General features: G+C 40.2%; 1 protein-coding gene and 1 pseudogene across 1 annotated transcript; one reads left to right on the forward strand and one right to left on the reverse strand.

Annotated features, from left to right (window-relative positions):
* Nucleotides 1-692: 692 nt before the first annotated feature.
* On the reverse strand, nucleotides 693-1,134 carry LOC122740606 (annotated as a pseudogene).
* Nucleotides 1,135-23,476: 22,342 nt separating this feature from the next.
* On the forward strand, nucleotides 23,477-51,285 carry SSTR5 (somatostatin receptor 5). Its single transcript, XM_043975591.1, has 2 exons — nucleotides 23,477-23,710; nucleotides 48,355-51,285. The coding sequence occupies exon 2, from the start codon at nucleotides 48,413-48,415 to the stop codon at nucleotides 49,523-49,525; it is 1,113 nt and encodes a 370-aa protein (XP_043831526.1). The 5' UTR covers nucleotides 23,477-23,710; nucleotides 48,355-48,412; the 3' UTR covers nucleotides 49,526-51,285.
* Nucleotides 51,286-72,089: the final 20,804 nt, after the last annotated feature.

Genomic DNA, 72,089 nt, shown 5'->3' on the forward strand with positions numbered 1-72,089 from the left:
TCAGTCTATTCCAACCCCCTCATTTTATAGCTGAGGCCCAAAGTCTCAGGAAGAAAATGACAGATGCAGGATGTGAAGTCAGGGGCTGTTATCCAAATCCAGTGCTCTTTCCCCCGTGGGCTACAGGTCAGGAGGAGAGAGAGGAGGAGCAAATCCAGGCTCTGTCCTCAGGCAGCTCAGTCTGTCTGAGGAAGGGGGACTCCAACATAGGGGATAATTAGAGAAATATATAGGAAGAGAATATTACTTAGTAGGAGAATATGTTTTGTAAACTATAAATTATTTAGAAATTCAAGGAAGAGAGAGATTGCTATAGATTAAAGTGGTCAGGCAAGATTTTCTTGGGGAAAGTAGAAGGTATGTGTGTTTGGACGAGGGCAGGGAAATATCTGTAGACTATTGTAACACAGATGTGGCACGGGATGTTTAATATAAAGAGAGCTTGGCTCTCATGTGGCATGGGCAGACAGTAGATGATCTTGGATCTAGCCCACCATCTTCCTCCCTCCCTCCCTCCCTCCCTCCCTCCCTCCCTTCCTTCCTTCCTTCCTTCCTTCCTTCCTTCCTTCCTTCCTTCCTTCCTTCCTTCCTTCCTTCCTTCCTTCCTTCCTTCCTTCCTTCCTTCCTTCCTTCCTTCCTTCCTTCCTTCCTCTTCACTAAGAACCTTCTTGTTTTTATTGTTAGGGTCTGGGTTACTTGAGAGGGATGAAACGAGACGAGTGGGTGGCTCCAATACTCAGCCGGCTGTGTTTCACAGGCTTGTAGGTGATAGAGAATTCACCCAGGTAGTGTCCAATCATCTCGGGCTTAATTTCAACCTGATTGAAGGTCATGCCGTTGTAGAAACCCACCATACTGCCCACCATCTCTGGCAGGATGATCATGTCTCGAAGGTGTGTCTTCACGACCTCGGGCTTTTCCAAGGGGGGGGGGTGCCTCCTTCTTGGCCTTTCTCAGTCGCTTCAGGAGGAAATGCTGCTTGCGCCGCAGACCCCGGTTGAGTCTCCGCTGCTGTCGAGCGCTGTACAACTGCATGAGCTGTTCATAAGACACGTCCAGTAGCTGATCCAGGTCCACACCGCGGTATGTGAACTTCCGGAAGGTTCACTTCTTCTTCCGCTCCACTTCCGCCATCTTGTCCGCTGTCGGGAAAAGACCGCTCCGGATTGCATAGGCGCAGATAATGTTGCCCACCATCTTTCAAGGGAGACTTCAATTTCTGCGTTTGTGGGGAACAGAAGGAAGGCTGTGGCTTGGTGCTTGCTCCCTCCCTTCCATATCTCCAAGACAATTATAAAGTGGGAATTATATTTGTCTAGTATACCTCCAATGTCAGTGGATATTTTGGAGCTCAGAATAAATGCCGCTTTCCCTCGCTGATGGGGAGAAGAGAAGGAAGGAAATAATACTTAGTTTAACATTATTAGCACCCTCCAACCATCATTGAACATCATGGATAGGCAGGACATGTTTTTGTGAAAGTATACAGTAAACAGAAATCAGGAAATTATACAGACTCGAATAAACGCAAGAATACGAGAGTAAATGAGTTCTGTAGCTTGGGAATAAGAGTAGACAGCTCAGTTCAACTAAGGTAAGAATAATCTGGGGGAGGGGGCAGCAGTTGGGAAGGGGTCTTAGCAGTTTTTTTCAGTAGCAGGTGTTGGAGGGCCGGTGTCCCCTACACCTCTACAGCAACATCATCTCCTAATGGTCATTCAGAAGCTCACACCTTGTCCCCCTTGCCTGCCTCTCTCAAAGTTCTCCAACCATCTGAAGAAATCCCTTCTCCACTGGTCCAACATGATGGTGCAGTGTTCCCTAGGCCAAGTGGAAGTCACATTCCCTTATATGTTCTCAATGAATGGAGGTCATAGGGCTTCCTGTCCCATCCAGTTGGGTGGAGGTGTTATATTATCAAATAAGAAAAAATAAAATTTACTTGAAAGATAAGATCTGGGTAATTGAAAGAAAGGAAGACTTCTAGGATGGGAGCATGAACAAAGATACAGTGTGGGGGGAATGGGCCTATAGTGTCTATGAGAGGTTTGGGACCAGTTCACTCCCCCTTCCAGATGTCTCTTTCATAGACTCATAATATCTTAGCTTTAGAGCTAGAAAGGACCTTAGGAATCAAAGAATGCAACCCCTTTCCTTTGCAAAGGTTCAGAATGAATGAAGAAACTGTAACACATTTGTTACCACTGATTATATTGCAGGCACTGAACTAGGCACTGAGGATACAAACCAGGAAGCAAGATTCTCTCTTACCTCAGGGAGCTTTCACCAAAATGGGCTAAGACAACACACAAAGGAGAGCTAGAATAGATGTGTGCAGGTGGAGGTATGCATAAGTAGTGAGGAAGCTTGGTTCTCTGTATGATGAGGCAAAAATCCCCCTGTCACAAGCTAGACAGGTGAAATGACTCCTATATGAATGGCAGACCCTAGATTCAAACTTAGGCCCTCTCACTCCAAATCCAGCCCTTCTTTTACCCCTACCACCCCAAATGGAGTAGATTGAATAGGGATCGATTCCCTGTGACCACACTGCCTCAATAAAATAACTGTGGTAGGAAGGCTGCTAAACTGAGCTACACATTTCTGGGACACAGGGGAATGAGAGCATGCCTTCCTTTAGATAAACCTGATGTACAAAGATTCACATTCACACTATGGACTAATTATTGGGAGCTAGGGAGTAATCATTTAGTGGTAGTGGTTTATTAAATTTAGACTGTTGGTCCTTAACTGTTTCCCCAAGCTCTGAAATGAGAATCATCTGTCTTGTGTCCAAATAAGTAAAGGGTTTTGGAGGAGTAAGGTAATTAGCTAGAATGAGAAGGGTAATTTTGTTTAGGTTAGTCTGTCCCTGGGTTTCAGGTATTGGAAAAAACAAACAAACCACTGGACTTGGAATCAGAAGACTCAATTTCTATTCTTACCTCTGCAACTGATTTGCTGTGAGAACTTTGGTGAATATAGGAATAATAATAATTAGCATTTATGTAACACTTTATAAGCATGATCACATATTTATCCTCATAGCAACCTAGGGAGGTAGATACTTAGTATTATTATTTAAAAAATTTTAATAGTATTTTATGTTTTTTCCAATTACATGTAAAATAGTTTTCAACATTTTTTTTTTTTGTGAGGCAATTGGTGTTAAGTGACTTGCCCACGGTCACACAGCTAGTAAGTGTCAAGTGTCTGAGGTCAGATTTGAACTCAGGTCCTCCTGAATCCAGGGCTAGTGCTCTATCCACTGCACCACCTAGCTTCCCCAGTTTTCAACATTTTTGTAAGATGTTGAGTTCCAAATTTTTCTCCCCCCTCCCCCTCTTCCCCCTCCCAAAACAGCAAGCAATCTGGTATAGGTTATACATTACCATCATGTTGAACATATTTCCACATTAGTTACGTTGTGAAAGAAGAATCAGAACAAAAGAGAAAAACCACAAGAAGGAACAAAAAAACAACAACAAAAAAAGTGAAAATAGCATGCTTCCATCTGCATGCAGACTCCATAGTTCTTTTTCTGGATGTGGAGATCATTTTCTATCATGACTCTTTGGGAGTTGTCGTGGTTTATTGTATTGCTGAGAAGAGCTAAGTCTATCACAGTTGTAGATACTTCTTTCCTTCTTTCTTTCTCTTTCTTTCTTTCTTTTTTTCGGTGAGGCAATTGGGGTTAAGTGACTTACCCAGGGTCACACAGCTAGTAAGTGTTAAGTGTCCGAGGCTGGATTTGAACTCAGGTCCTCCTGACTCCAGGGCCGGTGCTCTATACACTGAACCACCTAGCTGCCCCTAGATACTTATTTCTAACCCCATTTTACAGATGAGGAAACAGGCATGGAGAGGTTAAATGATTTGCCCAGGTTCACACAACTAATAATTGTTTGAGGCTGGATTTAAACCTAGAACTCTTCCCCAGGACTTCTAAGTCTAACACTCTATCTACTGTCACTTCACTGTAAATAAATTTCTTTTTTCTGGACCCCATTTTTTAACTCTGTAAAACGAGAGGGTTACACTAGAATGCAGGGGTTCTTAACCTGGTGTTTGTGAACTCCTACAGAATGTTGGTAACTGTATTTCAACATAATTGGTTTCTTTGTAACCCTATGTATTTCACTTTATGTGTTTAAAAATGTTTCTGAGAAGAAACCCCTAGGCTTCACCAGACTACCAAAGGGTCTGGGACACATCCACGCAAAGGTTAAGAACCCCTGTTTTAGATGTCCTCCAAGATCCCCTGTAGCTCTAACTTCTATTACAGTGAAATCTATTGGCGAGCAAGCCAAATTCAGCTGCTGTATTTCTGGGTCCCAGTTAGGTTATTGCCTCTTTGAGGTGCCAATGCCTGATACATGGCAGACCCATGGTGGGAAGGGGAGAGTGGAGAAGTTCTGAGCTCTAATGGATAAAGAAGATTTTGTGGTTTTATGGAAGACAATCCCACAATTGGCTATGGGGAGAGGATGGTATAAGACCCATGTTCTCACACCCTAATAGGCTGATCACCCACTTTCCAGGGTCAAGGGCTCCAACAGTAGATATTGCTGGTTAAGTTTTTCGAATAATATTTTATTTTTTTCTCATTACATGTAAAAACATTTAAAATATTTTAGTTCCAAATTCTGTCCTTACCTCCTTTTCCTTCCTCCTCACTGAGATGGCAAGCAATTTAATATAGGCTATACATGTACAATCATGCAAAATATATTTCCATATTGGTCATGTTGTGAAAGAAAACACAGACCAAAAAACCTCCCACAAAAAATAAAGAAAGTAAAAAATAGTATGCTTCAATCTGCCTTCAGACTACATCAGTTCTTTCTCTGGAAGTGGATAGCATTTGTTATCATAAGTCTTTTGGAACTGTCTTGGATCATTAAATTGCTGAGAATAGCTAAGTAATTCACAGTTGATCATTGTACAATATTGCTATTTTTTGGGTGGTGAGGCAATTGGGGTTAAGTGACTTGCCCAAGGTCACATAACTAGTTAGTGTTAAGTGTCTGAGGCCAGATTTGAAGTCAGGTCCTCCTGACTCCAGGGCCAGTGCTCTATCCACTGCACCACCTAGCTGCCCCCTACAATATTGCTATTACTGTATACACTGTTCTGGTTCTGCTCATTTCACTTTGCATCAGTTCATGTAAGTCTTCCTAGGTTTTTCTAAAGATATCTTGCTCATCATTTCTTGTAGCACAATAGTATTCCATCACAATCAAATACCACAACTTGCTCAGGCATTCCCCAATTGATGGATATCTTCTCAATTTCCAAGTCTTTGCTTTGATGGTTAGTAATTGAAGACAGAAATTGGATGGTTAGTCCACTGAGTTAGCTCATCATTATATATATATATATATATATATATATATAATGATGAGCTAACTCAGTGGACTAACCATCCAATTTCTGTATATATATATATATATATATATATATAGTTGGAAATGAATAACAAGAGAGCAGGCTGCATTGCATTTGGGAAATTTAGGAGTATTTTCAAAAGTTCTAAGCTGCTACTTAGTACAAAAAAATCCCATCTTTTTTGTACAAATGGTCTCTTAGAGATGCTTTATGATTGCTAGCCTTTGAAAGTCACAGTCTCCAAAGAATAAAGGTTGTAGGTGGCCCATAGAACAATGGAGAATTGTCTAATGGGCATAAGTAGGCTGAGTGAATTTCTAAAAGATAAGGATATCAGCAAAGAAATGTCTGATTAGAGAAGGAGGTAGTAGAATGTATGTGTGTGTATGTGTTTGTCTGTGTCTGTATACCTATGTATATACAGAGAGAGGAGAGACATAAACGGGGGGCAGAACAATAAAAGGATAGCTCAGTGCTGCTTTAGTACTTAAGAGGTACAAAAATACCTAAAGAAAGGCCTTTAGAATGTTGAATAGGTCTTGTATTGGGGACAATCTGCAGGAGAACATGGTCAAGTATTTCCCAGGACTAGAAGACATGAATGGATTGTGATGTACACCAATGAAGGGAGTACTCATAGTGATGAACTCACAGATCCATTGAAATATCAGTACAGAAGACAGGGCACCTTAACTAGGAAGATAGAAGCCAAGACTTCTTTCCTCTTTGTGATAGTCTCTCCAAATGTGTGACTCCCTGGCTATATTCCTCTCCCAGATCAAGATCTAGAGATCAATCAATCAATCAATTAACAAGCATTTATTCAATCTTTACTAAGTGTTATGTGCTGCTAAGCGCTGGTAATCAAAGAAACTGTTTTTAAAGCCTCTGCCCTTGAGCAGCCCATATTTTATTAGGCAATGTATATAAACCAGAAAATAGAAGATAAATATGGAAGGTAGCCTTAGAAGATATCAAGATAATTGATAATACTGCCTAAAGTGTCAACTTGTATTGGACTTAGGGACTACAGGAGACTTATGAAAGGTCTATGCCTTAACTAGATAAGGTGAAAGTGGTAAAGAAATTGGGAGAAAGAGGGTAGAGGCACAATAGCAATGGGGAAGGCCTTTTCCCTATACCTTTCCTTATAAGCCTATACATGGAACTTTCTGTTACATTAACACCCAAACCCAGGCAATGTTAACAGGGGAGATCACCTATAGAGTGAGCCTATTCTTGTCCAGCCAGATGATGACTTAGTAGTGAGGGCATTCCTGAGACCCTAACGTGGGAATCTTGCTCTGTCTCCTGTTTTCCCATGTAACCATTGCCACTGAATGCTGTAACAGTGTTCAAAGCTTGATATAGAAAACGGGTTGTGAGTTAACTTTGTGTCTAGCTCAAGTTTTATTGGGAGCTGGGATATTGATCATGAGATATTGATTCCTTTAGTCCCATGACCCAGACTTTGGCTGGGGAAGCTGTGGGTGTGGGGGATAGGGTAGAGGGAGAGAAATGAAGACAAGCCCAAATACCCAAACATTTTTTCTTCTGCCTGTAGACTGGATCTGGGATGGATGGGAATGTATAGTCTATGTTGCATTTAGATAACCCTTACATATTGATTACTTTTATTCTACTACAATTAAAATGCTTGCTAACAAAATAACGTTATTGTAGGAGCATTTGATTGACAGCTATGAAGGGAGGGAGGGTCATGAGATGAGAGAGATCCTTGGTGAAGTGCCTGGCCTCCCCAACCTTCCAACACACACACACACACACACACACTCATCCCAATACCTCCTTTTTGTGTGCATTTCTAGGACTTAAGCTTGCATTGGTTTAGGGGGATCTTAGTTAAGGCAACCCCTTTAATAATGCAGAGCAGGAACTGTGAGCTCCTTGAAAGCAGGTACTATTCCCCTAGCACTTGGTATAGTGCCTGATGGATAATACGTGTTTAACTAATGATTGTAAATTGTTAACTGAATTGATTCTCCTGCAATTTACAGTCTCAGGGGCTTATTTGGTGACACTAAGAAGTTATCTTGACTCTCAGGCTAGTTTTCTATCCCCTAGACTACCCTGCCTCTCCACTCTTATCTTTTTTGCTTGTATCTTGTGGTTACTCACTCCCCTTGTATGAACTGATGCCCATTGAAGTGAGCAGAGTAAGGAGAAGGATGTACACAATACCAGCAACAATGAAAAGAGAAACATTTTTAAAAGATTTAAGAACTCTGATAAATGCAGTGGCCAACCGTGATTCTAGAGGACCGAAGATGAAACATGCTGCCCACTTCATGATACATGATAGACTGAAGATTCAGAAGGAAACATTTTGAGGACATAAAATCATAATGATGATTGCTATCGTTCTATGGTGCTTTAAAGTTTCCAAAGTGCTTTACATATGTTATCTTCTTTGATCCTGACAACAATTCTGTGTACTAGTTGCTATTGTTATCCCCACTTTACAGATGAGGAAATGGAAGCAGACAAAGGTTAAGTGACTCACCCAGGGTCATTGTTGTTGTTCAGTCGTGTTCAACGCTTTGTGACCCCATTTCAGATTTTTTTTTTATTTCATATTTTCTTAAATACTGGAGTGGTTTGCCATTTCCTTTTCCAGTTCCTGATTGCTCAGATAAGGAAACTGAGACAAACAGGGTTGGTGACTTGTCCAGAATTAGACTGCTAGTAAGTATCTGAGGCCATATTTGCACTTGTCTAGGCTTGGGACTTTATCCCCTGCATTAGTTACCTAGCTGTCTATGAAGCATGCCCAGTGACATGGCTTATAGCAGTGAATTAGGGAATTTGCTTTGTTTGACTGCATTTTTTTTACAAGGGTTTCATTTTTGCTTTTTTTCTATTTGGGGTAGGGATATGGGAAGGAGAGAAAATAGATTTTTAACTGCAAAAAATTAGATTAAAAATATGATCCTTGAGGTCTTTGTGTCACCTGCAGTGGTGTCAGAATGAGTCAATGCTTGTTGCTTGTTGTTTGTTGTTTGTTGTTTGTCCTTTGTTCTAGAAGAGGACAGATGACATCAGGAAGGTGATGTATTGACTTGCAAGTGAATTAGATTTAAGAGAGGCAGGGCTGTGCAAAGTCAGCAGCTTCACGTTGTCTTCCAGAGCCATCTGGATCCAGAGGCAAGATATACATCAGGATGACTGGAGATGACCCTGGATGCAGTGGGAGATCTTGACCTTTTTAAGCTAAGTTCTTTCCTTGGTCTGTTTGTCTGAGACAACACCCATTTAGTGACTAGGGACTCTTTTATTTACCCCCGTACCCCCCCCCCCAAAAGGAAAGACACTCAGGGTTTTGGGACAGAACATCAGCAATTGCTATTTACACTCACTGTGAGCCATCAAAACCCAAACATGCACCAATAGAGGTTTGGGCTGGAATTTGTTACTGCCCAATCAGTGAGAGCCAGAGTGGTCCTCCAGGTCTTGATGTCATCTTCAATGGTGTCATAATGAGTCAATGCATGTTGATTGAGTGAACAAATTAACCCCTTCATGTGGCAGATGGAAGCTACTTGCCCCAATTTAGACAGGCAGGATGTGACTAAGTCAGAATTTGAACTCAGGCCCATTTCTTGTACAGCAAGCATTATTTAAATTACTGCTCCATATTGAGATATGTCAATATAGGTAATTCAACCTGGGAATTATTTTGTTGTCTACTTGTGATTCCTGGTCTAATGGAAGGGGGTATATACCAAGAGACCCAGGCTGAAACCTCACCTGTAAAACCAGCTTGGGGATTCCTGCTTTACCTGTAGGTGTTGTTCTGAGGCTTAACCCAGGGATGCAGAGAAGATTTTTTTTTTGGTGAGGCAGTTGGAGTTAAGTTACTTGCCCAGGGTCACACAGCTAGTAAGTGTCAAGTGTCTGAGGCCAGATTTGAACTCAGGTCCTCCTGAATCCAGGGTCAGTGCTTTATCCACTGTGCCATCTAGCTGCCCCAGAGAAGATTTTTAACAAGGTAATGGATGGGAAAGCAGTTTCAAAAGTTAAAAGCAATATACCCAGCCCAGGTATTATTATTGTTGCTGTTGTTATTGTTATTTGCCTGGCCACTCCCACTCCCACTGTTCTCTCCCTCTCATGAATCTGCTACCATGGTGTTGCATGGGCCTCTTCTTGAAGGCCACTTGTTCCATTCTTGTTTAACTAACTTGTTAGCCCATCTGTGAATGACATATGGTCAGTACCACAATCCCCGCCCCCCATCCCCATCCTCCCAATTCTCTCTTTTTCACAGGACATCACCTCTCTTGTCCCTTTTCTCCTTCCCTGAATCCTGAACTATCTCAGAGGTCAGCTTGGTCAGCTGCTTCTTTGTCTCTTCCATGACCATGATGCTTTTGAGTGAAGGCCATTCTCCCCTATGGTGAAGTTGAGTATAGGCCTAAGCATTAAGCAGAACCCCAAGAGGTGCTTGTTAAAATGAATTGCACTGCACTGAATTGGTTTCAATTGCTATTAAGGTCCTAAATATGTGTTGGAGAGGCCATGTGACATTGTTAATAGAGGGTTGGCTATGGCCTCTTGAAGACCTGGGTTTAAGACCTCCTTCTCATCCATACTAACTGCAGAGCTGAGAGTTGAAACCAAGTGTCCTGGCATCTATCACACCTCTCTCCTTTCCCTGCCCCTTTTGTTCTAAACCTGTGATTTTATTGGCATGGGGAGCTCCTGGGATGGAAACTCACTAAAAAGATCAGCAAATTGTCTGTAACAATCTCAGAGACTGTCTAGGGCACTAAGAGGTTCAATGTTTTTTAATGGTTCTAGTTAGTCTGTGTATATTTGAAAGAGAGGTCTTTAGGACCTTGGACTAGTCACTTATTTTATCCTCAGCTTTTCCCATCTATGAAACAAAGGTACAAGCCTGGGTAATATTTTGTGTCTCTTACAGTACTCAAAAATTCTAATGCTTCTGGATACAAAAAGACAAGATTCTGGCTTTCTGTCAGTGAGGGCACCAACCCCATGACTCTGGCTAAGATTTGCTTGCTGTTTCCCCTGAGAAAATTAGATTAAGTCTCTGAAAAAGGTCCTATAAGTGTATTTATTTGGAATACAATTGTAGAAAGTTGTACTAATTAATTACTTTGTCAAGACTTGATTGTTGTTGTTTGTCGTTTGATCTGGAAGAGGACCAATGATATCAGGATGCCTTGACTTGCAAGTGAGTTGGATTTAAGTGAGTCAGGGTTGTGTTCTCTCTCTCTCTCTCTCTCTCTCTCTCTCTCTCTCTCTCTCTCTCTCTCTCTCTCTCTCTCTCCTCCAGAGTCATAAGAGTCCAGTGGCAAGACATTGGTCAGGATGACTGGCAATGACTCAAGACTTGGAACCCAATGGCTGCATAATACTGGTATAACAGAATTGTTTCCTTCTGCCTTGGCAATCTCTCCTCCCACATTCCCATATTACACTTGGGTTCCACATGGGAAAAGGCAAACCTATTCAGCTCATGACCCCCATTCCATTGCAGACTCTACTCACAAATGAAACAAATCCCAGATATCAATTAATAAAGGATTTGATTGACTTATAGTAACAAAGCTAACAGGAAAACCCATGGTATGTGAAACCCTTCCTTAAGCCCTCATAAACTAATGGAAAATAATTCTCCCTCCATAGTAGGAGAGAAAAGGAACAGATCCTCAATGATGGTTGAGATGAAGAATTTCACACTCTGAAGGATCTGGAAGGAAGGCTGCCTTATGTTACTGCTGTGATTGTTGTTCAATCATTCAGTTGTGCCCAACTCCTCATGACTATACTGTCCATGGGGTTTTCTTGGCAAAGATATTGGTGTGGATTTAATCCAGTGGATGAAGGCAAATAGAAGTTAAGTGACTGGCCTAGGGTCACACAATTAGTAAGTGTCTGAGACTGGATTTGAACTCAGGTCTTCCTGACTACAGGCCCAGTGCTCTATCCACTGAGCCTCCTAATTGCCTTCTGCTGGAATACTTGTAGGCATTTCTTTTCTGGAACAGCTCCTGGGAGTTTCTAGCCTTCCAACCCAGGAAATGGAAGACAAGGCTTCCATGAGAGGCTTCTAGATAAGTATTCTGTGTAGCACTTTGTCTTTTCATCTGTTAATTGGTGAGAGTTGACCTCTACACCTGTCAATCATAGCCAACTCCATATCTGTATGTATGCAATCTCTGTCCTGAAGCATCACTGTGACTCCAAGTTTCTTTTTGTCCACCTGAACAAGCTTTTCTTCACTTCTTTTGGCTGCTTCTGCTACAGATCAATGACCCTTTAGCTTTTGTTGTACCAGGATACTTGCATTGGGGGAGGGGAGTAATGGGGACCATTTAAAAAAAAATAAATTTTTATTGATAGCTTTTGTTTCTATATCACTTATACTTCCCAATCCCTCTTTCATTCCTTATAATAAAGAAGAACAAAAAAGAAAAAGAAAAATGTTTAGTAAAACTAATCAACAGCAAAAAATTCTGATTTTGGGGCAGCTGGTGGCACAGTGGATGATGCACCAGCTCTGGATTCAGGAGGACCTGAGTTCAACTCCGGCATCAGATACTTAACACTTACTAGCTGTGTGACCCTGGGCAAGTCACGTAAGCCCAACTGCTTCATCAAAAAAAAATTCTGATGTTATATGCAGTGTTATACACCCTCAAACCCCTGATGTCTACAAAGAATTGAGATGATGTGTCTTCTCATATCTTTGTTTTTTGTGACAAGCTTTGTTATTGTAATTTTGAAATATTCAGTTTTGATTATTTTGTTGTTCTTATATCCATTCATATTGTTGTAATAATTGTGTATTTTGTTATCTTGGTTCTGTTTACTTAATTTTGTATAAGTTTATGTAAATCTTTCTTTGCTTCTCCACATACATCATGTTCATTTTTTCTTACTGAACACTAACATTCCATTATATTTATGTGACACCATTTGCTTAGATATCTAATTCTTTTTAGTTCTTTGCTATCACAAAAAAAGTTTTTAAAAATAAATATGTTAGTGTATATGGTACTTAATGGTGAAATTTATGGTTCAGTGGCTAAGAATATTTTAGCCACTTTATTTGCACAATTTTAAATGGCCTCTTAGAATAATTGGAATAATTTATAGCTCCACCAACAATGTATAAGTGTGTCCATTTTTCCACAACTCTTCCAATTTTGACCATTCCTATCTTTTGTCATCTTTGCTAATTTGCTAAGTGTGGAACATCAATGTTGTTTTAATCTACATTTTCTTATTATCAGTTATTTTTAATACTTTTATGTGATTGTTTATAGTTTACAATTCTTTTATTGAGAAATTTTTGCTTATATATTTTGTCTATTTCTCTATTGGGGAATGGATTTTGATTTTATTTATTTCAATTGATTGTCTCCATATCTTGGATAGATATCAGATCATTATTAGAGAATTTTATTCAAGAGTTTTTCCTCTTTTCCCAGTCCATTGTTTCTCTTTCTGTCCAAGTTGCATTATTTTTGTTCATGCAAGAGCTTTACAATTTCATGAAATTTCAACATCCTTTTCTATAAAAATAATTACCTTTATCTCTTCTTTGGTTAAAAATCCATCTCCTACTTTAACTGTGAAAGGCATATAATCTGTTTCTTTTCTATTTTTAATATTATATTTATATTTAGGTAACATTTATATTGAATTTATTTTGGTATATGGTGTAAAATTTTGGTCCAAACCTAATTTTTATCAGATTGATTTTTTCCTCCAGTTTTCTGGCAATTTTTGTTAAATGGAAAAATCTTTCCTAGGTATTTTATGGGTTGAGGTTTCTTGACGATTGGCTATTCTCTCTTGTCTAATTTTTTGAAAGACCAATACCAAGTGGTTTTGATAAATTATTGTTTTACAATGATAGTTTGTGGGAAGGGAAAGTGATATTTAGTGGGGGCCAATGACCTTTTAGAATTGGCCTTCTCAAGGTAATTCTAGGAACACGTACCACAGAGTGGTAGTTATGTTTGCTCAGAACTTTCTGATTTGCCTTTCATAAAAAGGAAGCACTTAGGTTTCAGTGAGCTTCCTTCTTTTATTCATCATTCTAGCCACTTTTGTATTGTGTTTTTATGTGTTCTTTTATGTCTTCCTCAACTGAGTATATCTAGTTCTTACTCCCAGTTGTGTTAGGATGACTACTTTCCATTCCTTCTTCTCTGCTCCAGAGTAAAAAATGTTTGACCACTTCTGGGGTATTTGTATCATCTCTGAGATTAGCAACAAATCTACTTACTCCTACTATGTCCCATTTCTGTTCCTTCAAGGTCTGATACTATGATCCCTTTGTGAGAAATTATAAATAACCAATATTTTGGGAAGATTCACATCTCCCTTCTTCCTAACTTCTGACTTTTTAAAAGTACAGTTTCTCCTTGATAATAAGATGACATTATTTCTCTTCATCTTGGTCCAACCCTACTCAACCATGCAAGGAATTTAATCTAGGGTAGGGAAGTCCACTGTGTTCTACTCAAGCTTGGTTGGAGACAGATCCTTTTGTCTAGATAGCTGAAGGCATCTCTGTCCAGGTGTCAGCCTACCCATTGATAGCCAAAAGCTATAAGTGGTCTGGTATAGCCCTTCATTTTAATATAGTCCACCTACAATGATGTTAACCAATTAAATTTGATGGCTGTTTGATGAACCACCTACTATTTCCAGGGCATATAAACTGTGAACCCCTCTGCCATGATTGTCTTTGGTCTTAGACAGTCAAATGACCATCCTTTTATTAATAACCTGCTGACCTTATTAGTAAAATGATTAAATTACCCAGAAACTATGTCTTTCAACTTTTAAATCATCACACCTTTGCTTCACAGAGTTGTTGTGAGGATATAATGAGATAATTTTTGAAAAAAGCTTATCACAGTGCCTGGTCCATGGTAGACAGTAAATAAATACTTGTTCCCTCCCTACACCCCTTTCCTACATAACATATATTTGAAGAAAGATATCATATCCATCTCTTTCTTCAGACTAAACATCTCCAGTTTTTTTTTGATCAATTCTTATATGGTATGATTTCAAGTTGTCTTGGTCCTATGCTTCTAAACATACAGGTTTTCTATGTCCTTCTTAGAATCAGTTGCCCAGAACTTAACACAATGCTCCAACTATGATTTGACTAAGTCTGAGTATGATGGGATTATTGCTTCTTATGGTCTGGATGCTTCTGTTCACACATTATTTTTCTGAACAGTTACATCAAGCTGTTGGTTCATATTGAGTTTGTGATCAGTTAAGCCCCAAGGTCTTTCTTTTTGTGTGATTACATGCTAACCAAAGTCTCTTCCATTTTGCATCTATTCATGTAGTAGATTTTTGGTACCTAAATGGGGTGATATGTTGAAAATTGTGAAAATATGAAAGTTCTGTACAGATATAAGATATTGTTGTTATTGTTAATACATTATGCCCCATGAGAGGGCATACCTCAGCAACTCATCTCAACAACTTACTGTCTTTGTGTCCTATGAATCACTTAACCCCTCTAGGTCTCAGGTTCTTTATCTTTAAAATGAGAGGTTTAAACTGGGTCTCTGAGCCCCGCTCTGGTTCTAAGGCTAGGCTCCTATAATATGTGACAAGTGGCATAGAGAAGTTGAGAAAGCAGTAGAATGGAAGATCTTTGAGGGCAGGAACAGTGTTTTTGCCCTTCTTTGTATCTTTTGTCCATGACACAAAGCATGACATGCTTAATAAACTATTGTTTATTTGCTGACTGATGGAGAGTCAGGAAACCTAGGCTCCATTCTAGGTCTGCCACTAACTCCAAATGTGATCTTGGACAAATTCCCTCCTCTTCCTGGGATTGTTTCTTCCTCTGTAAAATCAAGGGATTAGATAGACTCTATTCTATGGTTATAAGGTTTCTAAAAAATTCCAATATGTAGGAGAAAACCCCCCAAACCTTGGATCAGGGCATCTGGCTTCTTCTAGCCCAAGTTTAAGTGTTAACTGGGCAAATCATTTCCTAATTTTTCAAGTGAGAAACAAATTGCAGTTCTTCTCATGGGAGGCTGCTTAATCTAGTGGATAGAGTGCTACACTTGGAGTCAGGAGGACCCAAGTTAAAATCCTGCTTTAGGCGGTTTCCATGTTTGTAAAATGGGTATGATCATAGTTCCCATCTCACAGTTGTTGTAAGGCTCAGCCAAGATGAAATAGGTGAAATGCTTTGCAAGTGTTAAATAAATGTTAGCTGTGCCTACCACCTTCTTCAGAGATAATGTATAAAATGAGGAAGCATGATGATATGATCTCTAAGGGCTCATTCTGCTCAGACATCCTGTGGCTGGATATTTCTTTAGAATAGTGTTTTGAAAACAGCCATGTGCTTGTTTCTGATGAAAGACACCACCCTTCTTTGAGCACATGAATCACATCCAACCTGCCTGGCTTCTAATTCAATGTTTATTAAGTAGGTACCATGTGCAGACCTCTGTGCTTGGACTAAGAGAGATACAGAGATTGACTAGCCAAGACAGAGTCCCTGCCCTCATGGTGTTCACTGTTGAGTAGGGAAGCCACATTCTAGGTGATCTGTGATTTCTTCGGGTGGGTACTCTTTCCACTGTAACAGATAAAAGCCTATGCAATGAATGTCTATTTTTCTCCAACTAAGTCTTCTATATCCCCTGAAGATGCTAAGGGTCTTTTTCTTGTTCTTGTTATAGAATCTCAGAGGGGCCACTGTACCATTTGGGCTTTCCATTGATTGTCTGGCATGATCATCAGCCCATCTCCTTTTCTTGTGCAAACATATCTTAGAAAATGTTTTCCATTCACTCTATTTCTTTCATAAAAGTTTTCAGTACCATGCGGGAGCCTGCTTATACCCCATCATGAGTTTTCTCATGGTTGTTGGAGATGTTTGTAATTCTAATTCTTCTGAGGTGGTATTTTTCTGCTAGCCACCAGAGAATATTATTGTTTGAAATGATTTTCTGAAGGTAAAACAATTTGGGATCATTGAAAATGACACTCATTTTTCTACATGTATCCTAGCCTCCTGCTTAGTAGAATATAACTTTAACATGGAATGGTGCATGATTTTAAAACATATTTTATTTTTTAATTTAATTTTTTAGTTTTGAATCTCTCCTTCCTGCCCATCCCTTCCTCACTCATCAGAATGGTACACAATGAGAATGAAAGAGAAATAGAATGCTATATCAGATATGAGACAGGGAGGGAAGATCATTACTGTTTTGGAAAATATGGGAAGACTTCATGGAGCAGTTGGTATTTTATTCTCTCTCTTTTTTCTTTTCCTTCCTTCCTTCCTTCCTTCCTTCCTTCCTTCCTTCCTTCCTTCCTTCCTTCCTTCCTTCCTTCCTTTCTTTCTTTCTTTCTTTCTTTCTTTCTTTCTTTCTTTCTTTTCTGTTCTTTTCTTTTTGCAGGGCAATGAGGGTTTAGTGACTTGCCCAAGGCCGCACAGCTAGTAAGTGTCAAGTGTCTGAGGCTGGAATTGAACTCAGGTCCTCCTGAATCCAGGGCTGGTGACTATGCTACCTAGCTGACCCAGGAGTTGGTATTGGAATTGGAGCATGAAAGCTGGGCAAAATATCAGCAGGAAGAAGTAGAGAGAAAAGGACATTCCAAGTATGTAAAAAGCAAAAGAAGAATTGGCAGAGCATGGGGGGGGTGGTATCTGAGGGAGAAAAAGTGCCTTTGTTTGACTGGAGCCTAAGAGAATACAGAGGGAATTAGTTGTGAGGGATAGGGTTGGAAAGGTAGGTTGTAACCAGGCTGAAGAGTTTGGATTTTATTCAGGAAGGAATGGGGAGCCATTGAAGGATTTTGAGTAGAGGAGTAGTCACATGGCCAGATTATGGCATAATTAAGATTATTTTAGCAGGAATGTGAAGAAGGGAATGAGAGACAAGAGGCAGGGAGACTAGTTAGGAGGCTATTCCAACAGTACATGTATGTAGATGGATGGCAACGAAGACCTGTACCAGGGTGGAAGTGGTGGGAAATGAGAGGCAGCCCATGGTTTTCCCTTTGTCCTTTATTTGTATCTTTGCTGCTCTTCCTGGTACCACTAAGACCTTTTTGGGAGGTTCTCTCTTGCTTTTTCTCTGTTCCTCAGAAATGGAATATCTACATTTAGTCTGTGTCTATGGATGGCAGTTCTCTATCGAATGTGTTCAGTCATTTTTCAGTCATGTTTGACTCTTCATGACCCCCTTTTGGGGTTTTCTTGGCAGAAATACTGGGGTGGGGTGGTTTGCCATTTCCTTCTCTAGCTCATTTTTACAGACAAGGAAACTGAGGCAAATGGGGTTAAGTAACTTGCTTAGTGTCACACAACCAGCAAGTATCTGAGAATGGATTTGAACTCATGAAGATGAGTCTTTCTGAATCCAAGCCCAGTGCTCCATCCACTGCACCTTGATCCCCTCTATTGAGTTTAACTCCTTACTAGATATAAACTTCTTAATATCAGGGAAGTTGCCTTATGATATCAATAGTTACTTCTCAGGTCTTTAAAGCCAGTTTTGTGGTTATAAAATCTCTGTGAAGGAAGTATAGCAGTGAGTCTTATTCCAATTTTATAAATGTAGGACAGAGGGTTTGAGAAGGGAAGTAGCCAAGGTCAGATTTTCCAGTTAGTTAGTGACATGGTAAGAACTAGAACTCCTGACTCCAATTCAAGCTCCCTTTCCATTATACCACATTATCTCTTAGTAGGTTTGGAATGTTCCTGAGGACCAAGCACATGCCCTTTGACATGGCAGAGTGCTCAGGGAGTGATTATTAAATTAGAATCTATGCAGGGTGATGCAGGCATACTGTTTAGAGCTGGATCACCTAGGTCAACTGTCTCTTTTATAAATGAGGAAATTGGATTGCCCGAGTATGAATTAACTTGTCCAAGATCATGTAAGTAGGAACAGGGACAGGATTAAAACCTAGCTCTTCTGATTCTAAATCCAGTGCTCTTTCCATACCAAATAAAGTGATGTTTTCCTAGTCGTAGCATGTTTGGGGAACAGAATTTCTGTCATTGCTTCCAAACACCCCTACTTCCCCACCTTTTATACTTCATTCCACATAATCCTGCAATATAACTCCAGGGATAGAAGCAGATTCTGTAAATATACCTAGAGAGCTGTACAAATAGAAGAGGTGGTTATTCTTCTGTCTCTTCCCTCCCACCCACCCTTCACCAAGGACTTAGCTCTCTGTATAAGAGATGCTCTGTCAGGGGCAGTGACCAACTGGCTTTGTCTAGTGGCTGTCAGTCCAACTTGAGATATTGTCATCTTGGTTAGAAAGAAGTGATCACAGAGAAGGAATGTGAAGATTTTTTTTTTTGAAAAGTGTTAGTGCCCATTACTGACCCTGGCTTTCAGAACTTGCAGTTAGGAGAAGAGTGAAACAATCATGATTTTGAAAATTTTAGAGTATTATACTCTGATTGCAAAGCAACAAAAGTGGGCTACTTAACTCCCTGTAGTGAAAGATTCATTAAGCAAGATGGCATCCTGAGTGGTTCATTGAATAACTGAGTAGGAAAGGACATCTGGATCACTCTAGTCGAACTGATGGGTTAGTTAGAGTGCTGGGCCTGGAATCAGGAAGACTCATCTTCCAGAGTTCAAATGTGGCCTCAGATTTTTACTAGCTGTGTGACCCTGGGCAAGTCACTTAATCTTGTTTGCCTCAATTTCCTCATCTGTTAAATGAACTTAAGGAGGAGGAGGAGGAGGAGGAGGAGGAGGAGGAGAAGGAGGAGGAGGAGGAGAAGAAGAAGAAGAAGGAGAAGGAGAAGGAGAAGAAGAAGAAGAAGAAGAAGAAGAAGAAGAAGAAGGAGAAGGAGAAGGAGAAGGAGAAGGAGAAGGAGAAGGAGAAGGAGGAGAAGGAGAAGGAGAAGGAGAAGAAGAAGAAGAAGAAGAAGAAGAAGAAGAAGAAGAAGAAGAAGAAGAAGAAGAAGAAGAAGAAGAGGAAGAAGAAGAAGAAGAGCAGCAGCAGCAAGAACCCCTTTTACAACATACCTGACAAGTGGTCATCCAGCAGCCTTGCTTTGGAACTCTTCACTAGGGGAGAGCTCACTATCTCTGGAGGGAGCCCATTTGGCTTTGGAATAACACCAATGATTAGTTTTTCTATACTTCAAACCTAAATCTACCTCTTTGTCAATGGTAAACATGACTCCTAGTTCTGCTGCCTGGGTCCAAGCAGAACAAATCTAACCCTTCTCCTTTGTTGTTGTTGTTCAGTTGTTTAGTCATGTCTGACTTTTCATGACCTCATTGGCTTTTTGTTTATTTGTTTGTTTTTTGGCAAAGATATTGTAGTGATTTGCCCTTTCCTTTTTTTCTCTTATGTTATAGCCCTTCAAATATTGTAATACAGTGATTGTGTATCCTTTAGTTATTCTCTTCACCATGTTGCCATTTTATTAGATATTAGAAGTTTTAAGTGGTAACTGTGCAAATTAACTGTTAGACTTAAACAAATGCATTCCATCTTTCTATCCTCTGTCTCTCTAGTTAACTATACTGATTCCCTCATAGCTCAGCTAGTGCCTTCTTAGACAAATACCTTATATTTGTTTTGAATGTATTTCTATATACTTACATGTGTGCATTGGAGAGGCAGAAAGATCACAGAAGGAAGAAAAATGACCTTGGAGTAAAAGCCCCTGGGTTCAAAGGTTGCCTCGACTACTATCCACTTTTACTTATTTAAAAGCCAAGTCACTTTATCTCTCTAAATAAAGGTCCTAGTTTTCCTATGTGAATGTAATAGAGTATTGGCCATCAGGAACCTAGTCCTGAGATCCTAATGTATCATCTAGATGCTTGATGAGCCTATTCTTTATTATTATTATTATTATTATTATTATTATTATTATTATTATTACGGGGCAACTAGGGTTAAGTGACTTGCCCAGAGTCACACAGCTAGTGTCAAGTGTCTGAGGCTGGACTTGAACTCAGGTCTTCCTGAATCCAGGGCCAGTGCTTTATCCACTGTGCCACCTAGATGCCCCCCTATTTCTTCTTTTTAAAAATAAATATTATTCATTTATTTTAAACATTATTTTCTCTTTAAATGTTGATTTCCAAATTTTCTCCCTTCCTCCCATCTTGTGCCACACCCCCTAAAAGGAAAACAATATGATATCAATTATACATATGAAAGCATGGAAAATATAGGTGAACTACTTCTTAAAGTTTGTCATGATGTGGGAAGGGCCCCAAAGCACATGGAAGTGTTGTGTGACTGTTTCTGGTCTGTTTACTGCACAATGAACAGACCTATTGGTTGGTGACTAAGCCAGAACTAATTGGGAATTTGTACAAAAGATCCACTGGAGAAATTTTCTCTTTTTTGCTGGCCACAAGATATTAAGTACAACTTTGAGCTCTGGAGGATCAGTGGGGACCAGGATGCCATTCTCTCAACTGGGCTGTCCCATGAGCTCATGGCCTCGCAGGAAAGCCTGTGTCTGGGATGAGAACACCTCCTTTTTGTTTTTTCTTTCCTTTGGTACAGGGCCTTGTGAAACTTTAAATGTTGGAGGAGCAGAGATCCTTGGTGGAAACCTGCACCAAAGTTCCCTTGCAGCTGAACCAAAGGCTACTAGTATAGCCCTGGGGAATGTGCTTGCATGGCCCAGGCAGCAGAACATCAATCCAGTAGCCCAGACATCGTGTCCTACAGGAAGGGAGTAACTCATTTGGTGGCCAGGCTATATTTAGAAGTGAACTTGGTGAGGTGACTGCTTTGTAGTATCTACTTTAAGTTTGAGCTCACTCTCCCCAGGACTGAGGTAATAGAAGCTAGAGAATGTACTCTCAGTTGGGGGATGCTTTTGTACTTATCTTCTTGCTTTATCTTCTTAGTAAATATCACTTTATAAAAACTGATTGATGCTAATTGATTAATCAAATCAGGCTAACCTGTGATATTTATATTAACTGACACTGTTGATTTATATTTTGGCAGGATATACCAAAATAGCATGAAAATATCTCTCCATTCCTTCAGGGATGAACTTTAAGGGGGGAATATAGCCTCACTATGGGGACTGGACCTTCCAGTGTGAGTATGAGTTGGGAAAAGGATCCTAAGAACTTATGTAGGCTACATGCAAAATGAAGAGTTTGGGCCAAATGGCCTCTAAATCTGTGACCCTAGGATGTGATGAATGAATGAGATGATGTCTTATGCATAGGCTTTTCTTTACTATGTTAAATGCACGATTGAGTTTTCCCTAAGCCCATTCTAGAAGAGAAGGATTTAAGTGAGAAACAAAACTGACAAATAGAACTGGCCTCTTTCTGGGGTGGGGGCTAAGGGGGCAGGGAGCAACATTCTAGCCAGCAGTCTCAGTAGAACAGACCTCTTCAGACTCTGGGGAGAAGTAAATAGCAGTTTTTCACTTACTCTAGATTTTTTTTTCTCCTTCCAGGGCCTCAAAGATATGCATTTTAAGCTTAGGCTATATTGGAGTTTGTTTTGGGCATTTAAGGCTCTTTATAACCTGTCCCCTTCTTCCATTTCCAGTATTTTTACACTTTGCTTTTTTGCATGAAAGAACCAGTTACATTAGTCTACTTGCCGTGATACTCATAAAATTATGTCCCCTCCCTGCCTCCTTTGCTAGTGGTGTGACCCTGCTCAAGTCACTTACCCCCAATCACCTTAAACATCTGGGACCATCTCCAGTCATCCTGATGTATTTCTTGCCACTGGATTCAGATGGCTCTGGAGGAGAGAGTGAGGGTTTACCCTGCAAGCCCTCCCTCACTTAAATCCAATCCAGTACAAGTCATGACATCACCCCTATGTCATGGTTCTCTTTAAGAAGGAAGGACAAGCAACAACTACAACAGCATTTGTCCTTCATGCTTAGAATATGCTGCTTCCTCACCTTGTCCTCTAATTGGCCCTGGCTTCCTTTAAGACTCAGCTCAAACCCTAGAGTCTTTCTACCTGTTTTGTATTTCTCTTATATATACCTGGTTATTTACATGTTTTTGCTCTCACACATTTATATCACATTTGGATATAAGCTCCCTTTGTATCTTTCCACAGGCTTAACATTGTGTTTGGCATATAGTAAGAAATTACTTAATTTAATGGCTTAAGAAATCCTTGTGGACTAACCACATGCACACACCTGCAAATATGAGTATGTCAGCACGAATGTGTTGGTGTGAGGTGTGTTTGTGAATGTGCCTCACTGAATCTGGATCTATCTAAGAGAATACTGCTGTGTGCACCTATGAGTGTGTGTTCAAATTGGTGTTCATCTTTGAGTGTGTGAGAGCACATGTGTCTGTGTAAGGGTCTCAGTTACAGGCTGTAGGCAGTCTCTCCTTTCTAGCCACCAGCACCACAGAGAGACCACTAGGGAGAGCATCTGTGTGCCTTAGTCTGGGAGTGGGAGCTCAGGAGAATGTGTAAACGTTTGCACAAACCCGTTAATGTTTGAACTGAAGAATGTACTCCAGGGGACACAGCTGTGTCTGGGGATCCGTGCCTGTGTTAATGTTATGGTGGTGGCATGTGTGAAAGTGTGTCCATACCACACCGTTAGCCTAACATTACATCCGAGTTCAGGGTTGTCTTGCACCCCTAGCCTTCCATCCCGAGCCAGTGCAAGACTCAGCCAACTCTAAGAGCTCCCTTAGGCAGCTCTGCAGGCACCGCCAGCCCCCCGAAGGGAACCCAGCATGCGCGTGAGTGTGTGTGTGAGTGTGTGTGTGTGTCTGCCCCTGCTCGGGTGTGGAGGGGAGCAAGCAGATGGAGACGCAACAGGAGGTTGCCTTGAGATGAGTAAGGCAGGATAGCACCCTGGCCAGTGGGAGTGGTGTGTGGTATGTGGTGGGGAGAGTAGGTTCCGGAGCTGCTCCCAGCGCCCACCCTCTGGCACCAGAGTCACAGTCCAGCAGTCCATTCTAATTTCCCCCACCCCCTTTCCAAAGCCAGCGCTGCAGCGCACACGCCACTAGGGGCCACGCTTCTTGAAAAGGAGCTGCCTTAGCTCCCTCCCCCAGGCCCCCCCTTTTTGTTCTCCCCTTGTACCCTCCTTCCCTTCCAACACATCTCCGCTATAAACCGAGAAGACTGAGCGTCTCCTGAGCACAGCTCAGCTAGCCCAAGCCTGCAGCGGCGAGAGGGCGCGCCAGCCTCGACACCCAGCCATCTGCCTGCGGACCCAGGAATCCTGGAGCCTGCAGAACTCTGGAGCAGTCCAACCGAGGGGCCCCTAGAACACCATTTCCTCGGGGACCGATACCGGCCCGTAAGTTCATGCAAGTGCGTCGGCCCCTTGCTGACTGCCTGATCCACTCGCCATTCATTCTCTCTTCCTAAAGGTGATCTCTCTGCCTCTTAATCCCCTTGCATACTTCACCCATGTTTCTCCCGGGTCCCTTTGGGTCTCTTTAGATATCCTCCCTCCGCTTCTCCTGTTACCATCCTGCCCCCTTGTCTCCCTGGCTCCCCTTTCTTCCTTTTCTGTTCTTTTTCTTTTTCCTATGTTCTCTCCCCCTTTTCTATTTCCATTCCCTTTTCAGTGTTTTATTAGCCTGGCTCCTGGCCAAGCCCTCCTGTCTGTGTTTTCCTGGGGGTGGGGGCGGGACAAAGCCCAGGGTTTGAAGCCTAGTTCCCAGAGGTGTGACATCCTCTCCTCCTGAACCACGTCCATTCCGCAGTATCTGGAGAGCCCATCCCAGGTATATAGGGATTCCACCTGAACTTTGGAGAAGTAGGAGGAATATTGATTGTGTTCCACTCTGGAAGCCCAAGCTAAGGGTGTTGGGAGAACGTGCTTTTCTTTCTTCAGCTCCGTTTTGCGACACCCGCAGTCCCGCTCCAATATTCCCGGCCACCTGAACCTTTCACCGTGTGGAGCAGGTGGTTTTAAAGTACACCAAGCCAAACAGCTGTCGGCGTTCGGGGTGGGGGGGGGCGACTTCTGGGGCCAGTGTTCGAAGTGATTGCAACTCCAATGAGAAGGGAGTTTTCTAGGAGAGGGGATGCAATGAGGGCAGGAGCAGAAGTGAAGAGGGAAGGGGATTTTTGTGCGAGCTTCCACAGGGGTACAAAGTTAAAGGGGGGAGAGTGAGAGGGGGAGGGAGAGACAGGAGAGAGAGACAGAGAGACAAAGCCAGAGAGAGAGTCAGAGCCAGAGATATAGAGCCAGAGAGCCAGAGAGAAACAGACACGGGGGGGGGGGGGAAGGGGAGAGAGAGAGAGAGAGAGAGAGAGAGAGAGAGAGAGAGAGAGAGAGAGAGAGAGAGAGAGAGAGAGAGAGAGAGAGAGCTAGCGAGCTTGAGATCTTGCTGCTAAAAAGGTCCTTTCATGAATTTGCTTCATCTTCATGTCCCTGAAATCTGTTCCTGCCTGTGAATGGTGGTAAGCTAGCTAGCTAACAGGAAAGCTGGAGCGATTCTTAGGTAGGGGAGGGAGACTGGGAGAGGTTATGGACTAGGAATTTGCACAGGGGTCTATAATTCTATGGGGACACATAAAGATGGCACAGCAGATGGGTGGGAGTGTCTGAGGACCGGAGTTCCAATGCTAACTCTGCTACTTACTGGCTGGGTGATTTTGGACAAGTCCCTTTTTTCCTGAGTCTCCTCAGTTTCCTCATCTGTAAAATGAGAAGTGGAAAAGGTTGAACTAGATGATCTCAGAGGTGCCCTTCTAGTTCAAAATCCTGTGAAAAGAGGATTATCTATGTTATGGATTAGTGGCATAACAGAAAATATTCCATTTTATATTATACCTATGTGAGCTTGTTTATTGCATGCTTCTAATAGCCTGTTGGCTCTGTGAAAGCAGGGACCAGTTTCCTTTTTTCGTCTCTTCCTACCCCTACCTGCCCACAACCACAGAGTAGGCATTTAATTAGGGTTGGTCAAGTAGACTTGAAAATGAGTTTCACTTCTAGTTCATTGAATATTAGCTAGAGAACCAGTATAGACTGAAAGTTGATATTTTGATAACATAGACTAGAGGCTTTTATAGAGACACATTTCAGGAATCATTTCCTTTTTATAGAAAATGCCACCAAGGAGGGTTAGAGAGGGGGAAAGACATTGACCAAGGCCCCCAGATGAGTTCTATACTAGTAATCAAATCTCCCAACTTCCACTCCAGTGATTTTTCTACTACAATATGCTATATCCCCTGTCCCTCCTTCTATCTCTTCTCCCTTTTTCTTTTTCCTTCTCCTCCTTCTAATGGTCTTTTAAACTTTTTTTCTTTTGTTTTTTCTTATTTTCACTTCTCCTCCCCTCCTCTGTCTCTCCTGCCTTCCTCTCCTTGTCTTGCTCTTCTCCCTTTTTTCTCTCACCTTTTGTTATGTTTTGAGTCCTTTTCTCCCTCCTTTACTTCCCTTTTTTCTCCCTCATTCCACTCCCTTCCTTTTCTGTCTCTTCTCCAAACCTTCTTTTCTCCAGTTCCCCCTTTCTTCCTGTTTCCTTCCCTCTGACATCTTCCCCAACTCTTTTTCTTCCTCACTTCATTTCTTTTCAATCTCTTTTCCTTTTCTTTGCCCCATCCTCTTCTCCTTCCTCTTCTTTCCACTCTCTGCATCCCTTCTCCTCTCTCCCATCCTTCTCTCTCCATTTTCCACCCTTCCTGATCCATCCCCTGACTTTTCTAATCCTGACCTCTCCTTATCTCCTCCCTTTCTGCTTTTCTCACTTGGAACCCCCTCCATATGTTACCAATGGTCTCTACCAGTTGATTTATTGATTTATTCTCTTGTTTGGGGTCTTAAGACATATATTATTTTGTATTGCTCTGGGCTTACTTATTTGTGTTTATCTAGCTCTTTGTGAACTCTCTTATGGTAGGGGCAAGGATGGTGTCCTAGATCTCTGATGCATCCCACAGGGTTCAGTGGTGTTGCATGTAGTGGACACTTGCTGCTTGCCCACACACTAGGGAATTTCCTACTGTATGATGGAAGCATTGCTCTGTGCTGGTCCCCTTTCCAGTGTGTGTTGGTGAGGCTGGTATTCCGGTGCTTCTTTGGCATTTTGAATGCTTAGGATAGATTTATTTCTATCTGACTAGCATTTCTGATTTGGGCCCTCTCTGCAATGCCAGAAGTGTGCTTATCAGGCTGCTGAGGAGAGATGTAATTGTGAGGAATGATTAACATCACCTTTGCCATGAATTCCCAGGAAAGCCATGTTTAGCCTCTCTGAACATATGTGCTTAGGCTCTACCTTGGTGTCCTTAGCAAAGTCCTGGCTCTAGGGAAGCATGATAGTGCTAGGAAGCAGTGGGGACAGGCAGAGATGGGGAGTGCTCTGGGAACAAGAGACTTGGATGTTTTTTCTATCTTTAGGTTTTAAGTATGTGGTACTGGTATTCCATTAGTAATGATCATAATGTCAATAACTCATGAGAGCTTGTGCGTGGCTCAGCCTTAAAATGAGAAAAACCTGTGTACTAGGCTTACCTCTGATACTCATTATTTGGCCGTAGGCAAGCTACTTGTGGAATCAAAGATTTCCTTTTGCAAGGGACCTTAGAGATTATCTAGTCCAAACCTCTTACTTTACAGATGAGACTGAGGCCCACAGATGTTAAGTGCCTTGCTTAGGTTCACACAACTAGTTAGTGGGTCAGTATTTAAACCCAGGTCTTCCTGACTCTAAATCCAGAGTTCTGCCTACTACACCATCTTAATGTCTCAGTTGCCCGCTTCCTTTCACCCCTACCTCTTTCAACTCTTTATAAACTATAGACCAATTGCTCCCCGCCCCCCCCCCTCAGAGAGAGAGAGAGAGGGGGGGGGACAGGCAGGGAGAGAAGGAGGGAGGGAGGAAAAGGTCGAGGCAGAGAGAGAGGGAGAGGGAGAGGGGGAGGGAGAGAGAGAGCTGGAGGCAATTTCCCTATTGTTCTGGGGCTTTATATTGTTTCCCAGGGGCAACTAAAAAGGGATACTACCAACCCCCACCAATGCACACATAGCTGTAATAAGGATGAACGGGGTACTTAGCATGTTGAACCTCGGGAGGAGAAGGGCATTTGTGAACCCCAAGTACCTAAGCAGAAAGTTTGCTTGCACCGGTGCATGATAGAATAAAAAGAAGACTGGATTTGGACTTACTGGACCTAGGTTCAAATCCCTGTTCTGCTATTTACTGTCTGGATGGCCATGGACAAGTCATTTCTATGATCTGGTCCTCTGGGTTGGATTAGACTATTCATAGTTTCTTTCCAGCTTTAACTTGTGTGATCCTGTGGTACTTAGCCTCTGTAGTCAATAAAGCAGATCAAAGCTTGATGAATTAGCTCGGAGGACTTCCCTAGAAAATAGTACTCCTAGGGGGCAGCTAGATGGCACAGTGGATAAAGCACCAACCCTAGATTCGTGAGAAGCTGAATTCAAATCCTTCCTCAGACACTTGACACTTACTAGCTGTGTGACCCTGAGTAAGTCACTTAGCCCTTATTGCCCCGCAAAAAAAAAAAAAAATAGAAAATGGTACTCCTTCCCAGTGGCCCCTAATTCGAGTGGGTTAAGAGGAGAGAGGAAGTGAAGGGGAGGGGAGGAGAGAAGAGAGAAAAGGAAAAGAAAGGAAGGAGAGGAGAGATAAAGATAGATATCCTGTGAGAAGAGATAAGTCAAACAGATGGAAAAGCAGCTGAGAAAGTAAGGAAATTTTTGTTACAGAGTGAGAGAGATGCTAACTAAAGAGATAGCCTAGAGAGAGAGGACACTAACTTCAGGCACTAGTTGAATGTATGATAGGAGGGGAAGGAAATCCTGCTCTCACTGCAGCTTTGTGCTTGCACTAGGTGGACTTTTTTGTTGAATGAATGAAAGTCAGAAGAGATGGTGAAACTTGTACTGGATTGGCAAGAGAGAGAAAAAAAATGTTTTTTGAGCCCCAATTTACTGCTCAGTATCTCAGTTGGTCAAATACAAAAACCAGTTGAATAAATACAAAAAACGATCCTACATGCAAATATGGTGGTGAGCACTTCAGGAAATAGGAAAGGGTATGAGACACCCTCACTTCCCTTAAGGAGCTCATGACCTGATGGGGTAAGCAGGATACACACGGTGAATAGAGAGATTTGGAGCATAGAGACCTGGGTTTGAATTCTAGGTGTACAACTTACTACTTCGAGTAACAATGACCATGAAAGGCCTTCCTCCTCTCTGTTCTTTAGCTTCAGGAAGATGATGTTCAAGGTACCTTTCAGGTTCAAAGTTTGTGGCCCAGTGAACTAACAATACAGGGCAGAGGCTTTAAATGAATGGGTGGATAGTGCTGATAGAGGTATGTGCAGGGAGAGACTGTTAAGGTTTATGGTGGGAGCAGAGAAAGCTTTGTGGGCAAGCCAGAATTAATGCTAGGCCTTTAAGCATAGGTAGAAAGGAGTTGGAAAGGAGAGGAAGGGGAGGAAATTTCAGACCCAGGTACAAAGAATAGTGTGAACAAAGGTATGGATGTTGGAAACACAAAGCTAAAGTAAGAATGGGATTTCCTCCCTGTCCCATCACATATTCAACTAGTGCTGAAGTTTATCTACTTATCTATCTATCTATCTATCTGTCTATCTATCTATCATCTATCTATCTATCTATCTACCTATCTACCTATCTATTCATCCATCTATATCTATCTATCTATCTTTATATATGTGTGTATATATGTGTATGTGTATGTATACATATGCATATATGTACTGGATATATAGTATAGATTTGGACCTAGATGATTTCAATCCCTGTTCTATTACTTATGTGTGGATTTTTAGTCGTCACTTCACCCCTTTGAGGGTCAGTTTCCTTAAATGTAAAACGAGGTGTTTGACCAAGATGATCTTAGAGGCCTCTTCCATCTCTAAATCTGTAATCCTATGATCTCTTTCTGGCTTACTTAACATGACTGCTGTGAAGATCAATTTAACTGATAGGTGCAAAGCACCTATAGTACTACATACTCTAGTATACTATATGCCATAGTATAATACTATAGACACTATAGTGTGCTATAGTATTACATAAGTAATCTAGATAGAGTATGCCAGATTCATCTTTCTGATGCATAAGTGTGGTCATATAACTCCCTTTTTCTGAAACCTTCAATGGCTCCCTGTTTATTACTAAATAAAAATAAAATTCTTCACATTAGCAACTAAAGTCCCCTACAATCTGACTTCAACATGTCTTTTCAAATTCATCTCACACAACTCTTCACTGTCTCCTGAACATTCCAATGCTTAGTGACTTTTCTTGGTAATTCCAAATTGTTTCCCAGAAAGATTAAACCTATCTGTAGCTCCACTACTAATGAATTAGCATGGTGTTACTTCTATTAGCTCCTACACTTGTTGGAGGTGCTAACTTACTAAGTGGCATTCCAATTATGAACCATTCACACAAGGGAGGATATATGTATGTGTCTATGCATGAATGTATGTATATGCATGTATGTATGTGTGTCTATATGTATATAGACACACATATATGACAGTGAAGGACATTCAGGATCAGAAATGGTGGCTGAAGGACATTGGGGGTGGTGGCTTAGAGTCAGACAAAAGTTGGGGTGGTTTTCTTGTGGAATAGAGATGGTGGATGACCTCAAGGCAGACTAGAGGCCCATCATGGGAAAGAAGCAAACTTCTTGCAAGTATATTCAAATATTGGTACATAGGTCAAAGCTCTAGTCTCCTATCTCTAATTAGACTCTGCCAAAAATCACCCTCCACTTTATTTACCCATTTATATACTGAATGATAAGGTGCTTAGACTTTCCTCTTTTCCTCTTTGAAAGAATGTTTATTTGTACAGGTTCTTTTCTTCTCTGAGGATATTTCTTTTTTCTTTTTGGCAGAAAACTCACATATCTTAAATGTATGTCATTCACTATGTATTCCTTTTGAGTACAGCGGTCCCATAACCCTTGTTATCTACTCCTTTCTCATTCATTCATTTGTGTGAATTGCCCATTTCACAGAGTCAGAGTTAGAAGGCAATTTAGAAGCCACATAGCCTAAATGGGATCTGACTAAGAATCCCTTCTTGTTCATGTCGCTGAGGTAGTTATTGCAGGAGATAGAGTATGATACAGTACTACATAAATATGAGTTAGTTATTTATTAATATTTTTATAACAACAACATCTTGTCCTTTTGCTGAAATCCTCTGATGATCCATGGTGACCTCAAGGTGGCCTAGGGTTCTTGAAGGCTACACCAGTAGACCATGAGCCGTGGCCAGATTGGAAAGGCTTTGATGTCTTTAGCCTGAGGACTGTGCAGAGTGAGTGATGAATTTCGTTGTTTATAGCAACTCATTAAACCATCTAATCAGATGTGCAGGATATATGATCTAGTTTCAGGGGGAAAGGACCTGTGATAATGAAATGGGTGCTTGAAATAGGTATGTCATTATACTTTATCTTTGTAGAGGATCTTATAATACAGGGAAGTCATCCTAGCACTTCTGATTTCTCACTTTGTGTGCTTTTCCCTACTGTATAACCCACAACCTCAACTACACATTGAGTTGTCTGGATACCATGTGAATGCCAAGTTGTCTTCCTGAGAGAATGTAAATTCCTTGAGAGTAAGGAATGCATCATTCTTTTTTTTGTTGTTGTTGTTGTTGTTTTTGTTTTAGTGAGGCAATTGGGGTTAAGTGACTTGCCCAGGGTCACACAGCTAGTAAGTGTTAAGTGTCTGAGGCCGGATTTGAACTCAGGTACTCCTGACTCCAGGGCCAGTGCTCTATCCACTGTGCCACCTAGCTGCCCCCATCATTCTTTATATTTATATCTACAGTGTCTAGCAGAGGGTATGGTCACACAGTAGGTGCTCAATAAATACTTGTTCCTTGACTGATTGATCCATCGAGTGTAAGAACTCTAGTTGCTTTGGGTTTCAGAAGGCATTTTTAAAATCTAGGAACCTTATTTTTTCTTTGCACATTTAATTTTCATTTTTTCTTAATTACATGTAAACAAAACATTAACATTTATTAAAAAAAAAAGTTGACTTTCAAATTTTCTCCCGCCTCCGTCCTCTCCCTCCTCCTTGAGAAGACAAGCAATTTGATATAGATTTTGCATATGCAAGTCATGCAAAACATTTCCATATTAGCCATATTGCAAAAGAAAATACAGACTACAAACTCCAAAATAATAAAGTAAAAAAGTATGCTTCAATCTGCATTCAGACTCTATCACTTATTTTTCTGGAAGTAGATAGCATTTTTCATCATGTCCTTCAAAGTTGTCTTAGATCATTGTATTGCTGAGAATAGCTAAGTCATTCATAGTTGATCATATTATATTGCTGTTTTGTACAATGACCTCCTCATTCTGCCCACTTCTCTTTGTATCAGTTCATATGTCTTCCTAGGTAATCCTGAAAGCATCCTGCTTGTTATTTGTGATAGTACAATCATATTCCATCACAATCATATACTACAACCTGTTCAGCCATTCCCCAATTGATGGGCATCCCCTCAATTTCTAATTATTTGGTGCTACAAAAAGAGCTGCTATAAATATTTGTGTACATATAGGTCCTTTTCCTTTTTCTTTAATCTCTTTGGGGTAGAGGCCTAGTAATGGTATTGCTGGGTCAAAGGGTATACACAATTTCATAGCCCTTTGGGCATAGTTCCAAATTATTGTCCAGAATGGTTGAACCAGTGTGCATTAGTGTTCTGATTTTTCCACATATCCTCTAACATTTGTAATTTTCTTTTTTGTCATATTAACCAATTTGATAGGTGTGAGGTGGTTCCTGAGTTGTTTTAATGTGCATTTCTCTAATCAAGAATAATTTAGAGCATTTCTTCATATGACTATAGATAGCTTTGATTTCTTCTTCTGAAAACTGCCTATTCATATCCTTTGACCATTTTTTCAGTTGGGGAATGATTTGTATCCTTATAAATTCTCTATATATTTGAGAAATGAGGCTTTTATCAGAGAGACTTACTGAAAATGATTTTTCTCACTTTTCTACTTCCCTTCCAATCTTGGTTGTATCTGCTTTGTTTCTGCAAAACTTTTAAAATTTAATGTAATCAAGATTATCCATTTTATATCCTGTAATGTTCCCCATATTTTGTTTGGGCATATATTTTTCCATTATTCATAAACCCTACAGATAAAATATTCCATGATCCTCTAGTTAGCTTATGATATGACCCTTTATGCTTAAATCATGTACCCATTTTGACCTTGTTTTAGTATGTAACATGAGATGTTGGTCTATGCCTATTTTCTGCCATATTGCTTTCCAGTTTTCCCCTGCCATTTTATCAAATAGTGATTTCTTGTCTGTAAATCTTAGATCTTTGTGTTTATCAAATGATATATTAGAATGGTCAATTACCACTGTATATTATGTACTTAATCTATTCCACTGATCCACTATTCTATTTCTTAGTCAGTATCAGATGGTTTTGATAATTGCCACTTTATAATATAGTTTGAGATCTGATATAGCTGGGTTACCTTCCTTTGTATTTTTTCATTAATTCCCTTGATATTCTTGGCCTTTTTTTCTTCCAGATGAATTTTGTTATTATTTTTTCTAGCACTACAAAATAATTTTTGGTATTTTGATGATATAGCTTTGAATAGGTAAATTAATTTAGATAGAATTATCGTTTTTATTATATTGGATCAGCCTATCCATGAACAATTAGTATTTCTCCAATTCTTTAAATCTGACTTTATTTTTATGAAAAGTGTTTTGTTATTGTGTTCATATACAGGATGGGCCCAAAGTCATGATGGGCTTTCAATATTTAATAATTCCTTTATTTTTTGTTTCTAATTATAATACCATAGCATCATATATTGTATATAAGAAATTAATTTATATGATGTATGAAAAACCAAATCCCATAGATGGCAAAAATGAAAGAAAAATAATTTTCAAAAAGTTATTAAAACATCATGACTTTTTGCCCACCCTGGAATTCTTAGGTTTGTCTTAGCAGGTAGACTTCCAAGTATTTTGTATTGTCTGCAGTTATTTATGGATAATTCCTTTATCTATCTTTTGCTGCCGGATTTTATTGGTAATGTATAGAAATGTTGATGATTTATGTGGGTTTATTTTATATTCTATATCTTTGCTGAAGTTGTTAATTATTTTAACTAGTTTTTAGTTGATTTTCTAGGAATCTCTAAGTATGCACCATCACATCATCTGCAAAGAATGATAATTTTGTTTCCTAAAGGTGTATTCTAATTCCTTCCATTTCTTTTTCTCCTCATTGCTATAAGCTAACATTTCTAGTACAACATTGAATAATAGTGGTGATAATGGGCATCCTTGCTTCACCCCTGATCTTATAGGCTTCTAGCCTATCCCCACTACAGATAATACTTGCTTATGGTTTTAGGTAGATAGCTACTTATTTTTTTTATTTTTTATGGAGCAGTGGGGGTTAAGTGACTTGCCCAGGGTCACACAGCTTACAAGTGTCAAGTGTCTGAGGTCGGATTTGAACTCAGGTCCTCCTGAATCCAGGGCCAGTGCTTTATCCACTGCACCACCTAGCTGCCCCCAGCTATTTATCTTTTTTTTTTTTGAATGTTGTTTTTTTGTTTTGATTTGTTTTTCAGGGCAATGAGGGTTATGTGACTTGCCCAGGGTCACACAGGTAGTAAGTATCAAGTTTCTGAATCCAGATTTGAACTCAGGTCCTCCTGAATCCAGGGCTGGTATGCTATCCACTGCACCACCTAGCTGCCCTACTTATCATTTTAAGGAAAGTTATGAAGACTCAGGGAGTTAGAACAGAGAATTAAGGATGTCTCTTTGAATAAAGACTCTACGAAGATGTCCAGGGTAGAGAGCAGAGTGGGACCATGCTGGGGAAAAATCAGTATTGATCGGTATGCTCCAAATACTACTTGTTGTTTCTTCTCTGAGGATATTTCTTTCTTGATTGTGATAGCAAACTCATACATCTTAGATGCCACAATGTATTCCTTCTGAGGAGAAGGATCCCATCATTCTTGCTATCTACTCCTTTCTCATTCATTCAGTCATATGTATGGATATGTATTAATTGTCTATTTCACAGAGTCAGTGTTAGGAGGCAACTTGGAAGCCACATAGGTTAAATCAGACCTGACCAAGAAACCCTTCCTATTACTATGGGCATGGCCCTGAGCTAGGTATTACAGGAGAAGAAAGATAATTGAGCTATGGTTTCTGCCCTCATGGAGTTTATAGTCTAGTAAGGAAGATGCTGACTCAGAGAAGTAGAATACAAATTATGATGGGATAAGTATACAAGAAGAACACAAAGTTCTTGGAAATGAGAGAAAGTTGGAATAATTTCTGGATGGGCCATCATAGAACTTGGGGCTGGAAGAACATTAGAGATCATTAAACCACCACTCTTATTTTACATATATAGAACTAAGGGCTGGGGTAAGTGACATTCCTAGGGTCACACAGTTAATAAGTAGTAAGGCAGGAATTCATATCCATATTCTATACTACATATTCAATGGTTCTTCTATTATATCAACCTTTATGGAAGGGGTAGCCTTTGCATTTGGCTTTGAAGTTGGGCTACAATTTCATCTGGTAGAGAAAAAGGGAGGTGGTCATTTCAAGTATAATATAGGGAATGACATAAAGTTACCAAAGAGGGAAAGCACAGGGAATGTTGAGGGGACGGGGAAGAATTGTGCGAAATGAAGTGGGAAAAGCACATTTGAGCCAGATTGTGGAAGACTTTAGTTGCTAGTGTGAAGAACTTAATTTTTATTAATAGGAAATAGGGAGCTCTTGAAGGTTTCTGAGCAAGGGAGTGACATTGATCAGACTTAGACATAAAAAAGATGAATCTGGTAGTGTGTATAGAGTGGATTGAAAGAGACTGGGGACAACTTTACCCTGAAGTTCATTCCTTGGTCTAAAATGTTTGAGAGAGACAGGGATGGAAATAAAGACAGTGATGGAGCCCCTAGGTTGTGGGTTTTAGTTTTCCCACCTGTAGAATTGGGGGAAGAGAGGGATGGCATTGGGTAGTGGAGATGACTTTGAAGAGAATCTTCTAGCCCAGAAATTCTACATTTTCAAAAGCCTATTGATCACCAGCAATGTTTGAGGTTGTACACTCACACAAGCTTTTCTGAATATCTTTCAGAATGGGCTTAGGAGACTGCTTTGTTATGGCCATGGTGATTGCCTGGTTCAGTTAAGTGGCTTCCTGCTGGAACCAGGAACAGGCAGGTGAGCAGGCAGCCAGGCAACCAGGGATATAGAGGAAAGCACATTGCCCAAGGCCTTTAAAGATCAGAGGGAAGAATGGGACACACGGGGCTAGATTTCCCCCATGGACAAGCTGCTGTCTGCAAGAAAGAGGACACATTAACTAAAAAAAAAAAGATAAAATAATTGATGCTATGTTTTTTTTTTTTTTTTTTGCGGGGCAATGGGGGTTAAGTGACTTGCCCAGGGTCACACAGCTAGTAAGTGTTAAGTGTCTGAGGCCGGATTTGAACTCAGGTATACTCCTGAATCCAGGGCCGGTGCTTTAACCACTGCGCCATCTAGCTGCCCCGATGCTATGTTTTTAACATAATAGGCACTCCCCAGCAAACACTCAAACAGCTCCCTCCCTTAGTAGACTGATTGTAACAGGTGTTAATATCAGGGTGGCACAACTGATAAAGCTGTGAGCCCAGAGATAGGAATTCCTGCATTCAAATACAGTCTCAGACACTTACTAGCTTTGTGACCCCAGGCAAGTCACAACCTTTTTCTGCCTCCTTTTCCTCAATTTTAAAATGGGAGTCATAATAGCACCTACCTCCCAAGGTTTATAAAGGTGAAATAAGAGAATATTTGTAAAACACTTAGCACAGTGTCCAACACATAGTACGTGCTTAATAAATGCTTATTCCCTTCCCTTCCCTCCCAATTGTTAACAGAGAAAAACCACATACATTCACCATGATAGTATGCTATGAGCATTGACCATGAACTTGATCTGAATTTTTGTTCCCCTTTAGGTTTTTTTTTTTAATGACATTATTGTTATCTCAGTGTATACTATTCTTTTGGCCCTGCTTTCTTCACTTGGCACCCCTTCATATAAATTGTCCCATATTTCTCTGAATTTTTTCACGTTATTCTGACTCCTTATAATGTAATAATATTTCATTGCATTCACATACCATAGTCTGTTCAGCCATTTCCTGGTTGTTCCCAGGTTTTTATTTTTGTTCCGAGCTTTTTATTATCACAAATAATCTAACCATGAATATTTTGGTAGATAAGGGTCTCTTCTCACTTTCAAATATCTCCTTAGGTTAGAGTTTAAATATTAGAATCTCTGGGTTAAATCGTAGTGACTTTTCTTGGCAGTTTCAAATTGTTTTCCAGAAGGATTAAACCTATTCCCAGCTTCACTACTAATGAATTAGCATAGTGTTATTTCTATTTGCTCCTATTAGCTCCTACACTTGCTGCAGGTGCTAATTTACCAAGTAGCATGCTGGTGAAAGTTAGTGATGAACAATTCCCACAATGGGGAGAACCTGGGACACTAATTAGATCAATTAAGCTCTTTGATGACTTTTTTCTGCTTAGCTTAGCTGGATAGAACATAGGGGTTGGTGAGTATATCAAATGGGATACTGTCTGTAAGTGTTTTTGTAAATTACTCTCTCTCTCTCTCTCTCCCTCCTCACAGTTAACATACACACACACATATGTATATGTATGTGCATATATACATATATGCACAACACACGTATGCATATATGCATGTGTGTATATAAATACACACACGCACACACACACACACACACACACACACACACATATATATATATATATATATATATATATATATATATATATATATATATATATATATAAAACGACTGTCATTACTAAGGTTCAAAAGATGGAGGAGTCCATCAGTATATATGCTTACTCTAACCTATATGAGAATCCACCTCTCCTTACCCCATGGCCCCTGCCTCCATACCTTAAGTGGTCTGTGTACCACATTTCACCTAGTTGTGCACCTTGTCCATCTTATCATCTGCCATGTCACTGCCCTCCTTCTCCCCTTCTCCTCCAGAAAAAGAAAACAAAAACAGTCTCTGAGACAGTTAATCCACTCAGCTTTGGAACTCCTGTCCTTGGTTAAGCTGCCATGTTTGATATAGTTAATGTATTTAAACTCAACTTGCCCACTATATCTAGGTGACCCTTAACCATCCTATCAGTCATCCACCTTGTCCATCCTGATGCCAAATGCATACCCTTTGCACTTCTTTCTCTGAGTTTAGAAACCAAGTTGTTATTATCAGTATACCTGGAAATCACATGCCATTTGTCTGACCTTTGGACCAACTCACCATCCCTGTGTCTTCCTAGACTCTTCCTTTCCACCACTCCCATTTTGTCTCCTCTTTTTGGAATGTGAGTTCCTTGAGAAGAAAGATTGTTTTACTTTTGTGTATCTGATCCCTGTGTCTAACATGGTGCCTGGTACATAGTAATTGCTTAATGAATCTTTTTCATTCACTCATTCATTTATTAATACTTTTAATTAGTTGTGTGGGCTCTAAGTTCATCACTTATGATAGCTACTCTTATCTCTTAGGATATTCCTCTTTGAACTGAGCTAGCCTGATCCTCAGATGGCAAACTTTCCATCCTGGCATGGGCCTTTCCAACTTGTTAGTACTTACTAGAACTTCCTAGAACAAAAAGAACCCAAGTTTGAGGTTGACTCCTAGTAGGTCAGGAGAATAACTCTGGTTTAGGAAAAAGGGGATACACCCATGTACAGAGGCTTTGGAGGGAACATGGCCAATGCTCAGCTGCCTTTTGAGTGGTTGTAGGAATGAATTTCCAGATTCAAATAGAAAGAGGATTAGTGGCTTATCATTTACCCCATTCTATTCTCTTCAGATCCCCCCTCCCCCAACACATCCCTGCTGCTGTACTATATAAGAGGGGAGGGGGAAAGGCACAAGGTGAAGTTTTTTGATGAATGTGTCATTTCTGTAACTAAGAACATTGGAGTTCCTGAATAATGGCTTTTACCAGAATGTTCTTCCAAAGAGGCAGTTGCCACTGTAATGGGTTATTATTATTCTTGATTACTCTGTAGTCTTAAAACATGAGGTGAGGTGTTCATAAGTGGGGAAAGTGTGCAGACAGCAGTGAGATAAGGAGCACACATCCTCTATTTTTAGGGTGATTGAGCACAATCAGAGCTGCCAAAGGACCTTTGAAATCAATTAGCCCCACTCCTTTCCTTTACAGATGAGAAAATTGAGGCCCAGAGAGGTTAAGTGGATGAGGTCACTGGTAGCAGAGCTGGGACCTGAAGCCAGGTTTCTAATTCCAAATCCAGAACTCTTTTCTCATCTCTATTCCAACTCTCTGACATTTTTGAAGATAGAGAAATCTTTGACCCTATTTCCTCAAGGGGGTCACAGGATTTAGAGCCAGACAGACCTTATAGATCATATTCATGTGAAAGGTGGGGAAACTAAGGCTCAGAGAGGTAAATGACTTTCCCAAAGTCACTCAGCTAAAAAGCAGAACAAGAATTTGAATCCAAGCCCCAAGTTTAGCACCCTTCCCATTATACCAGGCTTTATGCATGAAGTAGAGTTCTAAAGGGCAGAGGTGAGTGGCAGGTTGGGGCTAGAACCCAGGCCTACTCTATTAACATCCTATAACATCCTATTCTAGCATTCTTTCTGCTCCTGAGGCTGCTTCTTGTGATTGAGGGGAAGCAGTTTTGATTGAGAGGAGAATGAAACCAGCTAATCAGCCCTGTAGAGTTGATGAAACTTTAATGGGTATTATGTTGAGGCAAAATGTTGGGTCTGAATGCTTCAAATGTTAAAAGGGCCATGAATTCATTGACCTGGGTACTCTCTCCACCAATATAGATCATAGTCCTTACAATCATTTTATTTCTGTCTCTGCAACATCTCTCACACATGTCTTCTCTTTCTTCACAATCATGACTATTTTAGTTCCTAATAACCTCTACCCAGACCATTACAATAGCCTTCTAATGACTCTCACTGCCCCAAGTTTCTCTCCTCCATTCTATCTCAGCTGTCATATTTTTTTTTCTTAAAGCACAGATTTAACTGGGTTACTCCCTCTACTCAGCAACTCTAGTGGTTTCCTTTTACCTCCAGGATCAGATATACTCCTCTGGTATATCTTTCTATTCTCCTTACATTTGGGAAGCTAGGTGGCACAATGGATAGAGCACTGGGACTGAAGTCAGGAAGACCTGAGTACAAATCTGACCTTAGTCACTTATTAGTTATGTGACCCTGGGCAAGCCCATTAACCTCGTTTGCCTCAGTTTCCTTATCTGTAAAATGAGCTGAATAAACCACTCTAATATCTTTGCCAAGAATATTCCAAATAAGGTCACAGAGAATTGGACATGACTGAAATGCCTGTACTACAACAAATAACACCAACACCAACACATTGTAAGGTCAAGTCATACTGGTCTACTTTCTGTTCTTCACACATCTCCTATCTCTGTGTCTTAGTTGATACTGTTCTTTATACCTGTCATTCTCTCCCTCTTAACCTCTGACTCTTTGAATCCCTGGCTTCCTTTAAGACTCAGTTCAAATGCTACCTCCTGTAAGAGACCTTTCCTGGTTTCCCTGGTTGTAAGTGACTTTTCCTTTCAGGTTCCCCTTGAACTACTCTGAATTTATTTTATTTATACACATGTGGCTTCCCTTTATTAGATTGTAAAACCCTTGAGGATGAAGACCACTTTTTTCTGCTTCTTACTATCCTCAACATCTTGCATAGGGCCCTGACACATATTAAATGCTTGATAAATGCTCAAATAATTGATTTCTTAGTAGAGTAAGTGACCTTCTTTGAATTACCACAACCTTCCAGAACTTGCTAACCACCTCCCAGATAACTAGTGTCTCTTATATCTGCTAGGCTAGATCACTGTTAGGGTCTCCAGCTTCATACTTTTTACCCCTGCCAGGCAATTGGGGTTAAGTGACGTGCCCAAGGTCACACAGCTAGTAAGTGTCAAGTGTCTGAGGCTGGATTTGAACTCAGGTCCTCCTGACTCCAGGGCCAGTGCTCTATCCACTGCAGCACCTAGCTGCTCCCCTAGATTCATACTTGAAGCCTTTCCTTCTTGCTAGTGATTTGTTGAGTTTGGGCCCTGACAGCATCTCTACACCATGATAATGTGACAAAGAAGACCTTAGTGAAGGGATCCAAGATGGAATTCAAATAAATATACTAACAGAACTTTAATCTTTCTTATCTTCATTCTACAGGTGGTGAAACTAAAAGTCACAGAGGGGGAATTATGTACCTTAGGGGTAGATACAACATTTGAACATGAGTCTTCAGGCTTCAATCTGATGTTCTTTTTCCCTCACCACAGCCAACTGATTAGACATCAGAAACTTCATTTAGGTCTTAAAATGAGGCTTCAGTTCTGTTCAGTTAATGGACAAACCTTGGAGGCATATTCTGGTCATTGTAGAACAGCTACACCCTAGGCTTTATTTTCTTTTCCAGCTGACAAGGATGATAGAATCATCGGGGTCTTTCCTGGGTTATCTCCATTAGGCCAATCATAGCAATTATATAATACAATGGCCCACTCTGGACGAACTGCATGGGCTGGCTCTCAGGTGCACTCATCTCAGTTTATACAAGATCTAGCTACTGATGTGGCCTTCTAGAATCATAGATTTGACAGAGCTGGAAGGGAGTTTAGAACATGAAACCCAGGATGTCAGAATAGCAAGAGAATTCATAAAACAGAATGTCAGAGCAGAATGGGAACTCCCAACATCGAAAACAGACTATTGGAACAAAGAGGGGATGCAATACACGGAATGTCAGGGCAAGAAGGGATCTTAGAATGCAGAACACAGGATGTCAAGGCAAGGCAAGAAGGGACTTTATAGGTCATCTATCCCAGGACTTCTTAAACTTTTTCTACTCGTGACCTCTTTTTGCCTGAGAAATTTTTATGCCACCCCAGGTATATAGGTATATAAAATAGATGTACATGATCTTTTACTATTGCCAAATTTTTCATGACTCCCACATTCAGTCAAGTGACCCCCATATGGGGTCATGACTCAGAGTTTAAGAAGCTAGGATCTAGCCCAATTTCTTTTTAAAATTTCCCAAATGGGAAAACTGAGGCCCAGAGAAAGGAGAGACTTCTCTAAGGTCTCACAGTGAATTAGTAGCCAAGACATCTGTCAAATTCTGGGTTTTTTGCCTCTTTTCATGATTCCATACTTGAGACACAGTAATGAAGACTGATTTGGTGAAAACTACTATCATTTTAGAAAAATATCCCTGACTGGGCCCTATACTCATGGAAACTTCCCTGTATCAGGATTTTCTTTTTTAAATTTAAATTTTTTTTCTGTTTAGAATTTTATTTTCCAAATTACATGAAAAACAAATTTTGACATCAATTTTTTAAAACTTTGTGTTCTAACTTTTCTTCATCCCTCCCTCCCCATGCCCAAGAACTCAAGCAATTCAATGTAAGATATACATGAGTAGTCATGCAAAACATCTCCACATTAGCCAGGTTGTGAAAGAAAACAGACAAAACCAAAACTTCAGATTAAGAAACTATCAAAAAAATTATGCTTCAATCTGTTTTCAGATACCATCAGTTCTTTCTCCGTATATGGATTACAATTTTCATAAGTCCTTCAGAATTATATTGGTTCGTTGCATTGCTGAAAATAACCATATTCTTCACAGCAGATCATCTAACACTATTGCTGTTATTTTGTATACAGTATATTTCACTATGCTTCAGTTCATGTAGGTCTTTCCAGGTTTTTCTGATAGCATCCTATTCATCATAACTTTTATATAGTACCTTAAACTTGATAAAGAATTTTCTTCACAATAGCCTAGCAAAGTAAGTACCATACATTTTGCCATTATCATCAATCATTATAACTGTTTCCCTCCATCCTATCCCCTTCCCATGATATTGACTCTATTTTCTATCTTCTTTTACCTTATTCCTCCTCAAAAGTGTTTTGCTTCTGATTGCCTCCTCCCCCATTCTTCTCTCTCTTCTTTCATCCTTCCCTCCTTATCCCCTTTTCCTTCTACTTTCTTGCAGGATTGGATAGATTACTCCACACAATTGAGTGTGTATGTTATTCTCTCCTTGAGCTCACTCTGATGAGATTAAGGTCTTTGAGCTAATTCTGATGTGTATAAAGTTCCTTCACTTTCCCACACCTCCCCCATCTCTCCCCTCCTATTCCATACACCCTTTCATGCTTCTTTCATGTGAGATTTCACCCCGTTCTACCACTCCCCTATCCCTTCCCCCAGTGTATTCATCTCCCCCCTCAATTTTACCCCAAAGATGTCATCATGGGGCAGCTAGGTGACACAGTGGACAAAGCACCCACCCTGGACCCAGGAGGACCTGAGCCCAAATTGGGCCTCAGACGCAAGACACTCATCAACTCTGATGTGCCCCCCCCCAAAAAAAAAAGAGAAACAAAAAAAAATAAATGATTTCCAGGTTTCACCCCTTAATTATCAATTCCCACCTGTGCCCTCTGTCTAAATTTATTACTATCATCTGCCTTAATACTCAGAAGGCTCTTATGATTTAGACATATCATCTTCCCATGCAGGAATGTTAACAGTTTAATGTTTTAACATTTCTCACAATTTATCTTTCCTGTTTATCTTTTTATGCTTCTCTAGGGTATTGCATTTGAAAGTCAAATTTTCTATTCAGGTCAGGTCTTTTCATCACAAATACCTGAAAGTCCTCTTTTTCATTGAAGTCCCATTTCCCCCCTGAAAGATTATACTCAGTTTTGCTGGGTAGGTGATTTTTGGTTGTAAACCCAATTCCTTTGCCCGCTGGAATATTATATTTCATGCCCTCTGATCCTTTAATGTAGAAGCTGCTAGACCCTGTGCTATCCTTACCATGGCTCCACAGTATTTGAATGGCTTCTTTCTGGCTGCTTGCAATATTTTCTCCTTGACCTGGGAGCTCTGCAATTTGGCTATAATATTCCTAGGAGCTTTCCTTTTGGGATCTTTCAGGAGGTGACTGGTGGATTCTTTCAATTTCTATTTTATCTTCTGCTTCTAGAATATCAGGCCAATTTTCCCTGGCAATTTCTTGGAAGATGATGTCTAACTAAGCTCTTTCCTTGATCATGGTTTTCAGGTAGTTCAATAATTTTCAAATTATCTCTCCTGGATCTATTTTCCAGGTCAGCAGTTTTTCCAAGAAGATATTTCACATTGTCCTCAATTTTTTTTATTCATTTGGATTTGCTTTATTTTGTCTTCTCATAAAGTCACTAGCTTCCATTTGTTCAGTCCTAATTTTTAGGCAATTATTTTCTTCAGAGAGCTTTTGTATCTCTTTTTCCATTTGTCTTTTCAAGCTGTTGACTTTTTTTCATGTCTTTCCTGCATCACCCTCATTTTTCTTTCCATTTTTTCCTCTACCTCTCTAACTTTATCTTCAAAGTCCTTTTCGAACACCTCTATGGCCTGAGACCAAGTCGTATTTTTCCTGGAAGCTTTAGATGTAGGGGCCCTGACATTGTTATCCCCTTCTGAGGGTGCACCTCAATCTTTCTTATAACTAAGGAAGCTTTCTAAGGCTCACAACTTTCTCTGCCTGCTCATCCTGCCCGTCTTTTATTTGACTTTTACCTCCTTCATAGTATGGGTTCCTGCTTCCAGGATATACTGGCCCAAGCTTCAGGGGGCAATTTCTTCACTCTCCTGGCCCTTTCTCTGGTCTGTAGATAACCCCATGCCAACTTGCCAATAAAGTATGTAGCAAAACTTTATGTGCCATGGTTGCTAGCTCTGAAGAGCCTGCACCCCTCTCCCACCCGGGCTGCTACCACTCAAGGTTTCTTCCTGGTTCCCTGCTGGGGTAGGACATCCAAATCCCCCCTTAGCTCCTGCATAAACCTCCATAGACTCCCCCTCACCCCCCAGCTAGCCATTCAGCCTTCTCACCAGACTGTGTACTTAGTTCTAGAAGAAGCCAGCACTGCAGCTGATTCGGATGCTCAGGGGCAAGTTTCTCTGGTGTAGCTTGCCTGGGGCTGTATCTGTGTCAGAACGATTGTGGGGCTAGACTCCATTCCCAGCCTGGCTCCTCCTTCTGCCAAACTTTCAAGGAGTCTTTAGTTGGAAAATAATCTCAGCCATCTTTTTGTGGGTTCTGCTCTTCTAGGAGTTGTTTTCTGGCTGTGTTTGGATTTTTTTTTTTTTGGTCGTAATTGTGTTAGGAAGTCTGAGTGTTTACTGCCTTTCCTCAGCCATCTTGGCTCCACCCTGTACCAGCATTTTCAATGCAGTATAATTCTTGGTTCCTTGGAGGTTTGCTTCTCTGCAATCATCAGGTTTAGGTGCCTTTAACCCCTAGCCTGTGTGTAATATACCTTGACAGCCTTATTAGTGAAACTTATAAGGAGTGCAGCTTTACATAGCTATTCATACCTGGTCTCTATCTTTTTAAAATTTTCATGTTGATTCTGAAGGCATGGGAAGCTCTAGTAGCTGGGACCAGAACATTTGTTTGAGTAATTTAGGCTGGGGTGAGGGGGCAGGGAGTGTTGCAGATGGGCTAGGGTGGGCAGATAACCTCTTATTAATTCCAAACCAGCCACACTTTCTCTTCATAGAAAGACTGGAGGATTTCTACTTCATTTCCCTTAAAACCCCTTCAGATATAAAATAGAATGACTCTATCTTTTAAGCATGTGTCCAACTTCAAAGAATAAATGATAATTCAATTTCTTTTCTCCTCTCTTTGATCTCTCCCCAGCCTCCTTCTAACCCCTATCAGGCACTGATTTTTCCATAGCAGATGGGAAGGTCAAGGTCGCCTCCCTGCAGCAATAAAATTCTGATGCATTAAAATTGGCATTACAGATGTAGAAACAGAAAAGAACAGAGGGATTTTCTAGTCCATCCCTCTTCCTCCTCTCTTTATAGAGGGGGAAACTGAAGCCCCAGAGAAATAAGACAACTTCCCCTAGCCAGCAGCAAAGTTAGAATTTGGGTTCAAATTCTACCTCAAATGTTTAGTAGTTTGACCCTGGAAAAGTCACTTAACTCTTTCAGCCTCAGTGTCCTCATATGTAAAATGAAGAAGCTGTGAGTTAGAGCTCTGAGTTACCATCCTATGGCCTTATCTAACATCATTAAGATAAGGTGCTATCCAGGCCCTGAGGATAATGAGTGATTCATACTCTTCCCTTGGAGGGAGCTAACTTTTTTTTTTTGGGGGGGGAGAGATAAGAACCATAAATAGGCAGAGGCAGCAGCAATGTAAGCCAAGTACCAAATGGGCCTTTCAGAGGGAACAGTCTTTTCCTAGAAGGGAAAACTCAGTCACAGTAGGCAGGAGCTGTCAGGGTGTGCTTCCTGGAAGAGGCACACCAGGCTAGAACCAAGACATGGGTAAGTCATCTTACCTGCCCCAATGATAAAATTTTGCCGATGAAGAATCTGAGCTCTAGAGATGATCATGAGTTCCAACTAGTAAGTAGAAAAGTCCATATTTGAACTTGGGCCCTCTGATTCCAAATTCAATACCTTTCTCCCTGCCCCACCCCCCCATCCCCACCATGCTGGAACCCAAAACTCATTACATTTTCCTTGATTAATTAAATATAAATGAACAAACTTCTAATCAGCCACCTAAGAAATTATCATGAAGACTTACATTGTCCTGGGCTCTATAGAATGATCAAAAGGAGATTATTTCCCTTGAGGAGCTTATAGTCTAGTTGGAGAGATAAATGAAACACTCAGCTACTAACATACATTCTAATAATTACTTCACAGAAAGAAGGAGTAGGGACAAAGGGAGATATTATTCTAAACTGGAGTAGTCAAGTCTAACTATGTCACACCCCTGCTCAAGAATTTTTGGCAGCTCCCTATTTCTTTGAAATACAAACTCCCCAACTTGTCATTCCAAGTCCTTTACTAACTGGCTCTTGCCTTTTTTAAAGACTTATTTCACACTATTTTCCTTGACAAATTCTGTGCTGCCACCAAAGCGGTCTATTAGTTCTTTCCTGACCTTACCATTTTATTTCATTTCCAGTCTGTGTCTCTGCATAGGCCATCCCCCACCTCCACCCCATGCCCTGCTCTTCCTCCCCCCCTCCCAGTCTGTAATATGTTTTACTTTCTTCTTGGCCCCCATAGAATCTTTTTTTTTTTTTGTGGGGCAATGAGGGTTATGTGATTTGCCTAGGGTCACACAGCTAGTAAGTGTTAAGTGTCTGAAGCCCGATTTGAACTAAGGTCCTCCTGACTACAGGGCCAGTGCTTTATCCACTGTGCCACCTAGCTGCCCACCCCCCCACCCCATAGAATCTTTACCTTCCTGCAAGGTTGAACTCAAGGGGCATGTCCTTTAGGAACCCTTTTCTGATACTCCTACTGGTAAATGCTCTCTTTTTCCTCAAATAATTTCATACTTATGTCTGTTTACATGTATGTGCCTCAGTAGAATATCAACTCCTTGAGCGAAGGACCATTTTTTGGTTGTTTTTTTCCCTAGTACTCAGAATAGAGCTTACACATATTTTGTTGTTGAGTCATTTTTTCAGTCATGCCTGATGCTGTGCAACCCCATTTGCAGTGGCTTTGCCATTTCCTTCTCCAGAACACTTTATGGATGAGGAACTGAGCCAAATCCGGGCTCACACAGCTAGTAAGTATGTTGAGGCCATATTTGAACTCAGGAAGATGAGTCTTCCTGATTTCAGCTCAGTGAGACCCTTAGCTGCCCCTAATGCTTACACATAGTAGATGTTTATTAAATGGTCATTAAAAAGAGTTAGAATTAGAGATTAATAGAATGGCAAGCTGGAGAGAACTTTAGAGATTATTTAGCATAATGCCTTCATTTTACAAATGGGAAATAGGCCTGGAGAGGGAAAGTGAAGTGCATATTCCAACACAGTATGCTATTGGCAGAGGCTTGACCCAAGTTCCTGGCTCCCAGTCCAGGGTTTTTCACAATAAAATGGATTAACTTTCTTCTTGGAGGAGGCAGGGCTTGAGGTGAGGCTTGAAGAATAGATAGGGGTAGGATAAGAAGAGAGGAGAGAATAGGAATGAATTCAAGATGGTATGAACCTAATGGGGGAGGGTATAAAGGAATGGTAAGCTTGTCCTGGATGTACCTGAGGGTGGCTTTTGCAGAATAACTTGGAAAAGGTTCAGTTCATAGGGTACAACCAGGCTGTAGGAACCTGAGAAAGTTATAAAAAGGATTTTTACTTGATAAGGTCATCAGTAATGAGAAGCTATTGAAGATTCTTGAGTAAGAGTAGAAATGGGAAGATGATATAAAATGAGTATTTTGGGAAGATTATCCAGGAAAAATATTAAACAAAATATGAAAGAAGGAAGAACTAGAAGAAGAGAAACTCTTGTAGTCCTTTAGGGGTGATGATGGGGAGGGATGGAGCATAAGAAAATATTCTTCAGAAGTAGGAACTGATTGAATTTGAGTGTTCCTTATAATTCAGTTAGATGAAGATTTGTGCTTCCTCCCTAACTCGAACTTCCCAAGAGTGAGAGCTCATTTTTTTTTTATCAATTTATTTGAGACTTGTTTTCCAAACAATTTGGTTAATGCAAAAATCCTGGTTGATACCATAGCTAATGTGCTTTATGGTACACTGGGTAATCCAGAGTTCCATGGGAGATTTGGGGGGCAGGGAGGAGAAGAAGACAGTTAGTGAATAGGAACATGATTCCAGAATATGGTTAGCTTAACAAAAACACTTTGAATTTCCCTCTAATTAATTTATTTTCTGGTTTTCATTTCTTTTTCTTTTTATCTTTTAGAAACAAGATGTCTGAATTGTAGCTCTTCTCAGCTGTTGGGGAAAAAAGGAATGAAACCATGGATCCATTATACCCAAGGCCAGCTGGTGTGCTGGATGGTGACTTTCAGAGAGCAAATTTCTCCTCTGCTTTCAATAGCAGTGAAAACAAAACAGTGGTGATACTGCCTCCTCTGTCTGCTGTTCGAACAGTAATCATCCCCATCATCTACCTCCTTGTGTGTATGATTGGGCTCAGTGGTAATGCCCTTGTCATTTATGTAGTCTTGCGGTATGCTAAGATGAAGACTGTCACCAACATTTACATCCTCAACTTGGCTGTAGCTGATGTCCTCTTCATGCTGGGTCTGCCATTCATTGCCACCCAAAATGCCATCTCCTACTGGCCCTTTGGCACTTTCCTATGCAGGCTTGTGATGACTGTGGATGGCATTAACCAATTCACCAGTATTTTCTGTCTTACCGTCATGAGTATGGATCGGTATCTTGCTGTCGTCCATCCCATTAAGTCTACCAAGTGGCGTCGCCCAAGGATAGCTAGACTTATAAGTGCTGCTGTCTGGACCTTCTCATTACTGATGTCCCTTCCAGTCATCATATTTGCTGATGTCCAGGAAGATTGGAATACTTGCAATATCAGCTGGCCTGAACCAGTGAATATCTGGGGAGCAGTCTTCATCATCTACACCTCTGTCCTAGGCTTCTTTGGGCCCCTGTTGGTGATCTGCCTCTGCTATTTGCTCATTGTGATCAAGGTCAAGTCGTCAGGGGTCCGGGTGGGCTCCACCCGGAGGAGGAGGTCAGAGAGGAAAGTGACCAGAATGGTGGTCATCATTGTTGTCGTCTTTGTGTTTTGCTGGCTGCCATTTTTCACTCTGAACATTGTCAATCTGGTTTTTATCCTGCCTGAAGAGGCTGCCTCTGCAGGCGTATACTTCTTTGTGGTGATTCTCTCCTATGCCAATAGCTGTGCCAACCCTATTCTGTATGGGTTCCTGTCTGACAACTTCAAGCAGAGCTTTCAGAAGGTCCTGTGCCTCCGAAAGGGCTATGGTGTTGAAGATGGTGACGCCACTGACCATAGGCTAGAGAAGAGCAGTCGCCTACAGGAAGCCATGCTGTCCTCCAGAAATACAGAATTCAATGGGCACATGCAAACAAGCAAGGTGTAAAGGAACTCTTTCAGGAAGTGTAAATATGGTGGCTTGCTGGGATGAAGATTTCGAAAGACATGGATAAGAGTTAAAAATAGGGAAACTCCCAAACTTCAGCTATTGAAAAATCTTCATACTCCATTTACTACCTAGTCTACAAACTAAGTTCATGGGATTATGGGGTCCTCATCAGAAGTGGAGGCGGGGCGGGGGGGGGAAGAGACAAAACTCTTGTGAAAGCTATTTATTGTACATCGCCAACCTTGTCATCATGGTATATTCTAAGATTCATCTGATATTTCAAAGTTGCTTCCTCTGAAGTTAATGTTTTCTAAAGTATAAATCTGGCATGACAGCTATGAATAACAACCATGTCATTGTTTCAGAAGACTTGTGAGGGGGGAGAGTGTAGACTTTCCCTCACCTTCCTTCCCACATCCACCATGTTCCATGAATCTCTGACCTTGGGCGAGTCTCTGGGCCTTTGTTTCTTCCTCTGTAAAAAGAGTGGGGTAGTGGTGAACTGGATGGTTTCCAAGGCTGCTTCTATCTTTAAGTCGAATGCTGCTTTTCCCAAGAATAGTGATGAGAAGGAAGTTTGGCAGACAGGTTCCATTGTTCTCAATTTCAAATAAACCTGTGTACAGAGCATTAGGTGGGGTAGGGGTGGCATTCAAACATTAGCTAAGAAATGGATCCCTGTTTTCATGGGGGTAATTTGTCTTTAAATGCCCACTCCATTTTCCTTAAAAAGGGAAGGGATGTGAGGACCCACTTTTTTTCCCTGGGCAATGAGGGTTAAGTGACTTTCTCAGGGTCACGCAGCTAGTAAGTGTCAAATGTCTGAGGTCGGATTTGAACTTAGGTCCTCCTGAATCCAGGGCCAGTGCTTTATCCACTGTGCCACCTAGCTGCTCCCAAGGACCCACTTTTATGGGTAATGTGGTCAGTAGCTTTTTGTACCCTCACAAAAAAGGAGCCAAGCTAGGCATTGGGTAGTCTCCTGAAAAATCAAATTTGGGCATATCTTTCCTTAATTCTATTTTTGCCCCCCCCCACCCTTTTCCTTTGGAGGAACTGTGGAGGTGCAAATTTAGAGCTCAAGTTGGGCTTGTTTTAAAAGTAACACTTGATGGGGAGCAGAAACAAACAAATCTATAACCTTTTAAACAATGTTCTTAATGAAGTTGATGGTGCATTAGGATGTTTGCTGATAACCCCCAAGTGACATGAAATATTGATTATTGACAAGCTGCTATCCCATGGGCTATGTGTCTGCTTCAGTTCTGTGTGTCTGTGGTAGGGGCTGGAATTAAAAAGCTATTTTGTAAAATGAAAGAGAATTTTAATTTCCCCTCACTGAGCTAAGGGAATCCCTGTCATTTACACACAGTCAAAAGGAGACAAGGTGACTACCACTTCAGCCTGGATGCCACTTCAATCCTGTATGACTGTCAGAGGCTAAGGGAATGGGGAGGGCATCTTTTGCAGCTGTGAAGAGGGAGGGCTACCGGAGCAGGCAGTGCAGTATTCTCTAATCCCTGCTCCTGCTGCCTTGTTGGACCATATTGATTCAGTGTTAGCAGATACAGCTTTAGTGGAACTGTAGCCCATGAACTAGAAGCAAAGGTGTGTGTGAGCCTCTCCCTGAGCTGGCAATCAATACCCAGGTCATGTCCCCCAACTCAGCCCAGAGTTCTTTCTACTGCTCCACAATCAATAAATGTTTGTTGATCAAATATGAGCTCCCGTTCCTTCTTTTTTTTTCTTTTTTTCTTTTCCAGGGCAATGAGGGTTAAGTCCTTCTTTTTTAATTTTAATTTTATTTTATAAACATATTTTATTATTTTCCAGTTACATGTAAGGATAGTGTTCAACATTTGTTTTCATAGTATTTTTGGTTCCAAATTTTTCTCCCATCCTTCTTTCCCTCCCACAAGATGGAGAGCAATCTGATATAGGTTATATATGTACAATCACATTAAATATATTTCGGCATTAGTCATATTGTAAAAGAAGAATAAGAGCACAAGGGAAAAACCTCAAAAAAGAAGGACAAATGCAGCTAAAAATAGCAAGAGTATGGTTCAATCTACATTGATAATCCACAGTTCTTTTTTCTGGATGTTGAGAACATTTTCTATCGTGAGTTCTTTGGAATTATCTTGGATCGTTGTACTGCTGAGAAGAGCCAAGTCTATCACAGTTGATCATCACACAATGTTGCTGTTACTGTGTACAATGTTCTTATGGCTCTGCTCCTATCAGTCAGCATCAGTTCATGTAAATCCTTCCAGTTTTCTCTGAAATCCTCCTGCTCATTGTTTCTTAGAGCATAATAGTATTCCATTACATTCATATACTACAACTTGTTCAGCCATTCCCCAATTGATGAGTATTCATTCCCTCTATTTCTAATTCTTTGCCACCACAAAGAGAGCTGCTATAAATATTTTTGTACATGTAGGTCCTTTTCCTTCTTCTATGATCTTTTTGAGATACAGACCTAGTAGTGGTATTTCCAGTTCCTTTTTTAGCCTTCACATGTATCTTTCTTCTTCCCATAGCATTAGGATATATTTACCCAGCATCCCTTTATCCCTTTCCCGTGTCTGTTTTGGTTGTACTTTTGAGTCCTTGAAATAATTGCAAGATGTTTGTATAAGACTTCCTTACTTAGAGTTGAAAAATTATTACTGCAATTTACATGGAATATACCATGCTGAAGCAAACCCTTCCCTAAGGAAGCTTGTATTCTACTCAAATTTTCTCAGAAGAAGATCCTTGAGCTTGTTCATTCTACTTTGAAGACAATAGAATCTGTTAAGGACTCCTCTGCTCTAATTCCAGCCCTGATAATTACAACAAACATACCTTTGTGCAGACAGACTGTCATCCTCAGCCTCAGTTTACTTATCTGTAATATGAGAGCATTGTACTAACTACCCTTTCAGGTTTCTTCCATTTCTTAATCCTATGAATCCATGACACCCAAACTTGATCAAGTCCAATAGTTGTTTTAGTTGTTTTTTTTGTTTGTTTGTGGAACAGTGAGGGTTAAGTGCCTTGCCCAGGGTCACACAGCTAGAAAGTGTCAAGTGTCAAGTGAACTCTGGTCCTCCTGAGTCCAGGGCTGGTGATTTATCCACTGTGCCACCTAGCTGCCCCCCCCAGTAGTTCTTGACTAGCTATCCTGACTCTTCTGTCACATGCCCTAAATTTTTAGGCTAAAGTTTTGGATTGTTTGCTCATAAGACCAAAGATTGATTTGTTCTTAGAGAAATTATTATTTTGGGGGTGTGAGATGACTTGAATTCTCTGTTTTCCCACAAAAGAATGTTTCCCCCAAAAGGCAACAAAACTGTCCCTGGAACTTGATTGGTCCCTGCTTCCTTTGATTGAGCTGAATGGCATAAAAAATCCCACCTGTGTGGAGTCAGGGCTCCTCCCACCTGGTGGATTTCTGAAACCACAAGAGTCACCATACTCTGACCTGCTGACCATATGCTTTTCTGTATGGAGGAGAGGGAGGCCAAATCCAAAGAAACTAAGTCTTACTATTTCCTGGCTGATATCTTTCCTGTTTGGGGGGCAAATCAAACCTCCCTTTGTTAACTGTTACATGACCTATGAATGCCTCATTTCATCCCAACATTGAACCCATACTAAGAAGGGCCCTTCTAAAATTAGGCTCACCTCTAACAGGAGAGAATAGAATTTAGGTAAGGAATTGATCTGTACAGGCCTAAGTGAATAATAATGATGGTTGACTGATTCCTGGATTGCACACTGCTGCTACAGACTAGTAGGCAGATATCTCATTTAATCTTGTGAAGGAGATGCTGGACATATTATCACAGTTTTATAAAGGGGAAACAGGTTTATAGAGATGAAAGAAAAACATACCAGATTGTCCGATATCATACAACTGATAAGGCACAAAACTGGGAATAAAACCTGGATCCTTAATGAGGGACTCAAATTTCAGAAGGACTGTCCTGTTCACCTCTCTGAAGCAAGAGTCCCCTGTGGCAGAGCTCTGACAAATGATCAACAGTCTTCCCCAGGAAGAAATCCATTGACAAGAACTTCCACTCATTCCACTTGGTTTTGACCTCTGGTGGCAAGCAGAACAAATCTAACCCCTTTTATATAAGGCCAATTTTTAGATATTTGAAGATAGTGAGTACATTCCCCACTGCCAACACTCCTTTTCTTCAGGATAAACACCCCACCCATTCCATTAACCCTAGAATGTAACATGGTTTTTAGCCCCTTGACATTCTGGTTACTGTCCTCTGGACAAGTTCCAATTTGTCAATATACTTTATTGTATTTCCTCACCTCTGTAAAACAAAATACCAAGAAATGTGAGTTAATAAATTTAGTGCTGGGCAAATATTTACTCGGATAATTCAGGCAAAGCAACAACAATAAACCCACATCCAGATTTTCCCTCAATTATTTAGGTAATTTGAGTCCAGGTAGTTTGTTTTTATTATTTGTTTATGGCTCTCTCTCACTTTATTTTTCTTTTCATTGCACAAATTCCCTGGATTTTTGCAATAGGGGGAATCCAGATAGAGAGGTCATATCTCTCTTGTCAAAATGAGGGTGTAATGAAAAAAGCACTGGGATGGGCAGCAGAAGTGGGTTCTAGTCCCAGCTCATTCAATGCTCACCAGCTGTGTGACTCTTCTTTCAGAGCCTCAGCTGCTGCTTCAGTCAAATGGGAGGATTGTTCTAGATTACCTTTAATGTCCTTTTGGCCCTGATGTTCTATGCATCAGAATTAGCTTCCTCACCTATATAATAAGGGAGTAGACCTTCTCTAAGATCTCTTCAGGGTAGTTAGGTGGCACAGCAGATAGAGTGCTGGATCTAAAGTTAGGAAGACTCCTCTTACTGAGTTCAAATCTGGTCTCAGACATTTACTACCTGTGTGACCCAGGGTAAGTCACTTAACCCTGTTTGTCTCTGTTTCCTCATCTGTAAAATAAGCTGGGGAAGGGAATGGCAAATTACTTTAGTATTTATACCAAGAAAACCTCGAATGGGGTCTCAATGAGTTGGACATGACTAAAAAAAAACAACTAAACAACAAGGTCTCCAGTTCTAACACTTTGTTAATAATAATTAATTTTATACAGTAATTGAGATTTGCAAAGTGTTTTACATACATTGTTATTTGATCCTTAGGAAAAAAACCAGACAGATACAGGTATTAGCATTATCGCAACTTTGTAGATAAGGAAAATCACAATCTGTGAGGTTAAGTGATTTATTTATAGTCAGAGAACTAGTTAAGTACCAAAGGTAAGATTTGAACTGAGAGTCTTCCTGACTCCAAGTCCAGCACTAACACTCTAGCCAACAATACACCACCATATCCACAGGTGGCACAAATGTTATATTCTGAATCCCATTCTAGGGATGACCTTCTGTGTTCTAAGGTCCCTTTCAGTTCAATCATCCTATGTTCTAAGATTCCTTTCATCTGATAGTCTAACATTTGATGCATCAGACTGAAGCTCCAAGTATTAAGAACATCCATCCATATTTATTCTATAATGGATTTTCTGTGATAGTTTCTGTGATAGAGGGAGATACAATTCATAATAAAAGATGGTTCCTGCCCCTGGGGAGTTGTGATCAACTAGGAGAGATACACCTCACATAACAGTAAAAGTTACATAAAACCAGGAAAATATGACTAATCAAATGAATGACACAGAGTAAGAATTTAGAGAAGGGAGGTCATTGTGGAGTAGAGTGATTAGGGAAGGCTTCTTGAATTAGGCTTAAATGACTAGCATACAATTATATAAGATGCCACAGCTAGAAGGACCCAGCAAAGGATCCTGACTTGGCAAAGGTCACACAAAAAGTTAGTGGCTAATCCAGGTCCTGAACCCAGTTCTTTGGATTCTCAACTCAGCACTCTTCTTCAAATTGACAAGTCTCCTCTCAATGCAGGGAGAGGCCAAGAGGAGGGGAATATGACTTCACATGTGTTTTTTCCTATCTCAAATTTGCTACACTAAAAAAAAACAACAACAGAAAACCCTAGCCAAAATATATGCAGCCTTGTTTTGTTCAGAGGGTAAACCCAGGGAAAACTGGATCTGATCAAATGATTGGGCTATGCTACTGTAAGCCTTATGTGGCCATGGAGGAAAAGTTCACTTCAATCAAGGGAACTTCCTCTTATACTCTTTCCCTCATCTTGCACTTAAAAAAACCCTTTCTTTGTGAGACAACTAAAACCTAGCCACTATCTCCAGTTTTGGCTGTTCTTTCCTGATTCTTCTTGCTACATGGACTGGGAAGTATTGGGATACTTGACACCCCACCATCTTGAGATACTGTTGATAATGTGTTTCCTTTTGAGTTCTCAGTGCATCAGTCTCTATCATCTGTTCCAGATTCTTATTCTCATCTATCTATTTGTCTTCATAGAACTCTTCCTTCTTTTTCAAGCAATTCCATAATTAGTTCACAGTTTTCCTCTGGTCCCCAATGCCTGTTTTCACCTTTATGATCATTTGAACCATGATATTCCAGTTCATCAATTACCTCTACTCCTGTGAACTCCATCTCCCCTATACCTCAGCCATGCACATGAAAGCATAACACCTTAGATCTCACTGTCATCCCAAATTGTTCTATCTTCATCCCCCCATGATGTTGAACCTGGAAATTCTTTCCTCTAATCTTCTGTACATTAGAAAAAACCCAAGTTGGCCAGTGAGTTCCCTGTACATCCACTTTAGTCTCTTTAAACAACTTCCCCATTTTGATCTGAATTTTTTTCTTTGTGTCTTGAAAATTTTATTTTCGAAACTTTCCCTCCTGGTTTCACTTCCTCTGTAGAATTTTAATGTGTGCTATCTTACCTAATTACTTATCCTCTCTCTGAACCCTTTGAAATCCAATCCAATCTTCTGGTTCATGTTAAATTGTGTCTAACTATTCTTTGCTTCTTGATTCTAAAATGTCACTATCCTCCCAGGTTTCCATCATATACCTAAAATACTTCAATTACCAGTCCCTTTTTGTAGATGAGAAATAGGTCCAGAAGAGCAGTTTTGCCTCATTAGTTCACCTGCCTTTTGGAGGATGAAATTATCATCAAGGGAAACAATTAAGCGTTTAGCTTCCTGGGCTATAATACAAGGTGAGCTCTAGTTAATGCCTAAATAACTGAAGCCCTCTATCACTTCTTTCTGCGTCTCCATAAGGCTTGTGATCTGAACTGTTTATTTTCTTTTTCTTTTCAGATGGTCTATAGTGTAATAGTAGGCTTCAATGAGAATATTGCTTCTCCTTGTTACTGTTTTTTTTTTTGCCTTCATTGATTTCCAACCAATTGATGACCGCCATGCCTCCTGTCTCTGATTCCTAGATTTCCTCACATGTATGTATTTCCTTAATATATGCTTTTACTCAATTACTCCAATCCCATATGCTCCTTATCTCTCCAGATTATTTTTAATAAGATGTATCTTTTACAGCCAAATTCTAGTGATATGCCATATTCCACAAAGTTTCAATGATACATACCTATTGAGTCAAATCTACTTCCTTGATAGAGGAACAAAAAGTAACAAAGGGGTTTCAATATTTAATAACTTATTTATTTTTTGTTTTTAATTTATAATACCATAGCATCATAAATGGTATGTATAGAAAATGAATTTATATTATGTGTGAAAAATCAAATCTTGTAAATGGTAAAAAATAAAGATAATTTTCAAAAAAAATTAAAACATTGTGAATTTTTGCCCACCCTGTGTTTCATTTTGCTTTTTACTTATACTTTGTGCATTGGTATATAACGATATGAGGAAATAGATTTCATTTTTATCTATCTCTTAGGTTATGCCTCCTGTGATTTTCTGGGAACCTTTAGTACTATTTTCCCTACATTGTAACTCTTCACTATTGTATCTAGGCAATTTTAAAAAATCTCCTTCCTTTTCAGTTTAAGAAAATTTTGATTAGATTTTTCAAGATTCTGGGAAAATACTAGCTCTTAATAGGTAAATTCTGTCCTCCTCCTCATCCTCCTCCTCCTCCTCCTCCTTCTTCTTCTTCTTCTTCTTCTTCTTCTTCTTCTTCTTCTTCTTCTTCTTCTGTGGAGTTAACTGACTTGCCCAGGGTCACACAGCTAATAAGTTGTCAAGTGTCTAAGGTCAGATTTGAACTCAGGTCCTCCTGACTCCAGGGCCAGTGCTCTATCCACTGTGCCACCTAGCTGCCCCCAGATACTATCTTCTTAACCAGTTGCTAGCTTCCCAGATATGTCCTTCTCTTCTAAACCCCTTACCTTCCATCACTGACAATGGTGAAAACACCATCTGTGTCCATCAGATCTTCATTTTCTTGCCCAAGACTTCCATAGTAATTCTTTCTAGAGTCCTGGTAATATCACTTGGGCTAATATGAATCAAAAGAGGTCAACAATAGGCATCAGGATTGAAAAGTCTTGCTTCTCAGTCAAATCACAGATGCAACATACCCTAAGAAGGTGGTGAACTTTTCACTTGTCATCATCATATAATCATGATCTCTTACCTGATGGCCAATGTGTATTCATATCATGACTTATTAGAAGATAGGATATTGCTTTCTCTTCAAAGAATACAGCTCAATCTTCTTTAGGAAGCATTGCTTTTAATCTGTTACTTAGCTCCAGGTCATTAATGTTGTTTTATTTTCCTTCCTTCACTATTTTGATCCTATAGTTCATTTTTACTATCTCTCACCCTTGATCTCTTTCCTTGCCTTTTAAAATTAATCAACAAACACTCAGCTAGAAAATTCTCCATCATTGGTCACCCCCAGTATCTGACTTTTCTGCTCGTTCTCCTTAGATACTTGTAACTGATAAAAATCTCGCAACTCTGCCATTGGGCCCATTACAAAATCATGTTATTTGTTCTCAATTGGACCCTTCATGTAGTTATTCAGCCATTTTCAGTTGTGTCCTACTCTTTGTGACCCATTTGGAGTTTTCATGGCAAAGATACTGGAGTAGTTTACCATTTTCTTCACCAGCTCATTTTATAGATGAGAAAACTGAGGGAAATAGAGTTAAGTGACTTGCCCAAGGTCACAGAGGTAGTAAGTGTCTGATGCCACATTTGAACTCAAGAAAATGAGTCTCCTTGACTCCAGACCTGGCACTCTATCTGCTGCATCATTTAACTTCTCCAGGGCCTTTTATGGCTTCATGACAATACTTTTATTCTTTGACTTCCTGAGATAGTTGTTGTAAATTTTATCTCTTCTCATGTCTCTTATGTCCTGCTTCTCTGGATTACTTTTCCACCTACTTTACTGAGAAAATTGAGGCCATCTGCTATAAGCTCTTTTTTCACCTTTATAACTTATAATCACACATCATTAGCGATTCTCTTCTCCTTTGCTCATCTCTTAACAAAATGGCTTCCCTCCTTATCAAGGTCACCCCTCCCTGTCTCTTCTACTTGCCTTCTTTGCTCTTCTCCCCCACTTCCTTTCCAGGAACTTGTCCCATCATTTAACACCTCTTTATTTAATCTTCAAACTTTCCTTATTTATCAGTTTCTTACCTACAAGCATATTCAGTTATGCCGCATCATTAAAAATTTCACCTGACCCTGTGATCTTCTAAAACACTTGTCCTATACTTCTCCTTCCTTTCACTACCAACCACCAAGCAAAAGTCACCTCCAGTTTCTCTCACTCCTTCATATTTACACTTATTTCTCACTCACCTGAAATCTTGTTCACAAGTCTCCATAACTAGTGAACTTCTTTCTCAGAGGTTACTAATGATTTCTTACCTTCTGAATCCAAAGGTTATTTTTCATTCCTCATCCTTCTTGACCTTTCTGCAGCCTTTGACTATTGATGTTATCCTCCATAAGTATGGATGCCCCCAAAAGCTCTGTCCTGAGACTTTTTATTCTTTTATATTCTTTCCCTTAGTCATCTCATGGCTTCAAAGATCATCTCTGTGTAGATGACTTCCAAATCTCAAAATACAATCCTAATCTTTTCCCCTAAACTCTACTTCCACAATGCTCACTACCTCCTAGAGATCTCCATCTGGATCTCCTGACCCAATGTAACTTAAATATTCCACATCACTTCCCCTCCCTGCCACATCTTCTCCCTGACTACCCTCTTCTAACTTTCCCTATTTCTGTTGAATTCATTGCCATTCTCCCAGTCATCCAGGCCCATATCTTCTGAGACTTAACTTTCTCCTCCCCCTCAGACTTTATAGTGTAATTGAAAGTGTCCTGGTCTTTGCATCAGAAAAGACCTCAGTTTGGGGCAGCTAGGTGGCGCAGTGGATAGAGCACCGGCCCTGGAGTCAGGAGTACCTGAGTTCAAATCCGGCCTCAGACACTTAACACTTACTAGCTGTGTGACCCTGGGCAAGTCACTTAACCCCAATTGTCTCACTAAAAAAAAGAAAAGAAAAAAAGAAAAAAAAAAAAAGAAAAGACCTCAGTTTAAATGCTGTCCCTAATGCTTACTATCCATATGACTCTGGGCAAGTCCCTTTTTACCTCACTTGTAAAAAAGAAATTATAATGCTTCTTCTACCTGTCTCATATGAATGTCATGGGAATTGCATAAGATAATTTATTTAAAGTCCTTTGCAAAACTTAATATATCCTACACATGTCAACAACTATGTTTGTTCAACCAGTTGTCAAGTTCTATCACTTATCTATCACTTCTATCCATAATCATCTCTGGTATATAATTTCCCAGTCTTTCATCTCTCCAATCCATCTTCTACACAGATGTGAGAATAACATTTCTAAGGCAGAGAGCTGACTGGGTCACATATCTACTAAAGAACCTTCCTTTTTAACTCAATGATAAAATATTGAACTTTTTTTTTTTAGTGAGGCAATTGGGGTTAAGTGACTTGCACAGGGTCACACAGCTAGTAAGTGTTAAGTGTCTGAGGCCGGATTTGAACTCAGGTACTCCTGACTCCAGGGCCGGTGCTCTATCCACTATGCCATCTAGCTGCCCTGAACTTTTAATCCTAAAGTTTAAGGCCTTTCATGATCGGACTTTCATTTACTCTTTCCATGAATATCACCTACATTCTTGAAAAATCCCTCTTTCCTGAATGTACTGTATAAGATACAGATGCATTGTGTCATAGAGGATAACCTGCTGGTCTTGGAGTCAGGAAGATTTAGTTTAAAATCCTTCCTGTATGATCAACAGGAGTAGCTACCTCACAGGGTTGTTTTGAGGCTCAAATGGGATAATTTATGGAGATAATGTATTTCAGGTTCTTCACAAGCATGAATATATTATATAAATGTTGTTATTGCAGGTATTTAATATATGGTTGTTGAGTGAATGAGTGAGAAAAATAGAAAGAAGCAAAGGCTCTTTGCTAAGGGTGACTATGTAAAATAATGTGGCTTTTTGTTGTTGTTAACAAAATGACCAGAAATTTATAGGCTTTCATGAGAGTTTCTTCCTCCAAAGTAGTCATCATCAAAGAGTATAACTTATTTCATTAATGTGGCCCTTAGCTACAGGATTTCCTCAAACTTCTCTTTGGGTAGAGATTTCAATGCTTATTTGTGAACCACATAAGAAAAACATTCTTGTAACTCTATAATGATTCTCTGTATTTGGGGTCTGCACCCTCTAAAGAATTTTAATAAATCCCCACTACCATTACTCTGTGTCCATGCACTGACCACAGGGCAAGGCAAAGAGTTAGTTGGGTGTTGAGCTATAAATTAGCTCAGGGTGCTAGTGGTTACACTGCAGGGCACCAGAATCTCCCTAAAATGACCACTGCTCTCCAACCTTTTCTTGTAGACCTTTGCAGCCCTAAATCACAACTACCTCTGTATCTTTAGCTGCCAGCATTCTTTTTTTTGTGAGGAAATTGGGGTTAAGTGACTTGCCCAGGGTCACACAGCGAGTAAGTGTCAAGTGTCTGAGGCTAGATTTGAACTCAGTTCCTCCTGACTCCAGGGCCGGTGCTCTATCTACTGTGCCACCTAGCTGCCCCAGCATTCTTTCTTTATAGATAAAATGCCTCTTCTTGAGTTCTTTTTATTCATATCAATTCCTTTCTCCCCAGGGGATGGACAGACTATACAATGGACAGTCCATCTTGTAAAAGTGCTCTCTACACCATTCCTCCATTGTCCCCTCTCTATCTCCTTCCCCTCTCAACTGAATTTGTCCCAGGTACAAGAATTACTAGGTTTAGCTCTAGTTAGATCTAATTAGGTTAGTGAAAAAATATATTCTTTATGCTTGGAAAATGCAACCTTGATCAATATTTTCAATGAATAGCTACACTAATGTCAACTCTGGAAAACAAAGGAGGCAAAATATTAATTGTTAACCAAGCACTGAAAAGGCTTTGTAATCAACATGCTTATATTTGACAGGTGGATGTCAATTCCGCTCTCCTGACTAAATTATAGAATAAATGTTTGACTCTTTCCCGAAAGGCAAATATTGTCTCTGAATTAAAGTGATGCTGTCTACAAACAATTCCCCAGGATTCTGGCAGGTCATTAAGTCTAACTATATCATAATTCTGCCACATTTTTCCCTTTTGTAACTATGGAGGGGGGAAAAACAATGGCTCCTGAGAAGCCAGTGTTAAGAGAAGCTGGGGCAGTATTCGTTGCCATGTTCTAGACAAGCTGTGAAATGGTGTAATTATAATTATTTAGGTATGTATTTTGTCCACCTACTGTTCCTACTCATATTTTTATATTATGTTAAACTTTTCAAAGTGCTTACCTTGTAACAGCCCTTGAGGTATGTATGACAAATATTGGGTGGTCTACGACTGAGTATTGAAATGAATTATCCATGGCCATACAGCTAACAAGTTTCTGGGGTGGGCTTCAAACCCAAGTCTTTTTGACTCTTAAGCCCAGAATTCTATCCAAAATGCCAGGATGCCTTTCAGAAGAGTATAAGATCCATGAATGAGTATATGGTGCATTGACAATACCTGCTCCTGCAAATGCCCATTAAAGCCATTCTTAATTGCTATGTCCACATGGACAGCATAAAATGAAGAGAATGAGGCAATTATATAGATATTCCAAGGTATTTGGAAAATAAACAATAACATTTCATTGCTTTTAAACCAAACAGACAAAAAAGTCCAGACTTGCAGGTCCTAATTTGGCCAAAGTCTCAGGATAATGCAAAAGAATGTTTAATTTGAGTCTGATTTATCAGATAAGCCAGCTCTTGACTGATCTTCTTTGTGACATTTGACAGCTGAAGGTCCTTGGAAAAGGCTGACTGTTTTAGTCAAACTTTCTACCAACAAGAGAATAAAATAACAATCACTGCTTTTATTTCTATCACTTAGGTAAAGAGATGAAATAGTGAATTTAAAGTTGGAGAAATATAATGAATTTTAATCAGAACTCAATATTTTCAGAGGTTTCTCTTCAGGATCTTTTGTTTCTAAAACCTCCTGGCTAATCTGGATGTCAAGGGGCTATAAGAATGAGTCTGTCAGCAACCAGCATTTATTAAGTCCCTTGAGTCCCTACTATTTCCCGGGCATTATGCTAAATGTTGGTGATACAAAGAAAGGTAAAATATAATACTTGTTCTCAAGAGGTTCAGTCTAATTGAATAGACACCATGCCAACAGCTATGTACAACCAAGATACATTCAAGATAAATTAGGGATAATTTCAGAAGGAAGGCAACAAAATTAAGGATGGAGAAAGACTACTTCTAGAAGGTAGGGCCTTATTTGATACTAGAGGGAAGCCAGGAGATAGAAATGAGAGAGGAGAGAGTTCCAGGCATGAGGAACAGCCAGAGAAAATAAGGAATGGAGTGTCTTGTTTGGTTAATAATAAAGAAGTGAGTGTCACTGGATCACAGAGTACATGAAGGGAAGGACGATGTAAGAAGGAAGACAAGGTAAGAAGGGGCCAAGTTGTGAAGGGTTATAAAAGCCAAAATGAGGGTTTTAATATTTGATCTTAGAAGTAACATAATCAGGAATAGAAGTAATGAGCTTGAACACATACAGATTTTAGAAAACATTATGGCCTGAGAGAGTCTATTCCAAGTTTAGATGACTTCAAATGATACAAATTTCTTCTTTGTAGTGAGAGAAAATGTGCTTTCTAACTTCTTCTCACTGGTTCTAGTTCCATTACCTGTAATTACTCAAAAATCTACATGGCTTCATGGAAAGAACACTGGATTTTTGTGGTTCAGTCATTTTTCAGTGACATCTAACTCTTCCTGACCTCATTTGGCATTTTCTTGGTAAAGAGGCTAAAGAGGTTTGTCACTTCCTTTCCAGGTCATTTTATAGATGAGGAAACTGAGGCAAAGAGGGTTAAATGACTTGCTCAGGGCCACACAACTAGTTAGTACCTGAGGCCAGATTTGAGGAAAATGAATCTTCCTAAGTCCAGGCCTGGTACCCTATCCACTGTGCTACCTGGCTACTAACACTGGATAAAAAATCATTTATTAAGCATTGACTATGTGCCAAATAGCGTGTTAAAACAATGGGTATATGAAAAAAATCAAGAATAGGACCTACCTTCAGGGAACTTATATTCTAATGGGAGAGACAACATGTAAACTAAGAGGTATGTGCAAGATACACATGGAATAACTGTAAGGGAGTTTTTATGAGGAAGGACTTCAGAGGGTCAGAGAAAGGGATTTGGTCTTTTGAGATAGCACCTATATCTCTCTCTCTATGTATATGTGTGTGTGTGTGTGTGTGTGTGTGCCCCAACAGTTGTTTTTAAAAATGGTGAGTTTGGGGGCAGCTAGATGGTGCAGTGGATAAAGCACCGGCCCTGGATTCAGGAGGACCTGAGTTCAAATCCAGCCTCAGACACTTGACACTTACTAGCTGTGTGACCTTGGGCAAGTCACTTAACCCCCATTGCCTCACCAAAAACAAAAACAAAAACAAAAACAAAAACAAAATAAAAATGGTGAGTTCCAAATTCCCTCTCCTTCCATCCCTTTCCCCCTCCTTGAGAAGGCAAACAATTTGATGTAGATTATACATGCATAGTCATGTGAAACATATTTCCATCAAGGAACATCTTCCTAACCATCAGAACTACTCTGGATTGGAATGAGATGCGTCCAGAGGTAGAGGCTTTCCCATCTTTGGAAGTCTTCAAACAAAGGGTGGATGACCAGGTTACAGTTGGGATTCCTCTGGTGTATGGAATGGGTTAGATGTCAGTTGAATTCACTTCCTACTCCAAGATTCTGTGATCATCAGTGGGAAAGGGATAGCATAGCACAAGAAAGTTTATTTTCAGGTAGGAGAGCAGAAGGCTTGTATACATGCATAAGTCAAGATCAGTAACCAAGAGCATGGGTCATGGATGATAAAAGACCAGAGACTGGAGTCAGAGAGAAAGTTGGGCCAAGGCAAATATAACAACATTTGAGGCCTATTAAAGACAGGCCTTGTGTTGGCAGCTGTAGTTCAACTGTCCAGCTTTACAATGAGTTCTTTGAATCACATGTGCTCTGGTTATGTGCATATTTCTATGCCTGACCCTGCTTTCAAGTTTCCTCCTGACATCCTTTCCTGATGAAGCTGCCACCATTGTCCTATTGGATATGCTGGAGCATAAGTAGGACTGGGCGAGTTTTAAAATTCTTTGAACCATACATAGTTAATGTTGATGTCACCAGCTCCTTCTTGGAACTGGTCCAAGTGTTGTTGAAATTCCATTACAAAAGATTTTATTAAAAAAAAGATTTTACTTTTCACTACTTTCTAAATTTCATTGATGGTGAATTACCATCTAGTGCACCAAACGACCTGAGTCCTTGGGTTTAGGGATCTCTGCATAGGATACTTACTTACCTGCTGATGCCTTCATCTCTTAGTGCCCAGTAATAGTAACTACTTCCTTCTTTTTCTTCATACCCCAGATCTGATACACTCCCAACCACAAGGTGAATTTTCTAGACCTCCTTCCTTCTTCCCTTCCTTCCTTCCTTATTTCTCTCCTTCCCCCTCTACCTTTTTCTTTGTAAATGATAAAAGATCATGTCAATTCAAAAATAATATTTGAGGAAATGATAATGAAAACTGTGAGAAAATAAATCACTCTAGGTCCAGATTAAAGTGCACTTGACTTCTTACTTATTCTACTTAGTTTCTGTTTTTAATATTATTGAATTAGAACTAGATGGGACCTCAGGAGTCATTTAATCCTAATGTGTCATTTTAAAGATGAAGAAGCTGAAATGTAGAGAAGTGAAATTGGTCAGCTAGTCAACTGGTAAGTATTAAAGTGCCTTCTATATGGCAGGTATTGTGCTAATCACAGGGGATACAAAGAAAGGAAAAAGGGAAGTGATTTATACAAGATCATAGAGCTAGTCAGTGGCATAGATGGGATTTGAATCCAGGTCCTTCCATTACCCATCCAATGCTCTTTTCTTTCAAAAATATGCTGGTAAATGTTTAATAAATGATGCTCCAGGGGAAAAAAGGACACATACCACACTTTAAAATTTAATCTTCAGCTAGGTGGCACAGTGGATAGTATGTATAGGACCTGGAATCCAGAAGACCAGGGTTCAAATCTGGCTTCAGGCACTTACTAGCTATGTTACCCTGGGCAAGTCACAATTGCTCTCTGTTTCACTTTCCTTGTTTATAAAATGAGGACAATAATAGCACCTACCTTCTAGCATTGTTGTGAGGATAAAATGAGAAATATTTGCAAGTCTCTACACAAACCTTAAAATGGCTATAAATATTGTAGTTTGTCCATTTTCCCCATGAATTTGCCACAGAGGAGCTATCCAGTGTCCTGAAGTCCTTCTATTATATTTGTTCGCTATTTCATGAATACCATGGCAACACTTAGACTGTTGCTCTGGTCTCTCTATGCTCTCCTTGTTAGGACCTGTTCACCTTCTTTCCCTGTCAAGAAATTCTTTTGACACCCCCCCATTACCCTCCCCCCACCCACACATACTGGGGTCCTAACTATGGAAAATGTTTTGCACATTTCATTTTACCACAAAGATCACTGCCAATTCCATTAACTTTATCCCATTTCCACAATAACTCCTGGACCATAGTTTTGTTGCTTTGGAGGAAATGTAGTGACATTTACATCTCTTTTTGGTGGGGAGGAGTGCTTTTGTTTTACCTGAGACATTTGGTCAGATTTGGTCCCTAGTGTAAAGAAGTATACATTTTAAAAGACAGGAAGGAATTAGAATAACATATCTGAATATTTGTCCAGCATGACTGCTTCCAAAAAAACAGATGGTTTACCATATGCAGACAATTGCAGACAGAATTTTATTTTTAAAAAATAAATATTTTTGGCTTGATAATTTCTGTTGATGCCGAATACTATGAAATGATCCATTGTAACTGTCTCTCCTGGCACAGCTATCAGTCTATCCTATGCACTGTGGCCAGAAAAATCTACCCTGAATGCCTCTCTCATTATGATACTCCCCAACTCAAATAGCTTCCTATGTTCTAATGTGATGAGCTCTAAGTTCTGGGCCTGACTGTCCATATGCATACACAATCATCTGATGATCTCAGAATCTTCATTCCAGAATTCCATAATATGCTTTTCCCCTCTTTGGGCCAGGAAGGCTTTCCTGTCCCATGCCATCCAATTTAATGCTCAGCTTTATATTTTTGCTCATGGTGACCCATCTGTTGGTAATACTCTTTCCCTTCTGCCTCTCTGTTTTTCTTTTTCTAACCCATAATTCCATCCAGTCATTTAGTTTTAATTGATCTCTCTTCTTTCTTCTTAGAGAAATCTGTAATCCGTGCCATACCATTTAACCAGGAATAATGGTCTATTTTATTATTTCACTGTTTAATATATATGTGTGTATATATATATAACATACATGTATAACACACACATATACACACATACACACATATATAGGATATATATGTGCATATATATATATACATATATACGTGTGTGTGTGTGTGTATAAATCTTGTCTTCTCTTAGACAGTGAGTTCTCTGAAGGCAGAGTTCAGGCTTGTTCCTTATCTCTTTCACAGACTGTGTACTCACTGAAGACAGGCCCAAGTTTCCTTCTATGTCTTCTCCATATTGTGAACTTCCCAAGGGTAGGATCAGTTACCTTTCTTCTCTTATTGTCTTTCTTTCTACTCTTCCTCCCATTCTCCCCCTTGCCCTAATGAAGATAAGAACTGGGTTGAGTACGCAGTAAATACTTAATAAATGTTTATAGATTGAACAATTGTTTTTGTTAAATCTTTGGCCAAGGTAAGGTGACAGGAAGGACAGTCAATTTATGCTCTTTCATTCCCAAGATATATCCAAGAGTATAATGTGAGTAGATGAAGTCTCTAATACCAAAGAGTGAGTAAACCTGGAGGACCCCTTATCAATGCTCCTATGATTTTGTGACTGCAGTAAGGCTCATTTGTTCTCAGCAACTGTTCAATTATTGACCCTACTCAAGATGGAGGCTAGAAAAAGGAAAACAACGTGGTTTCCACTAGTGACAGTATCTTCAAGTATGGCTCTAGCCACAAGATCTTTCATGTACCTTCTGTCCACTAAAAAGTGCATGCAAGACATAAGAGAGAAAATAATGGGGGAACTTCACTACTTCCTATGTGAACCTTTTAATTTGTCTTGCACACAGTGGTTAAATTAAGATTCCTAAAGCAAAGGTATATAGTAGGAGCAATAATATCCTAAGACCTAACCACCTACAGGAGCCTAGGATAGTTTTTCCTGAAAAGGTATTGACACCATCCTTGAGGATTAATTGGCCCAGGAGATCAGGGCTTGAACCATTGATGGTCTAAGTAAAAAGAAAACATTGAAGTGAGGAGTTAGGAGTTCCTTCCTCAGAGTTCTTACTGGCCGGGAAGTTGTATCCAACTGAATCAATCCAATATTCCTGCTGATCATCCTTTCCATGCTGTAACTAAGTAAACCTCCTTTAAAAAATCTATCAGAGACTCTATGAATGTCTCATTCCAGTTCTGAACCTGAAGCAACAGATGAGCATAAATTTGACCTGGACTACAAAAATAGTTGTAACTATGTCACTCACTTCTTCAAGATGCTCCACTGCCCTCTAGGATAAACAAACTCTGTGGCTGGGTATTTAGAACCCTTCCCACTTTGAGCTCCAATATAGACTTATTTCACATCACTCCTCTTTGTGCTAAGTTGTCCTCTTGGCTGTTTTCCTATGTGTGACATTCTATTTACCATTTCTGAAATTTTGCAGAGATTGAGCCCCATGCATGGAATGAACTCTCCCCTCACCTCCTTCTCTTAAAAAACACCCCAAACCTTATTTTCCTTCAGAGTTCAGCTCAAGGGCCATCATCTCCAAGAAGTCTTTCCTGATCTCTATCCATAGCACCCCTCACTCATAATCTATAGATGCATACATACTTTGTATGTATATTTGCATTTTCTTAACTGTATACAAGTGCTTTATTCCAGTATTTGTTTTTGTTTATTCAGGTCAAGAATAGTCCCTACCACATATCGGTACTAGGCACATTGCAAACACCAAATCAATGCTAGTCTTACCTACTACACCTTAGAACTTCCAATCTTAAGGGAAAGAATCCACAAGCCTCATTCTTGACAGTAGCAGGGATTACAGGTGTGTTTCCTCATGCCTAGCTATAGAAGAGTCTTCATTTATTTATTCATTTACTTATTTACTTATTTATTCATTTCTTTCTTTCTTTCTTTTCTTTTCTTTTGTTTTTGTTTTTGCAGGGCATTGAGGGTTAAGTGACTTGCCTAGGGTCACATAGCTAGTAAGTGTCAAGTGTCTGAGGTCGGATTTGAAATCAGGTCCTCCTAAATCCAGGCCTGGTGCTCTATCCACTGTGTCAACTAGCTGTCCCTATAATAGTCTTAATAAATGCTTATTAAATGACTCAGTGACTGATTGAATGAATGAATAGATCTTGGTTTTAACCTCATTACCTCTGGAATCTCAGAATATTAGGATATCAAAGATGAAAGGATCCTTAGACTAATCTAATTTAGGAATTTGTAACTTTTTATGTCCATGACCCTTATTGAAGTCTAGTCAAGTCCATATACCTCTTCACAGAATAATGTTTTTAAATGCATAAAACAAAATATGTAGAATTCCAAAGGAAAGCATAGATATTAAAAATAAGTCCAGGAGCAACTAGGTGGTGCAGTAGATAGAGCACCGGCCATGGATTCAGGAGGACCTGAGTTCAAATCTGGCCTCAGACACTTGACATTTACTAGCTGTGTGACCTTGGGCAAGTCACTTAACCCCAATTGCCTCACCAAAAAACAAAACAAAACAAAACAAACAAAACAAAACAAAAAATAAGTCCATAGGCCCCAGAAAAAGAACCTCTGATCCAGTTAAATCTCCTCATCTCATGCATGATTATCCTTTACAACATTTCACACTGGCAGACATGCAGTCTCTGTTTAGACACTCCCATGCTCTCAGGGGGCCCTGCCAGCTTTTATGACCTTTGATAAGGTAGCTTCTTGTGATGGGGAACACATCTCTTACTAGGAAAAGCCATTCTATTTTTTATTGTAAGGAAGTTATTTGTTATCCTGAATGGAAATCTACTTGCCCTAATAACAATAATAATTCCTCTTATCCCCCTCCCCCTGCATTGGTCCTTGCCCTTAACTAATGGGGTGGACAGATCAGAGCCTATCCTTGGGGAGATGTTTATATTAAACTTTTCTTGTCTTAATTTACATCCCTGATTCTGCTTGCCCCACCTTAGCAGTTCCTCTTGGCAGAGGTCTAATTCTATACGTAGCCCAGTAGCCCAATTCCCTGTGTAATTTAAGATTCTAAATGTGGATTCTAATGTGTTCCCCCAGTTTGGGGGAAACTGACTAAAAATCACTGATAAAACGAGTTTAGGTTTTTAAGGGTTTATTGGAAAATAGAAAGAAAAAGATTGAGAACAGAATTCTAACAGCCTGGCATTCCTATCTTTCCTCAAATCTCCTGTGAAGTCCTCTGCCGCCACCACCATCAAGTCCAGAAGCCAAAAAAGGCCAGCGCTCCCTGCGCAGGCTCCCTTTCCTCCTTCCTGTCTCCTCCCAGACCATAGGAGGCTCCTCCAGTTGATTGGCTGGTAGACTTGATAGACAGCACCCATGAGCAAACGTCATTTCCTGACGCCAAGGAAAAGCCACAATGCCTCTGAGGCATTTTCCTCATGGTGGAGCTCTCCACAGCAAGTCTCCAGTAGGTGGCGTCATTCCAATCATTACATCCCTCTTTCCTCTTCTCCTTTCCATCTTTCCTTTCCTGTTCCCAGTCAAACTCAGTTGTGTACTTTCTAGTCTCCTTGGAGTTCTATTCTTGAGAAAACAACTCAAAATGAGTTGGTAATAATAGATAATCATGAACTCTGGCCTCTTGGGCTGTCCCTTGTATAATACACTCAATCTCTTGACTACATTTTTCACTAGCTGTCCCCTATTGCCAGAAATTCCCTCCTTTCTCCCTTCTCAACTCTGCCTTCCATCTTCCCTGGCTTCCTTTATGCTTTTTTTTTTTTTTTTTTTTTTTGCAGGGCAATGAGGGTTAAGTGATTTGCTCAGAGTAACACAGCTAGTAAGTATCAAGTGTCTGAGGTCAGATTTGAACTTGGGTCCTCCTGAATCCAGGGCCAGTGCTTTATTCACTGTGCCACCTAGTTGCCCCCTGGCTTCCTTTAAATCCCAGTTACAATCCCCACCTTCTCTAAGAAGCCTTTTCTGATTCTCCTTAATATCAGTGCTTTCCCTCTGTTGATTATGTCCAATTTATCCTGTATATAGCTTGTTCATATCTAGTTGCCTACAGATTGTCTCTGTCATTTAGACTGTGAAATCCTTAAAAGTAGGGGTTGTCTTGTCTATTTTTGTGTCCCTAGCACTTAGTCCAGTGCCTGGAACATAGTAGTTACTTAATAAATGCTTATTGACTGACTGAGGTAATAGATTAATGTCTTTTTCTTTCAAGAGGAATTGCAGAATATTAGAGCAGTAGGGGACCTTAGAGAGCATCTAGGCCAACCCCTCCTAGGATATTGGGAAGGAAGTTAAGTCCAGAGAGAAGTAATACGATCATATAGATGGTGAGTGACAAACTTGGAATTAGAATTTACGTCTTCTAAATTCCAGTCCAGAACCCTTAATACCACCTTAAACACTTAAAAAGAATCCTAATAGGGGCCTTAATTGAAAAAAAGTGAAGCTCTAATGTAATTTGGGGTATCTTGAGTGGGCTGGCCTGAGGCTGGGCCAGAGGAGAATTACCCTTAACCTATATATACACAAACAAGACACCTGTGGCCACTTATCCATGCTAAAGACAAGTCCAAGTCTGTATTTGGCAAGTAGCACCCTTTGAAATGAACCTATAAACAAAGAGAAGAAGAGACAACACTTTCTTGTAATTCCTAGGGATGCCTAGAATCCCCACAAAGTAGTGCATGGGCACTAGCTGGGGCTGGGGCAGCAGCAGAGGATGACTTTTGCTT

The sequence above is a fragment of the Dromiciops gliroides genome, chromosome 1 (assembly GCF_019393635.1).
Source record: "Dromiciops gliroides isolate mDroGli1 chromosome 1, mDroGli1.pri, whole genome shotgun sequence".
In the NCBI taxonomy this organism is placed as follows: domain Eukaryota; kingdom Metazoa; phylum Chordata; class Mammalia; order Microbiotheria; family Microbiotheriidae; genus Dromiciops; species Dromiciops gliroides.

Bases quoted from the DNA above. Each gene is read 5' to 3' on its own strand.
- SSTR5 (XM_043975591.1), top strand. From the start codon at position 48,413: ATGGATCCATTATACCCAAGGCCAGCTGGTGTGCTGGATGGTGACTTT.